A 72,089-nucleotide genomic window follows, 5' to 3' on the forward strand; every position below is an offset into this window, starting at 1 on the left:
GCGCTCGAAAATGTCGTTCACGAAGCTGTTCATGATGCTCATCGCCTTCGACGAGATGCCCGTGTCAGGGTGCACCTGCTTCAGCACCTTGTAGATGTAGATGGCATAGCTCTCCTTCCTCTTGCGCTTCTTCTTCTTGTCGCCCTTCGAAATGTTCTTCTGCGCCTTGCCAGCCTTCTTGGCGGCCTTCCCGCTAGTCTTGGGCGGCATCTCGAACGAACGTACGGCAGCAGCAACACCAGTAGTAGCAAGCGCTCCGCTCTAGTCAGCGTCTCCCCACACAGTGGCACCCGCCGACTGACTGGGGTGTCTGATGGGTCAAAGACCCCTAAATATTCCGAGGCCCGGGACAAAGTGTCTCTTCCCTCGTGTCTGATGTTTGGGTTTATGGATGGGGGTTATTTAACTCGTTTGAGGAATTCTGGGTGTTGGTTGACTAGGGAATAGGATGTCTGAACTCGGCATCGTCATGACTTCCTGTGCCCCAACGCGCCGATGACGTTAAGGCTCGGAGAACGTATATGACCCTGGCCCCATTAAAAGGTCACGAACTGAGTTCCCGGCGTCTTGCGGTGTATGTCTTGAGGTTGTTGGCTGCTGTGGAGCAGCCTTCGCCTGGACGTTCTTCGTCTGAGGTTCTTCGGAGACCCGAGCTGCCTTTGGCTTGGTGGCTGCCTCGACCTTGCGGGAGGTGGCCAGTTTGAGCAGCTCGTCTAAGTCTTTGGAGATCTGCACCGCCTGTTTCTTCTTGGGTGGCGGCTGAGCGTGATCTGCCTCCGAAACAGTCGTGTCCATTGCTTCTGTGGGCTCCCGCCCCGAGGGGGGGGGAGCAGGTGCGGGGGGCCGCAAGGCTTTCGTGGCAGAAGCCACTTCAGCCCGCAGCCGCTGTATTTCTCGGTGCGCCGCAGCGAGCTCGTCTCGTAGGGCGGTCCTCTCTGCCGCAAATGCAGCTTTGAGGTCCGCCACTGCTTCTTCTGTCGCCGCACGAAGCTTGTTGTGCGGCACTGCGGCGTCGTGGTTTCGTCTTGGGGGGGGCGGAGGGACCCCCTGGTGATGCTGCTGCTCTGTCCCTTCCGCAGGCGCTGACCCACGGCCGGGACGTTTCCTTCGTCGCTTCTTCTTCCTCTTATTGCTCCCGCGTCCCCAGTTAACGATGTAACTGCAGCCACGGAAGCTCGCGACGTGCTTTCCTCCACAGTTAGCGCACTTCGGCGCCACGTCGCGCGGCTTTGTGCAGTCGCGGGTGTCGTGCGCTTCCGCGCACTTCATGCAGACCACTTGGTTGCGCCGGCAGTATTTAGCCACGTGGCCAATCTGCTGGCAGCGAAAGCACTGCACGTCTCGGCGTGGTTTGCCGCCACCGAAACCGAGCGCCTCAGTGACGAGACGCTCCATTAAGGCGGCCACAATGCGGCGGCCCGGCTTCCCATCTCTTCTGGGCGGCATCTGGGCACCGGCGGCGACGGCAGCAACACCAGTAGCAAGCGCTCCGCTCTAGTCAGCGTCTCCCCACACAGTGGCACCCGCACCCGCCGCCAGCCGCCGCCGCACCTTTACCAGCTCGCCCTGTTGCGGCCGCCGACCAATGGGGCGCGCGCGCAACCGGCCGCCGCACCCGAGCCCATAAAGCACCCCCACCCCGGCTGCGCCGGCACGCACTCCGCTGCTCGACTCGCTGCCGCTCGCACCGGTCGTTTTCGTTTCCGTTTCGTGTGCACCGTCGCTAGCTCATCGCCATGTCCGGACGCGGAAAGGGAGGCAAAGTCAAGGGCAAGTCAAAGTCCCGCTCAAGCAGGGCTGGGCTCCAGTTCCCGGTCGGCAGAATCCACCGCCTCCTGCGCAAGGGAAACTACGCAGAGCGCGTCGGCGCCGGGGCGCCCGTCTACCTCGCCGCCGTCATGGAGTACCTCGCGGCTGAGGTGCTCGAGCTGGCCGGAAACGCGGCCCGCGACAACAAGAAGACGCGCATCATCCCGCGCCACCTGCAGCTTGCCATCCGCAACGACGAGGAGCTCAACAAGCTCCTGTCGGGCGTCACCATCGCACAGGGTGGTGTCCTGCCCAACATCCAGGCCGTCCTGCTGCCAAAGAAGACCGAGAAGAAGGCCTAAAGGAGGCCAGGCAATCGCAGCGCCGCGTGCTCCCCTGCACGCAACGCGCTTTGCCGGCTCGGCTCGGCTCGGCCCGGCCCACAACAATCGGCCCTTTTCAGGGCCACCACACAAACCTACGTCCAAAGCAAAATTTCAGTCGTCCTTGTTTTGTTTTAACTTTGCACTTTCACAGCACAGCCGCCGCCGGCGCACGTCCGCCATCTTGTCGTCCACACAGCCCGTGTGGCCCAACACACACACACATTTTGCACGGTCGCAGTCGCCTTCCAAACGACAACGGCAGCAATAATGACCATTGTTAAAGGGAGGCGTGTCGACACACCGCCCTCCGCTCCCGCGCGCAACGGCCGTCGACACGAACGAAACAGCTGATCCGGCCGCCTATGCCCACATGCCTTGCCTCGGAAACCCCAACGCCGCCGCAAACACACAGAGCCAAACCACGCAAGCAAATAATCACCGCCTCTCGCACAACAACACACAGCCCGCCATCTCCGTCGCGATCGATACAAAGACACACAATAACAAACACAAACGAAGCAGCTCCACACACAGCCAGCCACATGACACGTTTCCTTTCCTTCTCCCCTCCCAGTCACATCACGTCGCTCAAACGGAAGGAAAGAAAGAAACAACACAGACTCTTTCGCACTTTTCAACTTCCGAACAGTGTGGTGGCCCTGAAAAGGGCCGTTTTCTAGTCTCTCCCACCCACAAGCACGGCCGCGGGAAGGCCAGCGCCCGCTGCGACGCAGCCTAACCGCCGAAACCGTACAGGGTGCGCCCCTGCCTCTTCAGGGCGTACACCACGTCCATGGCCGTCACAGTCTTGCGCTTGGCGTGCTCAGTGTACGTCACCGCGTCGCGGATCACGTTCTCCAGGAACACCTTCAGCACCCCGCGGGTCTCCTCGTAGATCAGACCAGAGATGCGCTTCACGCCGCCCCTGCGAGCCAGGCGGCGGATGGCGGGCTTCGTGATGCCCTGGATGTTGTCGCGCAACACCTTGCGGTGCCGCTTGGCGCCACCCTTGCCGAGCCCCTTTCCTCCCTTGCCGCGGCCTGTCATCCTTCCTTCCTCGGGCAAAGCAAAACGTGCACAAACAAACAGCAGCTGCAGCGGCTGGCGAGTCGGCTACGGTCTGCGCCCAGCGCGCCCGCCGCCCCCCTATATAGACTCTGGCCCGCCCTCCCCCCACCACGCGCAACCGAGGGCATATAAGCGCAGCACGGAGGCGCGCGGGCCCGTTGTCAAGGCAGCACCGGACGCCGCGCCGCACCTAACCTCCACGCACGCCGCTCCGCTACCGCTATGGCCCGCACAAAGCAAACGGCCCGCAAGTCCACCGGCGGAAAGGCGCCGCGCAAACAGCTCGCCACCAAGGCGGCGAGGAAGAGCGCGCCCGCCACCGGAGGCGTCAAGAAGCCCCACCGCTACAGGCCGGGCACCGTCGCCCTGCGAGAAATCAGGCGCTACCAGAAGAGCACAGAGCTGCTCATCCGCAAGCTGCCATTCCAGCGCCTAGTGCGCGAGATCGCCCAGGACTTCAAGACCGACCTGCGCTTCCAGAGCTCCGCAGTCATGGCCCTGCAGGAGGCCAGCGAGGCCTACCTCGTCGGCCTCTTCGAAGACACCAACCTGTGCGCAATCCACGCCAAGCGCGTCACCATCATGCCCAAGGACATCCAGCTCGCGCGCCGCATCCGCGGCGAGCGCGCCTAAACCGCGCCGCGGCACCGCACCGCACCGCACCGCACAAACAAAAACGGCCCTTTTCAGGGCCACTAACATCTCTCCGTCGCGAGCAAACTTTGTCGGTCGCCTGCCTCTCGCCCCGCAACCCAAAAACAAAAACCACCACTTCCCGTCCGTCCGCCACACCCGCTCACTCTGCCTGCCTGCTAGCAGCGCGCAACAATCACACATCATCCCTCCCCGGCGCTCAAAGCGCACAATACCCAACGGCCGACGGCACACCGCACGGGTGGCTGGCCGGCCGCCGCTTTCGTTTCGAAAACAAAAACAAACCCGCACTCCACTCCGACGGCCAACGGCCAGGCAGGCGCGCTCGCTCGCTCTACACGCCACCGAAATCCCCGCCGACTCCTTCCACATCTCAACGTGCCCCCCGTTGCAAAACATAACACACACACAAAGGAACAAAACAACAAAGACCAGACACGACTAGACAAGACAGACATCCGAGAAGAACCAACGCAGGCAAGCCAACCAACGTATTCAAACAAAACAACGTGACAGAAAACCAACCGTCGGCCGCCGCCACAAACACGGCGACAATCAACAACAACAACACCGCTTACCGCTACCGCCGCCCACACCCGCCACCGACCCCCGCAATCCAACCACCACGGCACGCAAACAGCATCCCCACGGGCATACAGAAACGCCAGACAGACACCCACACCAAACGCAACACGACAATCAAAACCTTCCCCGACGTGCTTTGATGGCCCTGAGAAGGGCCGTTTTTTTTGGGCCGCGCGTCTCTTGCGCGCCACTAGACGACGACGGGGGGTGGGGACGACGGAGTCAAGCGCCAAACCCTTCCTTTCTCCCATCTCTTTCTCCTCTACTCTACTTCTTCTTCTTGGGCGAAGCCTTCGCCTTAGACGGCGTCGTCGCCTTCTTCGGGCGCGGCGCCTTCGGCTTCTTCGTCGGAACCTTGGCGGCCTTCTTCGCCTTCGACGGCGACTTGGCCTTGGCCGGCTTGGCCGCAGCCGCCTTCTTCGCACCCGCGGGAGCGGCCGACGCCGCAGACGCCTTCTTGGCGGCGCCCGCCTTCCGACCGGTCGCCGCCTTCACGCCACCAGCCTTCTTTGCGCCGGCCGCACGGGCGCCCTTCTTCTCCTTGCTGGCCGGAGCGGCGCGCTTCTTCTTGGCACCGCCAGCACGAGCCTTGCCGCCCTCGGCCGACCCCCCGCCGCCGGCGCCGGCAAGCTTGAACGAGCCGGACGCGCCCTTCCCCTTCGTCTGCACCAGCTCGCCCGCCACGACGGCCGACTTGAGGTACTTCTTGATAAACGGCGCCAGCTTCTCCGCGTCCAGCTTGTAGTGCGCGGCAATGTACTTCTTGATCGCCTGCAGCGACGACCCGCCGCGCTCCTTCAGACTCTTGATGGCGGCCGTCACCATCTCAGAGGTGCGCGGGTGCGCAGGCTTGGCGCGCGGCTTCTTCGCAGACGACGCAGACTTGGCCTTCTTCGTAGTGCCGGTGGCGGCGGGTGCCGCAGCAGTCTCGTTCGTAGCCGCCTGATCTGCCATTTCGACGACGCGCGTAACACACAGCGAGAGCGAGAGCGAGAGCGAGCGGGACGGCAGGCAGGCACGCAAGCACAGCACAGCAGCAGAGCAGAGAATCCGTGTGTGAAACTCACGTGCAATTCCTTGCACGGTTTTAAGCAGGTTAAGCAGGTTAACTGCTGTTCCTGCGTGTTGAATTCACTAGATGCATGTGGTCCTCTCTTAGTGGTATGTCATCACGAATTCACGTCTCTTGGTCATCGTCACTGGGTGCTGGGGTTATTCCAGCAACCGGTCTGGCCATCTGGTCGCTGGGCGCCAGTGGAGTTGGTTTCCCAGTCCACTGACCAGCGGGTTCCTGGACCTCCTCGCCGACTCGTAGAAGTTCCGTGCGAGCGCGCGGAAGCGGCGCTTCAGCATCGGAACTCCCGCGATGTCGTGCAGCATACGGGTGCCGTAGTCCCTTGCAGCGTCTGGACGTGAGTGTCGGCGGCATTTCCCCACACCACGGCCGCGTACTCCAGCACTGGCCTGATTAGTGCTAGGTAGAGCGTGAGGCCGCAGTGGGTGGGCAGTGTCGTCGTGGGGTTGAGGAGGGGGTAGAGCGAGCGCATCCGTCCAAGCGCCCGGCCCCTCAGCTCCCTGATATGTGGACCCCAAGTCAGGCGTCGATCCAGAGTGACGCCGAGGTACTTTCCAGTACGCGACCACGGGATGGGGCCTCCCATGATCCGCACTGGCGGCAGCGCGACGGGAATGCAGCGGCGAGTAAACACCACCGCCTGGCTCTTCCCTGCGTTGAACTTGAGCCGCCATTTGGTGGCCCAGGCTCCAATCTCATTGCAGGAGAGCTGCAGGCGGCGGCGCATCAACTGCGCGCTCATGCTGCGCGTGTACAGCGCGGTGTCATCGGCGTAGAGCGCCAGATGAACCCTCGGCGTCGTCTTCGGGACGTCAGCGGTGAAGAGGGAGTACAGCAGGGGGCCAAGGACGGACCCCTGCGGCACTCCGGCACGTATGTGGCGCGCCGTCGACATGCCGCCGTCGGCACGCACATGGAATGTGCGCCCTCGCAGATATGACTGGAGAAGGCGGACGTACGACACGGGTACCCCCTGTACCAGCAGCTTATACAGGAGGCCGTCGTGCCACACGCTATCAAAGGCCTTGGAGACGTCGAGTAGTACCGCCCCAAGGTACTCGCGTCTCTCCAGGGCCGCCATCGCCTGCTCCACCAGTCGCAGTAGTTGGTGCTGCGTCGAGTGCCCACTGCGAAAGCCAAACTGCTCGTCAGGAAGCAGGCCTTCTTCACTGACGTGGCGCTGTAGCCGTTTGGCGAGTATCCTCTCGAAGGTCTTCGAGAGGGAGGGCAGCAGGCTTATTGGGCGATAGTTCTGCGCCAGCCTGAGGTCCTTGCCAGCCTTCGGAATGGCGACCACCTCAGCGTGTTTCCACGCATCGGGGTAGGCGCCTGTGCGGAGGATGGCGTTAAAGATCGATGTGACGGTACGCACTGCTTCCGGTGGCAGCTTCTTCAGCAGTGCGTTGTCGATCTTGTCGCACCCCCCCGCCTTCCTGGGCTGTAAGGAGTCGAGGTGGTGTTGAACTTCCTCTGCAGTGGTTGGCTCGATGACGTCGTCCGCCTCCTGATGGGTCAGGTACAGCGGAAGCCGCTCTTGCACCTCCTGGATGGTGTCTTCGTCGACAACATCGTCCACGGTGGAGAAGTTCTCGGCGAAGGTGTCCGCGAGCACGCTGACCTTCATGTCCGGCTCTGCGACGACGTCACGGCCAACTTGAAGCGGCGGGATGCGCTGCCCCTTGCGCAGGAAGCTCCTGGTCATGGCCCAGGCGCTTCCGTCATCGATCCTGAGCGTGGCTATTCTGCCAGCCCAGTCCCGATTACGGTGGTGGCCGACGGCCGCCGAGATCTCCCGGCGCAAGCGGTTTAGCAGCCGCTTGGTGGCGGGGTTTCTCGTGATCTGCCACTCACGGAAAACCCGGTTCTTCTGACTGATCAACGCCAGGATGTCCGGCGGAAGCTGTTTGGAGTTGTCCCTCGGCTTCCGCGGTCCTCGCGGCGCTGCTGCATCTGCCGCCGCAAGTGTGTAGTGGGTGAATGCTGCTAGTGCTGCATCCACCCCCTCCTCGTCAGGATCAGGTGTGGCTGCGACCGTCTCTGCCAGGTGCTGCTGGAAGTGCGCCCAGTCGGTGTTGAGGCGGGCGCAGCGGTTCTCAGGAGGCGCCGTACCGTCTGTGTCCAGGTCGAAGATCACTGGCAGGTGATCGGAGGACAGGGCACAGCGAGTGCTCGCGATCGCGTTGTGTGCTGCCCCTTTCACAATCGCGATGTCGAGCACGTCGGGACGGCCGCGCGCCGGGTAGTGCGTCGGGTCGAAGGGACCCAGCACCACGGCGTCATGGTCGTTGACGACCCGGAGGAGCCGTCTGCCGCTGGTGGTGGTGACCCTGGAGTTCCACTCCGGGTGTTTTGCATTGAGATCGCCGCCGATGAACAGGTTCCCGCGCATCGACAGCAGCGTCTCAATGTCCCCGGAGTTGAGGTGTCCTGACGGCTTCCGGTAGGCCGCCACGAATGTTACGTGGCCCACGGAGGTGTTGACCACGACGCCGGTCGTCTCCAGGGTTGGCGTCACCGGGAGCTGCACCTGGTGGTGGCGCAACGACGTCTTCACGTACACCGCCGTTCCGCCGCCGTGGGTGACCCGGTCGGTGCGGTAGCAGCGGAAGTTTGCCGCCCGCACGTTCACGCCCGGCTTCAGCCAAGTTTCTGTGACGAGACAGACGTCCACATGTTCGTCTCGCAGAAACTGGCGGAATTCTCCCGCTTGGGAGCGAATGCTGTTTGCGTTCCACACGCAAACGGTTAGACCTTGGATGTGTCTATCCATGTTTGGGTGTGGGAACAGCTGGTGTGGTGGTGGCCTGGGCGGCCGACTGCACTGCAGATGCAATCATCTGCGGGAGTTGTTGCAGGAGCAGCTTGAAATCCTCTCTCAAGGCCCTGACTTCGTCCGCGACGCTCGCTGCGGATGTAAAGTCAGTGCTGGGAGAGGATGCTGGCTCCTGCGCTCGAACGACCGCTGGCTCACGGCCACGGCGCTCCCTCCGCCGTCCGCGCCGGCGGCCGACCCTGGCTGGCGCTGGGTGCTCTCTCGGCGGTCCGCGCCCGCGCACGGCTACCGCCGCTGGCGCAGGCTCTGGCTGGTGCTCTCTCGGCGGTCCGCGCCCGCGCACGGCTACCGCCGCTGGCGGAGGCTCAGGCTGGCGCTCTCTCGGCGGTCCGCGCCCGCGCACGGCTACCGCCGCCTGCGCAGGCTCCGGTTGACTGCCACGCCCCTGGACGTCAGTGGGGGCGGCAGGACGCTGCTCAGCTGATCTGGCGGTGGCAGCGGATGCGTAGCTCCTTCCGTTTTGCACCCGCGCGGAACGCGCCGGCTGTCCTCTTCTTGCAGCGCGCCGGAAGGCAGTGCAGCCGCGGAAACACGCCACATGCTTTTCGCCGCAATGGCAGCATGTGGGCGCGTCCGTCCGCGGGATTTTGCACTCCCGACTGGGATGCTCCCCAGCGCATTTCACGCAGCGGGGAGGCATCTTGCAGTACTTCGCCACATGGTCCAGGCCATGGCAATTGAAGCACTGCGGTGGGCCGCGTCTTCTGCGCAGCTTCTCCACGGTGACGCCGACATCAGCCACGTGGGTCACCTGGAATATTTTGCGGTTCTCGACGGTGTCGTCCAGAACCGCCATAAATAGCGGCATGTCGGAGAAGTCCCTGGGTGACTTCATGCGCGCCGTGGCGCGTATCGGGAAGCCCAGGTCCTCAAGCAGCTCCCGCAAGTATCCCGGGTCCATACTGAACGGGAGCTTGCGGAACACGACTTTGAGCGTCTTTACCGGCTCCGAGGAGTAGGTGAAGCTGTGTAGCCCTTCTCTCTCTGCGAGGTCCATGACCCCGCGGTAATCTTCTGCCGTCTTGGTGATGACACGGTTCAGATCACGCCCTGCGACTCTGAACGTCACGTTCCCTTTAACGACAGCTTTTACTTTTTCACGAAATTCGCGGAAGTCGCCGGTCCACTTGATGACCACGGGAGGTGGAGGGGGCGACTTCTGCTGTTGCTGCTGCTGGCTGTCCATGGGCTCACTGGCATCATTGGAGAGACCAGCGAACCGGTTGCCGGTGTGCACCGCCGACTGTTGCGCAAGCACCACAGCCCTGGCTGTGTGCTTGCGGGAGGGCTGCATGAAACCCTCGTCGTCCACGGTCGGGTGAAGGGTCCTGGATCCCTTCCGCGACGCCTTCCGCTGGGTGCGGAGCGTGGGCGCGCTACTAGGCGTGCTAGTGGCGGACCTCTTGCTGTGTGTTTCCGCGCTCGCGTCAGCTGGCCGCTTACGCGAGTGCTGCGTCTCTTTCATGGTATCCGGAGATGGTTTAGCGCCTGGGATGAGGCCCATCAGGAAGGCGAGCTGCCTTTCCGCCTCCGGCGTGTGGGCTGGGTCCCCATGAGGCGCTGTCTCCGCCGAAGTGGTGGCCTCGGGTGCCAAGGCCGTCGGCTGTGGCACGCGTGAGGCCGAGGTTACGGCCGTCGGGCCACCAACATCAAGCGCGCGGGCAAAGGCGTGCAGGGGCATGCCCCCATCCGCCGAAAGTGCGCGCCTGCCTCTCTGGGCAACGCCCGTCCGTCTGGACCGATCGGTCGTAGGTGGGCGGCGGTTTGTGACAGCCGTCGGGGCAAGCCCCGCCGTGCTGCCGACCGCCGCGCCACTCGCTGCCTCAGCCGGAGCTGGGGTCGCATAACGACCGCCCTGGTCCATGCTGCAGTCCATCTCGACGTCCGGTGGCGTCTGCTGGGTTGTTTCCGTTGGGGGACCGGATGGGGCCGCCGACAGAGCAGGCTCTGCCGAACGGCGATCCGCCACACCCTCCGCTTCCTCACTGCGGTCCGCTCGGTACGGCATCACGACTCGGAATGAGAGCAGAGCGAGAGCAGAGAATCACAAGGCCCAGCCAGTGTCGCGGGCGGGCGCGGACGGCCGAGAGAGCGGCCGCCACTCTGCGCGCCGCCGCGCCGCGCCTCCCGCGCTTGCTACCAGTCGAGTTAGCGATGTCGAGCAGTGAGGACGTGCTACTCTGCGCTCGCGCGGCCGCCGCTTCGGCGACGGCTGCGCCCGCACCGGCCGGCCGCGGTCCGACGGGGCTTGCCCCGTCGGCCGCCCCGCCATCAGCCGGTGCGCCTATGACGGACCGACCTGCACCGAGGGGAAGCATTAGTACCCAAGGTGCAGAGCCGCTCATGGACGCCGACATGGACTTCCCTTCTGACTCTGAAGCAAGTAGCCTCGTGGATGCGCGTGAGCGCCACCACCAGCGGGAGGAGGGGGCGAGGGGTGCCATCCGCGATCGCTCCCCTGCTAGCCGTTCCTCCAGGGGGGACGCACAGGATGACGGATTTCGGCAGCCGCCGAAGAAGCGCCAGGCGCGGCGGCAACGACTTATCGTCGCTCGGGAGCTCCCTGTATCGAATGCGTTCGAGCCACTACAAGGCACTGGGGCAACTCTGGCCGACGCTGCTGCATCCCTCGCCGACCAACAACGGCAGCGTGATGACCGCCGACGCGCGTCTGCAGAGGCGCCACAGCAGCGTGCCGACCCTGACGCTGACATGGACGATGCCGCCCAACAGCCGCCACCGGCTCCGGCGAAGGTCCCGCCCATTGTGATTCGTTTCACGGACGACTACAAGAGATTTCGTGACTGGCTGCGGCAGCATTGCACGCAGCCCTTCCATGTCAAACAAATCGGCGAGGACTTGCTGAAACTCCACCTCTCGGCGACCGCTGACTACGTCGTCGTCATGGAGAAGCTGGGACGTGACGGCGTTCCCAATTACACGTTCCCGACTATCCGGCCACCAACGCTCAAGGCCCTGATGAAGAAAATCCCGAAGTCTCTCCACAACGATGACATCAAAGAAGAGCTCGAGTCCATGGGATTCGTCGCCACGCGCGTGGACTTTCACCGGATGCCGGGTACCAACCAACTTACCGGCCATAGGGTGGTCATCCTGCCTGACACGCCCACCCACCGCGAGATCTTCCAGGTCACTCGGTTCTACAACCTGTGTGTGACGGTCGAGAAGCTGCGGAAATCACGTGGCCCTGTCCAGTGTTTCCGCTGCCAGGGATTTGGACACGTCTCCAGGCTGTGCACCATGCCTCCCATGTGCGTGCGGTGTGGCGGCGGCCACGCCAGCAAGGAGTGCCCCCGCAAGCCTGAAGACCCGCCGATCTGTGGCCTGTGCGGCGGGGCCCACCCGGCGAATTACCGCTCCTGCGCAAAACATAAACAGGAAAGCCGCCGCCAGCGTGGTCTTCCGCCCACCCTGAAGTCTCCTCCGGCTGCGGAGCGACGCCGCCGCCGTCCGCCCCCGCCACGGATGGACAAGAGGACTTGGCCATCTCTGATGGAAAGACGCACCGCTCAACTTCGGGAGGGTATCAGCATGGCGGATGCCGTGCACCGCCCTCCTGCTTCAGCTGCATCCCTGCCTGCGGACGCCCATGGACCTGCGCCATCTTCCTCCTCCCCGCCGCCGGCTGTGGCTGCACAACCTACAGGGCCATCGGACCTCCAGACGCTGCTTGGGCTTCTCACCCAAGTTACGTCTATGCTGACGGAGGTCACCAAGCAGCTCGCGCAGCTGCCAGCACTCATCGCCTCCACCATCGACTCGGCGATCTGCAAGGCCGTCCAGGCTCCTCCGGATTCTTCTGTTGCGCCGCGCCATGGCTAGGGTTCCACGCCTGGCTGATCTCCGCATCGTCGCTTATAATGCGGACAATCTGACGCATGATCTGCGGGAGCTCCAGCACTTCCTTACTGACCACAACGTCGATATTTGCATGGTCAGTGAAACGTTCTTCAAACCCGACATCCGCAGCAATATCCCGAACTATTGCTGTTATCGCACGGACAGACCGACTTGGGGCGGCGGCACTGCTCTCTTTGTCAAGCGCTCCATCCGGCACTATGCTGTCCGACCGCCTGCCACGGAGTTCATCGAAGCGACGGCGGTCCTTGTAGAAACCCACGCCGGTCCGATCACGTTTATCGCCGTGTACAGGAGTCCGCGCCGAGTCTTGGATCTGGCAGATGCTAGAGCACTCCTCCGCCACCCTGGGAAGCTGTTCATTGCCGGCGATCTCAATTCCAAGCATGCCGCCTGGAATTCACTGCACTCTAACAACAGCGGCCGCCGACTCCTCCAGGCTCTCGAGGAAGCTAACGCCTATGCCTGCGGCCCTGAGGAGCCTACCTGCTACCCATCGTCTGGCAGGCCGGATGTGCTTGACATCGCCATTACCAAGGGCCTCCCGCACTTCCTCGACGCTGAGGTGATCCATGAGCTCAACTCCAATCATCTGCCTGTCCTCTTTCGTCTGAGCGTCGCCCCGGAACACACCCCGGGCCGCCTAAACTTGCGCCGGACTAACTGGCATCGCTTCCGTGACCACGTGGACCACGCCGTCACCGCCATGGTCGCCGACGGGACAGTCGCCGAAGACTCCATTGACCACCTCACAGACGCCATCCATGATGCGCTGCACGCCTCCACCCCGCCGCCGAGGCCTCCCACTCTTCGGACGCCTGATCTGCCGCCACACCTCCTCGCTATGATCCGCACTCGCAACAGGTTGAACCGGGAATGGCGGATCACTCGGGATGTTGCCTTGAAGAGGAGGATCAATCAGCTCCGCCGGGACATAAAGGCGGGGATCGCTGATCACCGCAACCTGCTCTGGGCGAGCAAACTTCGGTCGTTTACGCCGGATCCTTTGGGCTGGCACTCCCTCCGGCAGCTGACGAACCGCCGCTCCCGCATGCCGCCCCTCACGGTCGATGGCCGAACGGCGTACAGCCCCGCCGACAAAGCCAACCTGATAGCGGACGGGTTCGAACGGAATTTTCGTCCCCTGGAAGATCGGGTGGACCCCCAGCGTATCGACACCATCCATGGCGACGTCGCTGCCCTCCTTCGCTCCGACGATGTCGACGGTGACGACCAACTCCCCCGCATCACACCGGAGGAAGTCCTGGAAGGCGTCCGGCAACTCCCAGCGTCCAAAGCTCCTGGCCAGGATGACGTCACGGGCCGGGTCCTGAAACACCTCCCCTGGTCGGCGGTCGTCTACCTGGCGGCCTTCTTCAACTGGGTGCTCACATCTGCCGTCTACCCCCGGGCCTGGAAGCACTCCATTGTGGTCGCGGTGCCTAAACCGGGGAAAATCAGGACGTCGCCCTCCAGTTATCGCCCTATCAGTCTGCTGCCGCATGTCAGCAAATTGTTCGAGCGCCTCCTTCTCCGACGGCTCCGGCACATCCTTCACCGTCACGCCATCTTGCCGCCAGAGCAATTTGGCTTTCGGCCTGGGCACTCTACCGCTCAGCAGGTCCTTCGTGTCGTCGACTACATTACAACGGCCTTCAACCGGCGGGAGTTCTGTGGGGCTGTCTTTCTTGATGTACAGAAGGCCTTCGACAGCGTTTGGCACGAGGGTCTGCTCTGGAAACTTCACCACTACGGCTTCCCGGTCCACCTGGTGAAGCTTCTCGCCTCCTATCTCTGGGATCGCACCTTTTGTGTCAAGGTGGGTGACGCACTCTCCACGGTACGCCCCATTGCTGCGGGGGTTCCCCAGGGCTCTGTCCTAGGGCCCGTGCTCTACACCGTCTTCACGTCGGACCTTCCCACGGTGCCTCGTGTGGAGAAGGCCGTTTATGCGGACGACACGGTCATCTACTCTCGCAGCCGATGGACCGAGGTCTTAGTGCCCCGACTGCAGAGTGCCTGCACCGCGTTGGAAGACTGGGCTGCCAAATGGCGTATCGGATTTAACCCCGCCAAGACGCACGCCATCGTTTTCACCTGGAAGAGGTCGATGCCCCGCCGCCAGCTGCGACTTTCCGATACTGACCTCCCTTGGCGAACGACGGTGAAATACCTTGGCGTTCTCATGGACAAGAAGCTCACTTGGAGGCTTCATATTGAAGACGTCCGCGCAAAGATCAACTGCCGCCTGGGTGCTCTTTACCCAGTGTTGAACGAGCATTCAGCTTTATCTGTCGCGAATGGGCTACTTCTTTTCCGGCTTTACCTTCGACCGATCTTCGATTACGCCTGTGAAGTCTGGGGCGGTGCGGCCCCCTCCTATCTTCATCGGCTGCAGACGCTACAGAACAAGATCCTGCGTAGAGTCTACCATGTTCCGGCGCGTTTCCCACATCGTTACCTCCATGACGCCGCCGACGAGCTGGAGGTCGTGCAGCGCCATCGCGTCGTCGCCCGTCGATTCTCTGATAAACTGGAGTCTTCCATCAACCCCCTCATCAGGCGACTGGGGGAACCACACCAACGGCGCGGGCCGCATAGGCGTCCCCTCGCACTGCTTGACGTTTAGGTCACCGGGGCCTCGCCCCCATCTGTTCATCTTTGGCACATAGAAGTTACCATCTACTGTCCCACAAACACATCTGATCAATACCAAAATCCAGAAGTCCAGAACCTACCGTCCTACTTGACCCCATGAAGAAGGAAATGCTAAGTAGTAAACCCTTCATTACATAGCTGCCTCGAGAAGCCAGCAGAATGTGGGCTGGAGCGCTTGCTACCGCCCAACGTCCGACAGCCTGTGCGGAGCAGCCCCAAACCTGCGCCACAACCGCCCGCGCCTTTCAAACCACCGAGGATGGGGCTACACACAGCCACACCACAGTCGCCAACCAGTCGCCACGGCAGCGCCGCAAACCACGGCCAAACTGCAGCTACCGCGCGCTACAGCCTGGGTCGGCCCGCCGAGAATCGCCGCCCCCGCCCAAATGCCGCCCCCACAGCCCCAGCCGACGACCCGCCACAATGGCCAAACCTTCGGCAAAACTCCCACACCGTCGCCGCGGCAGCCCGGCCAGCGCGGCCGGCGCCACAGCCACACAAGCCGAGGCGTGCGGCGATGACGGCCGTGCAAACGCGCCTCCGCCGCCCCATCGCCTTCCGTCGCCCTCCCGCCGTTTCCCGATCGGTCCGCAGCCGTCGGGCCACATCGCGCGCCGTCCTCCTCCTCTCGCCCGCCAACATTCACAGCCGTTTCTCAACAATTGCCCGCCGCAAACGGACGCCGCCTGCGCAACAGGCGCCGCCGCCCCTCGCCGCTTCCGACCCAACCCCTCGACCGACCGAGGCAAACCGCAATCCGAATCTACAGACCAACCCAATCTGCCGTCAGCACACACGACAGCCGACATTACACGTTACGCGTTACACATTACGTTTACACGTCTACGTTAGGTTAGGTTAGGTTAGGTGGGCGTGGGTTAGGTTAAGCGTCAAACTTAGGTTAAGCATTCAAACACGTCAGGCGTCAGAGGTTAGGTTAGGTTAGGTTAGGTTAGGTTACACGTTAGGTTAAGGGGTCAGTGCTAGGTTAAGAAGCGTCAAACGTAGGTTAAAAAAAAAGCGTTCAAACGTGAGGCGTGAGCCGGACAGCTTACCTTACGTAGACGTTAGGGGCTCACAGGCTGAGCTCACCTCGCCACACCACAGGTTAGGTTCGGTTCGCTCGGCTCAGCGTAAAGCGCCGAGGTCAGGGTTACGTTCGTTCACCTTCGGGCGCCACACTTTCGGTTGAAAGGTCGCGACGGGACGACGTCGGCAGGCACGCCGCAAACGAACAAAAACGTACAGACGACGTCGAAAACCGCCGACAGACGGGGGAGCAGCACGACCACGACCAGATACCGAGCGCGAACGCGAACCACCCCCACCGGCCAAAGGGCACCACACAACAACCCAGAGCACCACGTGTCGACACCAGAGCAACCCGCCGCTCACGCGACATGGCTGGCACCGAAGGGCAACCGCCCGCAACTGCGCTTTCCGCGCCGGCCCGGATGCACGTCGTGCTACAACACCACCACTACCGTACACAACATCACTATCATGCGCGCCCGCGGCTCGCCGCCGTCGCAGTCGCAGCCCCAACGCCAGCACTTTTGCACCACCATTCACACGCACCGCAACACAGCTCGCCGACACAGCCGAACAAAACAAACACCACACAACAACAGCAACAACGCCGCCGCCTCTACTTGTGCCGGCGACCCACCCCGCCGATGGCGCACCTTTCGCCAGCCGGCAATCGACACACACGCACCCACCCACCCACCCACCCACCCCCCCGAGGCCCAGTGCAAAAAAAAAAAAAAAAAAAAAAAAAAAAAAAAAAAAAACACAAAAACAACAAAACAAAACAACACAAACGACACGGGAAGCGCACACCGCCACTTCGCGCGCACGCCACCAACCAGTCGTCGTCTCAAAATAACAAACACAAACAAAATAAACTAACAACTAGGGCAACACAAAACAAAAAACGCCTCGCACGAACCGCCCACAAAAAGGACAAGCACACGCACAGCCTCTGCTGACGACCACGACGCAGCGGCACGCTGCTCCGGTCCCGCGCCCCGCGCCCCACTCGAGTCACAACTCACGCGACACCGTCAACGACGGGCTCGCTTCCCGCAACCTACCACCTTTCCGCCACGACGCACAGCCCCAGCCCCACCCGACGACGCGCCCGTGGCAACGACTGCACTTTCACCACCGCCTCCCCCTTCCCCCCCAAAACACACACACACACACACACACACACACACACACACACACACACAGCCAGCCAAAAACGCACTCGCGACCCACACATGCACGTGCATCGGCACACGCCAACCAGTCAACGTCGACAACCACACGCAAGGCTCGAAACGAAACCGGCGTCCTTCCACGTTGCCATCAAGCTACGCGACACAAGACACAAGGAACCAACACAACAGCCGGCCCCACTAATTCCCACTCTCACGCCGCAAAAAGCACACCGAAACCGCCAAACGCACGCACATTCCCCTTCGCACTGACACCGACCGGCTCGCTACCACACACCTCTCGGCAGCCGTTTCACGCCAATTCGCCACACCGCCCACACAGTCGACAAGCGCCCGCCCTGTACGGCACACGCAACGACGCAGCGCAGCAAAGGGCGCCCGCAACACATACCTCTCCTCCCTCTCTCTCTCTCCGCCGCCCGACGCGCCAACCGCCACACCACACCGCCAGCCACTCGCAAATTGTGCACTGCCACCAGCCACACGTCCAACACGCCGCGCCGCCTCCGGCCACCCGCCAGGGGGCGCTCACGTCCGCGACAACAGCGCGGCCCGCCGGGCCGGGCCGAACCGAACCGAGCCGCCGCTGCTCTGCACTCGGCACGGCCACACCCTGCTGCAGACCGGGCTCGTCTCTCTGTACGCGTCTGCCTGCGCATCAACACAACACGACCTTTTTTTTTTTCCTCTCTCTACCGCCATCCCTTCTTCTCGCGTTTTACTCGTTGTTGCAGCAGCGGCGCACACCTACACATCCACAGCCCCAGCCGAGCCGGCCTCACCTCAGGGCCCGCCGCCAGCGTCTCCTCCTCGGGCACAGGTGCGGTGCTGTGGCCGCCCATCCAACCGCATTGCTGGCCGTCCAGCCGCCAGGCGTTCCCACTGCCGCGAGCCACGCCGCGCACCGACCCTGCTGCAGAAAACGAAGCATAGCCAGAGACCGACCGATACACAAAGCAAGCCGTCGCCTCGCCTCTTGTCCTTCCTGCCTTCCTTCCGCCCCCGCCCTTCTCACACCACCGCCTCTCCACTTTCGCCCCCCCCCCTCCTTCTTTTTTTTTTTGTTTTCTTCTTTCTTTCTTTCTTTCTTTCTTTCTTTCTTTCTTTCTTTCTTTCTTTCTTTCTTTCTTTCTTTCTTTGGCCCTCTCTCCTTCCCGCCATGGCGGTTACGGCACCGCCTGCAGCGGCAGATTTTGTGCGCCCACACGCCTACTCCTACCACCATTAACCTCGTCCTGCCCTGCCCATCAACGTCGCAGTCGAACCGACGCTTGCCAACACACTGCCGACGTTCCTTTCTCTTTTCGGCCTACGCCCATTACGCGCCGCCGCCACAGCACCTTCCCTTCCCACAACACACCGACGTCATCACACGCACCCAAAACAGGGGGCCACAACCGTGTTCCTCGCCCACTCCCATCCCGCACGGTACGCACATTCCCAACTATTACCGCGCACCCTCCCTTTCCAATCTGTGTGTCTCTGAGTCTGTGTCCTGTCCGCGCGTGACGCCTCTCAACATCCGCCGTCCCCCGTCCCGTTTTCGCCCCCATGCCGTCGTCGCGCCGCCTCCTCCCCGTCCACCGCCGCCCCTGTCCGCCCCGCACCACACCATACACCGCTGCTTGTCCCGGCCGTTGCCACCAAAGGCGCCGACCGCAAACGCGCCACGCCGCAGCCCCCGTGCGTCTCGCGCTCGCTTGCATCTCCGTGCCGACGCTGCCTCTCTTCCCGCTCGCACTCGACCTCGACAACACAGTCTTTGGCTCCGCCACTGCGTGTTCCGGTGGTACGCACGCTGCAACACGTATGTATTCATTACCAGAGCGATGGCGAGGCATGACAGCATCTCTGTCTGGCCAGAGAGTTATTTATCGTTGCTAGTCGGCGCTTGGACCGCGCCAGACGACAGTAGTGGCACGCACCGGGTCGCCAGGAACAGTTGTTATATATATTGTAGCGCGAGTCGGGAGAGGTAGTAGTCGGTCGACAGTAGTAGCGGGTGGACGGTTGTACTGAGCGGGCGTCGGCGGCGTGCTCTGCTCGCCTCGCGACTCTGGTCACGGTTCGGGACGATGTATAGTATATTGTGTTATAATCAAAAGGTAGTGTGAAGCTGCATTTTGCGCAAATCTGATAACGTATGTTCATTGTACTTATTTTGTTCAACAACAAAAGCCCCACTATTACTTTTTTCTAAAGTGACTTTTGTCTTTTAACGAAAAACATTCACTTTTTAAAGACTACTTCCTATGGCATTTCCCTCCAAGGAGTGCAATTAATTACCAGCCAGCACTCATTCATTGCACACAGCTGTGTAAGGGGTATCTACAATTGAGGAGCGGATATAAATGCAATTTTTTGTTTTGTTTTTTTTTTTTTTTGTGTGTTGTAACCTCCCCGCAAAATTTAAAATAATGGACAATGTTATTTACGGATGCTAATGGACATTGCGCTAATTGTAACCTCGCCCACAATGAGAGGTATTGAAAATGGCAACAAAAATGTGAAATTCGCAATCTGACTCAAATATAAATTCTTCACAACATTTAAAGTCCGTTCAGTGACAAGAAACTTCAATTAAACCGAAATATCGGTCTTTGGCCCTGTGCAAAACAATCAGAATTAAAGTCTTACCTCAGAATAAATGGATGTCACATTTCTGCTCTTGTTTGTTGCGCAGCGCTTGGAGGAACTGCATTGCAAATAATAATATTCTCTTTTTTTTGTGATTTTAGTGAAATTTTTCTTCAAAGAAGTGGAATGAAATGTGAAGTGCAACGAACTCTTCAGTTCAATAAAAAATCAAATGTTTGAAAAATGCTTTTGAAATAAAAATTATTATTGGGGAACTTGTTGGAGAATAATTACAATAAATAAAATTGTTCATTATCTAATGATTATATTAATTAACAGTATACCTTATTCACCATCTTGACCAGTGTTGCCGACCGCCTACATCACACAACCGCACTCGGCTGCTACTACTGACCGACCGCTCTGCATGACGACTATTAGCGTACTGCACGCGACGACTACTGACAGAGTACAGCCCTCAACTAGACAGACCTACAGACTCGCAACGACTGACTGACTGACTGACTGACTGAGAACCGCTCGCAACACTCGCGCGGTCCAGCGCAAACTCTCTGGTCACAGATGCTACAATGTCTCGCCATCGCTGCTATGTTACATACGTGTTTCAGTGTCTTTTTCATTGGGGTGACGATCTTTGGCTCTTTTTATTCTGAATACAGGGCCAAAGGTCAACGCTGCTGCCCTTATACAATTTATCAGGTTTCATTATGTCTGTTGCAATGTTACATACGGTTCATTCTTTCATTAATATTATCGTTGGGTTTGTTTTGTAGGGACGTTAACATTCTGGCACATTTCTATTATCATCGGACTCTCTGCTATTTGTGCAGGGAGGTTATACCTGGGGTCCATTTCCATTTCCATTTACATTCTAATATTGATAGACTTTTTGTTTTTTTTTTTTTGTTTCTTGTTGTTTTTCCTTCTTTTTTTTTGTTGGTTTTTTTTTTGTTTGTTTTGTTTTTCCCGCTCTCACCACCACCGCCGCATCACGCCTTCCGTTTTCTTGGTTTCTTTTCTGTTCTTCAACTGCTTCAACATCACCGCGCCCCATTTCCACACCACAGCCATCAGCCTCCAAGACGGGCAGGCGCAGTGTGCCATTTCCGGCGCACAAGCACACCCGTACGGTACTCTCCTCGCCCCCACGCCACCAACAACACAGCGACCACGCGGCTGTCAGGCATGGCACGGCACGGCACCGGCGAAATGCGCCGCCCCCGCCCCTCCGCGCATCCGTCCGTCTCGCCACGTTCACTGACAGCCGCGTCTGCGGCTACACCACGACAACCACAACACAACACCGCTCCCCTCCCTGGCAACTCATTGTTTTTCTCCTCCTCTTTTGCACAAACCACAACGCCGAGCACAGGCGCAAGCCACCCACACCGCGCCCCTCCCCGTCCCGCCTTTCTTTGGCCGCCGCTCCTCGTTTCCTCGTTTGCCCCCTCCCATCTCCCGAAAAATGCCATGGCAGCAGCGTTACGCATGCCCCTCCCCTGTCCACACAACACTACCGCCAAACGAACAGCCTTCCGGGCCACATGCAGGGCACGCCCACCTCCAAACACTGCCAATTCACGGACGCGCACACACACACACACACACACACACACACACACTTTCTCGACACCTTTCTGTACGGAGGGTGCGTCATCTCGACCGTGACAGAGTGACGGCAACTATCGACGATCCATTTCCCCCCACTGGTAAAACATGTCCACTAACACCTACATACATCATTCAAGTACACAGACAATAGCATACACACAATGGGAGGGCACACGAACATGGACGGCACGGCACTGTCATACACTCTTCCTCAGAACCATATCAACAAACGTTACGTACATCCGGGAAAGCGAAAGCGAAAGCCAAAGCAAAAGCAAAAGCAAAGCCCAATGCAGCCGTCAAAGGTAACGTTCACCACGGCAGACACTTGCAGCCGCGCCGCCGTTAAACGCATTTCAGTGCGGCTCCAATACGCCTCCGACACGGGAACGTTCCGTTGCTCTACGAATGCGTTTCTCCCCTTTTCCCCTTCCTCTCTCTTTTGCCCCCCCTCTGTCCTTTCCTCCTTGCACTCTTGCCACATTCCTCACGTTCTGCCCAGACATTCGACCGATCAAAGTCAACCTTTCGTTACCGTTCTCAGCGCGACGGTGTACAACAGTATGACGGGTGTGCCCAAGACTTCGGTTCAGTTGCGTGACGCCGGTCTATCGCGCCGATCGACAGTTACTCAGGGGGCGACGGATCGGACCACGTCACCGACACACAAAACACTTTCAAACAAACAAATACATACCGGATGGACACAGACAAACACGTGTACAGACATTCGCCAAACAAACGACCGCCGCCGCCGCCGCCGTCGTCGTCGTCTAGCGTCGCGCTTACTGTACTGCACTGGACACGCGTGCATCTTGAATGACGACATCGGTGTGCGTGCGTCGTACGCAATCAGTCAGACACGGCTATCAAAAATCAGAGTCGAATGGTACATCATCGTGCGTGTCGCCGTACACGTACAGTACAATACAACAACAATGCGTCTTAATGGCACGTTCATTTCAACGTCACTCACACACCTCCACGCTGCAGTTACGTCGCACCATTGTCAAACTCGGCGTACAGCAAAGGGAATAGTGGGCGGCAAAAAAAAAACCAAACAAAAACATTTCACATTTCACCCTCGCCATGTATGATGTGCAAAAAACAAACCCGCAAACGGCCGTCGTTACGGTGACACAAAAGTCGCCGATCGCACTGTCCCCCCTCGCAGACAGGTAACACACACACACACCCACCCCAACACCAATGGGTCGAAACCACTCCAACGAGGCGTGCCACCATTCCACGCCACGGCGACCAACCTCGTGGCCGTACCCCGCAACACGCTTTGACGCGCCCCCCCCACCCACAATCAAAATGCACACATACATCACAGCCGTCCACACAAACAACAACAACAACAATTCCGCCCTTCCCGCAAAAGGCAAGTTGGTGGCCCTGAAAAGGGCCGTTTTGCCGCTCTCGCAACGGAGGAGCCTTTCTCCATCCTTCCTTCCATTCCAGAGCCACCTCCTTACTTGGAGCTCGTGTACTTGGTCACCGCCTTCGTGCCCTCGCTCACGGCGTGCTTGGCCAGCTCGCCAGGCAGCAACAGCCGCACAGCGGTCTGGATCTCGCGGGACGTGATGGTCGAGCGCTTGTTGTAGTGCGCCAGGCGAGAAGCCTCGGCCGCAATGCGCTCGAAAATGTCGTTCACGAAGCTGTTCATGATGCTCATCGCCTTCGACGAGATGCCCGTGTCAGGGTGCACCTGCTTCAGCACCTTGTAGATGTAGATGGCATAGCTCTCCTTCCTCTTGCGCTTCTTCTTCTTGTCGCCCTTCGAAATGTTCTTCTGCGCCTTGCCAGCCTTCTTGGCGGCCTTCCCGCTAGTCTTGGGCGGCATCTCGAACGAACGTACGGCAGCAGCAACACCAGTAGTAGCAAGCGCTCCGCTCTAGTCAGCGTCTCCCCACACAGTGGCACCCGCCGCCACTGCTGCTCACATCTTTTACTTTCCCCTCTTTGGGGAAGTGTGTGTGGGGGAGTTTGTAGCCTTTCGGCTTTTACTCCCCTGTGAACGTGTGTGTGTGATTTTTTTTTTTTCTATAGTTTTTTGGTGTCTGTGACTTGTGATGTTTGTTGTGAATGAGTCTAGTACTTGCCTGAGGTAGGCGAGAAGATTGGTGTTATATGGGAAGGAACTGGATTAGGGATTGGGTTTTGGGATTTTCTCTTCGACTTAGTCGTCGAAGATCGTCATAGGGCGCTTATGCTTGTCGCGGGACATGTCGTACCGACCTAGGGAGTGGATGAGCGCGTTTTCGGATCTGGAAGAACCCTCATAGAAGGACCTTGCCAGATCCTGGAAACGCTCTCTCAGTAGTGGGATTTCGGCTGCGGCGTGCAGGTCGTCTATGGGGAATCCGAGTGGTAGATGCAGTGCCCTTCTGAGGGCGCGGTTCTGCAGCCTCTGGAGTTTGTCCAGGTGCTGCTTTGCCGCGTATCCCCAGACAGGGCACGCATACTCCATTACTGGCCGGATCAGGGCCTGATAAACATTTACTGCTACTGGGAAGGGAAGGGAGCTGTTTGTGTTCAGGATAGGGTATAGAATGGACATTCTGGCGCAGACCTTCCTGTGGACCTCGTCTATGTGGGGTTTCCACGTAAGACGAGAGTCCAAGGTTACGCCAAGGTACTTGGCGGTTCTGCGCCAGGGGAGTTGGATTCCATTTAGGTGAAGGTGGAGGGGGGGACGTTGAGGAGGTTCGCGCCTTCCGAGCCTGCGGGTAATCAGCATTGCCTGCGTCTTCTCGGAGTTGATCGTGATGCGCCAGCGACGGGCCCAAGTTTCTGTGTCATCTAAAACCTTTTGTAGCCTACGGATGACCAGGTCCTTGTTCGCATTTCTCGTGTAGAAGGCTGTGTCGTCAGCGTACTGCGCAGTGTGCACCAGGGGGGCCGTCGGAGTATCCGCAGTGTACAAACTGTACAATACGGGCCCCAGGACCGATCCCTGTGGCACCCCGGCACGAATACGCCTTCTGGTGGAGGTGGCAGTTTCTACTTTGACGGAGAAAGTCCCGCCGCCAGCCGCCGCCGCACCTTTACCAGCTCGCCCTGTTGCGGCCGCCGACCAATGGGGCGCGCGCGCAACCGGCCGCCGCACCCGAGCCCACCCAAGGCAGCCCTCGACTTTGCTTCCACTTCCGCCCCCAACGAGATCAATAGGGCGCCTAACGCCGTCAAACAACAAACCAGCACTACGTGTTTCATTGTCAGTATGAGCAGCGCCACTAATTCCCCAAATCCAGACGTTGACAGACTACTACTAGAAAACGCACAGAATAACCTCCTCCCTTATCTTGCGTCCCGCAGGCGTGAAAAAGGGAATCGTCTCCCAGTAAAAATTCTCCCGAAACCCTCTTCCAAAGCCCAACCCAAACCTACCCGCAAAACCACTCCCAACCTCAAATCCACCCTCCCACCGTCCCCTAAAGTTAAACTTTCCAGGACCCAGAAAAAGAACCGAGGCAGGCGTAAAAACCTCGTAAAGCGACTCAAAGCTTCCAGCCAATCTCCGGAAGCTGAGAACAAACAAAAGGAACACGATTCCGAATCAGATAGCCCTCTCGTTATCGATGAGTCCAGGCAGGAGCAGGAAAACGAGATAGGGGAAACCGCTACTAGCGGTGAAGGTGACGGCTTCCAACTAGCCAGAAAAACCATCCGCCAACCCACACCCCCGCCGGCCACGGAGGCTGCACCAACATCTAACCGTTTTTCCGCCATAGACGACGAACCCACGACCAATGAAGCGCCACCCCAACAACCAGTGGGCTCGCAGAAACGAGCATACCTCCCCCCAATCGTCGCTGAATTTGACAAGGATTACAAGGAGCTCTATGATCTAGTGAAGAGCTCAGTAGGTGATAGATTCAAAGCCAAACCGGCAGGGGGCGATAAAATAAAGCTCACCCTCCATTCCATGGATGAATACATGGCGGTAAAACAACTCCTGAGAGATAAGAAAATACCGCACTACACTTTCCCGACCGAAAGGATCAGGAACCTAAATATAGTTATCCGCGACCTACCGCGCAAACTATCGCCCTCAGCGATAAAGGAAGACCTGATCCGCCAAAATTTCGATGTTAAGACAGTCACACAAATGAAACCACCCGGTTCAAATAACAAGTGGCCCCTCTACCTCGCCGTAATGCCTGACATACCGATAAACAAAAAGCCTATGAGGAGTGTCCTGCAGATACCCATAACCACCGAGTTGCTAAAAAAGAAAAATCGGTCTCAACAATGCTTTAGGTGCCAGGGACTGGGACACGTGGCCTCACACTGCGACATGCCTGTACGATGCAGGAAGTGTGCGGAGGGACACGACTCCAGGACCTGTCAAATTAAAATAGAAGACCCAAGAATAAAGTGTGCGCTATGCGGCGAAGGGCACACCGCCAGCTACCTGGGATGCAGGGTTCATAAGAACTACGCCCAACGCTGGCGAGGCTCGAATGCACCCCCAAACAAACCCCAAGCTAAACCCCCAAACCGACCTGAAATCACAAGACGAGATAGGCCGCCCTACAGAGGCAAATCGCGTGAGGTGACGGCCGCCGCGACGTTCGCAAACATCGCGGCCGACACTGAGGCGCGCAGTAGCGCCCCCCTGCCGGCCGAGATGGGACCGGAATCTTGCGGCCGACGCTCCCCGGAAACAACCCAGGACACTCCTCTCCTTGACCAGATCCCTGACGACGGAGAATGCCCTAGGGAAGTCCTAACCCCTGCCCCAAAGACCAGTCTGCGGCGGGCAGAGGGCGCGGACCGTCAGACCGCTGGCAGACATCCTGTCACTCAAAGTCTGAGCGAAGCTGCGCCCTCGCCCTCCACAGACGATCCTGTGCTGGGAGTCATGTCCCAAACTCTGAATCTTCTCGCGCAGATGATGCGGGAGATTCAGCAGCAAAATGCACAGATCCTCGCCGCCCTACAAGCAGCAGTTAAGCAGTCGCATCCCTCAGCGACTTCCCAAGCAACAACAACAGCCAAACATGGATAGACGCCCCCATATCCAAGGTCTGAAAATGTGCGTCTTTAACGCAGACGGCATCTTCAACCAAGTCATGGAGTTCCGAGAGCTCATGAAGGAGCTTAATATCGACGTTTGCATGATGTCAGAAACACACCTAAAACCGGGAGTAAAAGCGGCAGTCCCAAACTATAACAGTTACAGACGAGACAGGCCAACCGCAGGAGGCGGGGTGGCCATATACGTAAAGAGAGGGATCCCCCATCACCAGATATTCCCCCCAGCTACCCGCTCGTTAGAAACGGTAGCCGTGGAAATAGCCACAGTTACAGGCCCCCTCACAGTCGTTGCAGCTTACCGCCAACCGACCCCAACCTTAGATGAGGACGACATTCCCGCACTAGCACAAATCAGAGGCAAGCTCCTAATAGGAGGAGACCTCAATGCAAAACACGCAGACTGGCATTCTAGACTCACGACCAGAGCCGGTCGTCAACTGCAGCGACTCGCGCGAGACCACCAGTTCGACGTCTGGGGCCCAGAAGAGCCGACACACTTCCCTAAAAACGGAGGCCGGCCAGACGTCCTTGACATAGCTCTCACAAGGAGAATAACAGGCTTCGTGACTGCGAGAACAATAAATAGAATGTCCTCCGATCACAACCCAGTTATAATCGAGGTCGACGTGGGAGAAAGGGTAGCTCTCCCACAACACCAGGTGTCGTATAAGCACACGAACTGGGAGCACTTTCAGGTAAATGTCGCTTCTGAAATAGCTCGCGCCCCGCCTCCAACTGCAGATACTGCAGAACAGGCGCTTAAAGACCTTACCAACACGATCCTGCAGGCTGCTGAGGAGGCCACACCCCGGCAGCGGGAAGGCCCTCCTCCTCAAATACAACTCCCGGAGCACCTGCTTGCGCAAATTAGGCACAAAAACAGGGTCGCAAAAGAATGGAAAATAACAAGAAATCCGGCAACTAGGAGGCTGCTCAACCGTCTACAGAGAGAGTTGAAAGTAGCACTCAATGAGCACCGCAACCAGCAATGGTCTGCCCGCCTATCAGCCCTCAAAGTAGACGACAACAGCCTATGGCAAGCTACCAAGCAATTCACACGTACACGCGCGCGTATGCCACCTCTGCACGGCGAGCGTGGAAGCCTTGTCTTCAGCCCTGTCGACAAGGCCAACGCGCTCGCCGACTCGTTCGAACAACAGTTTCAACCAGCAGAGGCGCAGGACGAGGACCACGAAATCATAGTCCGTCAGCAGCTTGCAGTATTCCTTGCAGCTGAAGACGACGAGAATGAACACACTCCACTTTTCGCCCCAGAAGACGTGGCAAAAGTCATTAGGTCCCTGCCCAACAAAAAGGCCCCAGGCCACGACCGGCTCACAAACCAGTTAGTTAAGAACCTCCCGCCACTGGCAATCACACACATCGCGAACGTCTTCAACGAGATTACTCGATCCCGCGAGTTTCCAGCGTGCTGGAAACACGCGGAGGTGGTCGCGATAGCTAAACCCGGTAAGGACCCATTATTCCCACAGCACTACAGACCGATTAGTCTTCTGCCCACTCTCAGTAAAATCTACGAGCGCCTCCTAATCACACCTATTGAGCAACACATCTCCAGAGAGCAAGTTCTGCCTGATTTCCAGTTTGGATTCAGGCAGAAACACTCCGCCCCCCAACAGATCATGAGAGTTGTTGAAGCAGCCACCGAGGCCTTCAACCGCAGAAGCTACTGTGGGATAGTGCTACTTGATGTAGCCAAGGCCTTCGATTCCGTATGGCACAATGGGTTATTGTACAAACTATACACACAAGGCTTCCCCGGGACGATAGTAAAGCTACTGAAAAGCTATCTCTCGAATAGGACATTTTCCGTCAGGGTTGACAACTCCCTGTCAACAAAAAGACGCATACGTGCAGGGGTGCCCCAGGGATCGGTGCTAGGGCCTGTCCTGTACAGCCTGTACACGGCAGACACACCCACCTCACCCCTGGTGCACACTGCACAATATGCAGATGATACAGCATTTTTCACCCGTAACCCAAACAGGGATCTGGTCACAAGACGCCTCCAAAGAGTTCTCAACGCCACAGAGGAATGGTCCAAAAGGTGGCGCATCACGATAAACAGCGGGAAAACGCAGGCAATTGTGATTACGCGCCGATTAGGACCGCGAGGACCACGCAGGCGACCACCCTTAAATCTAAGATTAAACGGCCAAGAACTCCCTTGGCGAAACACCGCAAAGTATCTAGGGGTGACCTTAGATAAGAGGCTGACATGGCAGGCGCACATCGATGACCTGCGCCGCCGAGCCAGCGCTCGCTTGAGCGTACTATACCCAGTCCTTAATACCAGTAGTGCGCTAACAGCAGACCTAGGAGTACGCGTCTACTGCACCCTCATACGCCCCATAATGGAATACGCGTGCCCAGTATGGGGCTATGCGGCCAAGACGCACGTACTCAAACTCCAAAGGGTTCAAAATAGGGCCCTCAAACGAGCCTTACACCTCCCCTCCCGATTCCCCACAGACGACCTACACGCGTCTGCGGACGTAATTCGACTACAACAGCGCTTTGCTGACCTGGCTAAAGCGTTCTACGAAACAGCCAGCAGGTCAACAAACCCCCTCATCAATTCACTGGGTCAATATGACCCCACCACCAAGCGTCACAAAACTCCCAGGTCAATATTCTTTGACTGAACACACACTCGCCCACCATCACATCACCCTCTCTCAGCCCCCATCAACTCGCCAACATCATCACCCAAAAACCGCCATAGATCAGGCAGTACAAGTTAAATAGCAAATACGCACATAAACACACAAGACATACCGCAAAAGTAAAGACACAACACAACAATCACACATTCCCAATTCGAAGTAAATGTCCAAGGACAAAAACTTCACCACTAGTCACCCTGAAGGCCAGGGTACAAAAGGTGCGAGCGCGCGCGGCTGCGCCGGGAGAAGAGAGAGACCGCGCTGAGCCGCCGTAGCGAGAGGACGCTCTGGCTCACCGCAGCTGCTATTGTCTCGCTCGCGCTATTGTTCTCGCGCGTCTTTGTCTGCGCGCCTTTGTTAAGGTGCGTTGGTCAACGGCGTCCGCGTGGCAAAAGCAAAAGCTTGTCTCTCCTGCTGACTACTCGCGCGCGGGTTGGTTAGCGGCAAAATTGTCGTGTTATCTGCTACTGGCTGTGGCACAAATCGATTCAGGAATCGATTTGCGTCACGCCTAGGGAACGTTAGGGCACGCTGTGATCCAGGACCCCCTTCACGTGGGACCAGTCCGCGATCACTAGAGTTAGATATCTACATCTTTTCTTTCTCAATTACAGGTGCCCCATGGACCCAAATAATAGCTGCCTAACCGCCATAGAGGATGTTGTCACGACAGACCGCACTCTGTCGGCGGCAACATCCGCCACACCACCCGCCCACAGCGATACCGCGTCCACGGTCGGCGCTTCTTGCGCTCCCTCAGGCTACCGCCCCATCTCTGCCGTTGAGCTGTATGTGATTATGAATCGCATAGCAAAGCCAGAAACACCCGCAGAAAAAGAGGCCGCGGAAAGGGCGTACGCACATTTCGTGCGCCACGACTTAGCCGCCGCCCGGGCACAACAGCCGCAAACAGAGTCTTCCTTTCCGCTGAGTGAACTGCCGCGCTCGGCCATAGAAGAGGTGATTGTTCCGCCGGGAGCCCTGCTAGGTGTAGCAACTCAAGATGTTGCTGCTCTGGCGGAGGCGGCCCCGAATGGTGTTGCGTCACCAGTCTTGGCTACTCAAGAAGCCAGTGCGCTGCTGATCGCCCCAACGGACAATTCCAGTGAAGAAGCCGCTAGTGCGCCAGTCCTCGCCGCGCAGAGACTGACTGACAGCGACCACCCAAACCCAACACGGCACCCAATAACGCCAGTTCTACTAGAAATTCCTGAAGCCAACCTGGGGACACTTCTATCGGCAGAGATGCCGATGGATGTGCAACAGGCATCACGGAAACGACCAGCCACCTCTGACTCTCAGGAACAAACCGCAGTAACCGCGCCTGAAGGGCGCCAAACAAAAAAGAAGGCTGCTGCTGCAGACGCCCCCACAGCGCCCCCTGCAGCCGAGGAAGACGGTTTTACCGTACCAAACCGGCGGCACACTGCCAAGCCCAAAAGGCTGGAGAAGGTGCTCGCCCCACCGCCAGCCACATCAAATCGGTTCGCAGAGGCAACCGAAGTTGTCATGGAAGCGGAACCCGCCGCCCCAGCACGTAAACACACACGCCCCCCTCCAGTAGTCGTGACGTGGGACGATGAGTTCATGGACCTCCGCCGCATGATTAAAGAAGTGGTGGAAGTAAAGTCATTCAAAGTCCAAGCGAATAACGTCTACAAGATCCTCCCAACATCCATAGACGAGCACAAAAAGCTCATGGATCTCGTTAGGGATCAGGGACTCCATTGCTATACCCACAACACCGAGTCCCTGAAGCTACTAAAGGTGGTTATACGCCACCTGCCAATCAAGATGGACCCTACCCACCTTAAACAAGAACTCGCGGAGTCGGGTTTTTCCGCGCGCACGGTAGAATTAATGACATCGCCGCGTACGCACAAAAAGATGCCGTTGTTCCTTGTCGTCCTAGTGGACAACGAGGACAACAGGAAAATCTTCCAACTCGACAAAATTGCGGACATCGACGTTTCAGTCGAACTACTCAAGGCCAAAGGCAAGAGGCTTCAGTGTTACTCTTGCCAAGGCTTAGACCATGTTGCACACAACTGCACCATGCCCGCGCGTTGCGTAAAGTGTGCAGGTGCACACCAAAGCCGTGATTGCGTAAAAAAGCGCGACGAACAGCCCAAATGCTGCAACTGCAGTGAGCCGCATGTTGCCAGCTACAGGGGCTGTAACGCATTCAAATCCCGCAAGCGTGGCAAGGCCGCCAAAAAAGTGCAGCCAGGAGTCAGTTTTGCGTCCGTTGCCGGGAGACGGGCTGCTGAACAGCAGGCCCCGCCTCGCGGTGAACGCCGCCTACCCGCCCGCAACCTGCAACCACCTACTAACACACAGACGGAACCCAGTGCTGCTGGGCTACTCCCACCGCCCCCCCCGACCCGCGCCGAAAATGGACAGGCTGCCCCTGCTGCGCAGACACCCATAGCAAAACAGTGCCAGCCTAGTACAGCCCCAGCGCCACCCGCCCCCGCGGCCTCGAGCGCTATCACAGATGATCTGCAGACGCTACTGCAAACATTAAACAGAATCATGACACAACTACCCAGTCTAGTCTCCGCAGCTGCGACGGCCCTCCAGGCCATCGCCCAGCCCCCCAGTCATGGATAACGACCATACCCATGGCCTGACTATTTGCGTTTTTAACGCAAACAGTCTTATACCGCAGCAGGGTGAATTTAGGGAATTTCTATACAGCGAGGCAGTAGACATCTGCCTCGTCTGCGAAACATTCCTAAAACCCGGTGTGCATGTCAGGGTCGCAAACTACAGCTGCTACCGCACTGACCGGCCGACCCACGGCGGCGGAACGGCGGCGTATGTTAGGTCGTCCTTGCGGCACTACCCGGTGCAGCTGCCACGACTCGAGCACATTGAAGCCACCGGCGTGACCGTCAACACGTCTGTCGGCAAGATCACCTTCGTGGCGGCATACCGGCCGCCGCGGGGTGTTCTGCAAGAGGCCGATTTCGACACCCTACTGGACATGGAGGGGAGGCTGTTCATCGGGGGGGACTTTAACGCAAAGTCCGCCCACTGGAACTCCCGCCTCACAAATGTCAGCGGGCGCCGACTTGAACGCGCCGCCCTCAGACACGGCGCCATCATTCTAGGGCCCTACGACCCAACCCACATCCCAGTGCGCGGACAACCAGACGTTCTCGACGTTGCTATACTGAGGGGGGTCGATCGGTTTACGACTGCCGAGACGAGGACGGCTCTGTCATCAGATCACTTGCCGGTGATCTTTGACATAGACGTCGTCGGCGCGGCGGTGCGGGCCGGTCGTCCATCCTTCAAAAATATCAACGTCGAGCACTTCCAAACCGAGGTACGGGAGTACCTCACAGATGCCCCTGATCCGGAGGAGGTGGGGGCGGAAGCCGCCATCACCTCCCTAAATCAGGCGCTCCTGCGAGCTGCAGAGACTGCCACACCTGGTCGCACACGTCAGCCGCAAGACAGGTCGCGACGCCTCCCGCAAGCAATACGGGAGCTTATAGTGGCGAAGAACCATCTTTTCCGTGAGTGGCAAATAACGCGACAGCCAGAAACGAAACGCCGCGTAAACCGCATGCGTCGTGCCATCACTGCGGCCGTCCGCGAACACCGCAACGAAGCATGGGCCGACCTTGTCGAGTCCCTCGACCCAGATGACGGTAGTGCATGGCGAGTCGTGAGAGGTTTTCTGCGCCGCAGGCAGCGCATTCCTCCCCTGAAACTCGGTCAGGACCACTACTGCGAGCCGGACGCCAAGGCAAGTGTCCTAGCGGACACCTTTGAGGCAAACTTCCGACCCGTGGTAGAAGACATCGACGTGGCCCACGTCCGTCTAGTGGAAGAACGTCTCCCAGTCTTCCTCGACGCACGAGAGGAGGGTGACAGCATAGACCCCATCACCGCCGAAGAAGTCGCATTGCAACTCCGATCGCTCAACGCCCGGAGGGCAGGTGGCATCGACGGCATCCCGAACTCACTCCTTAGGAATCTTCCTCAGGAGTACGAGCAATACCTGGCCACAGTCTTTAACGAAATCCTGGCCTCGGGTGTCTATCCCTCGGTGTGGAAACATGCCGAGGTGGTGGCCATCCCGAAGCAGGACAAGGACCCCCGGTCGCCATCCAGCTACAGACCCATCAGCCTCCTCCCATGTCTCTCGAAGGTTTTCGAGAGACTTTACGTGCGGCGACTTCTACAACACGTGGACCAGGAAGACATACTGCCAGACGAACAGTTTGGTTTTCGTGGAGGTCACTCCACGACCCACCAGCTGCTCCGCCTCGTGGAACCAGCTATGAGGGCGCTGGAGACGAGGGAATACCTTGGGGCGGTATTCCTGGACGTCTCACGCGCCTTCGACTCCGTGTGGCATGACGGCCTCGTCTACAAGTTGTTTGTACTCGGGGTACCGACGTCGCACGGAGTGCTTCTCAGGTCCTACTTATCTGGCAGGACATTCCACGTCCGGGCAGAACAGGGAAGGTCCACAAACAGACCCATACGTGCCGGCGTACCGCAGGGATCGGTACTAGGCCCCATACTCTACTCGCTCTTCACCGCCGACGCTCCGCGAGTGAACGGAGTAGAGTTGGCCCTTTATGCGGACGACACTGCTCTGTTCACCCGGAGCATGAACGCGCATACCATGGGGCGTCGCCTCCAGCAAGGATGTGAAGCGCTTGGTGCTTGGGCCACCATGTGGCGCCTTAAATTTAACGCTGGCAAGAGCCAGGCGGTGGCGTTCACGAAGCGCAGAGTGCCGCCAAACCTAGAAGCCCTACACATCGCGGGAGGCCCCATCCCGTGGTCAAAAACAGCTACCTACCTCGGAGTGAGACTAGACCAGCGGCTCACCTGGGCCCCACACATCCAGTGGATCCGAAACAAGGCGATAGGGCGGCTTCGTGCACTCTATCCCTTGTTAAACCCGGAGTCCACATTGCCCTCCCGTCACGGCATCACGCTGTATCTGACACTGGTACGTCCAGTGCTAGAGTACGCGGCCGTGGTGTGGGGCAATGCCGCCGACTCCTCGATACGATCGCTACAATGCGTGCAAAACAAGGCGCTGAAGCTTGCGCTGGGCCTTCCCAGGTTCTACCCAACCACCTTTCTCCATGAAGACACGGGCATCCTGACGTTGCGGGACCGATTCCGAGTCCTAGCACGCCAGTTTTACCAAAAAGCGGGTCAATCCCGCAATCGGCTCATTCGGGGCTTGGGCCAGCAGCAACACCATCGACCAACTACCCGTTGGCCGGACCTGTTGCGGGAATAACCCTTCCCCCAACAACACCAGGACCCACGAGATAAACACCGAGAGGACCCCAACAACGTTTAGGAAGTCTTTTCTAAAACATCTCTTTCAGGTCCTGCAGGAACAGCACACAAGTGCTTACCCTGCTCACACACGTGCCTCAGGTAGGCACATGAGTAACGGAGTCGGAGTCGGCTGCGCCGGCACGCACTCCGCTGCTCGACTCGCTGCCGCTCGCACCGGTCGTTTTCGTTTCCGTTTCGTGTGCACCGTCGCTAGCCCATCGCCATGTCCGGACGCGGAAAGGGAGGCAAAGTCAAGGGCAAGTCAAAGTCCCGCTCAAGCAGGGCTGGGCTCCAGTTCCCGGTCGGCAGAATCCACCGCCTCCTGCGCAAGGGAAACTACGCAGAGCGCGTCGGCGCCGGGGCGCCCGTCTACCTCGCCGCCGTCATGGAGTACCTCGCGGCTGAGGTGCTCGAGCTGGCCGGAAACGCGGCCCGCGACAACAAGAAGACGCGCATCATCCCGCGCCACCTGCAGCTTGCCATCCGCAACGACGAGGAGCTCAACAAGCTCCTGTCGGGCGTCACCATCGCACAGGGTGGTGTCCTGCCCAACATCCAGGCCGTCCTGCTGCCAAAGAAGACCGAGAAGAAGGCCTAAAGGAGGCCAGGCAATCGCAGCGCCGCGTGCTCCCCTGCACGCAACGCGCTTTGCCGGCTCGGCTCGGCTCGGCCCGGCCCACAACAATCGGCCCTTTTCAGGGCCACCACACAAACCTACGTCCAAAGCAAAATTTCAGTCGTCCTTGTTTTGTTTTAACTTTGCACTTTCACAGCACAGCCGCCGCCGGCGCACGTCCGCCATCTTGTCGTCCACACAGCCCGTGTGGCCCAACACACACACACATTTTGCACGGTCGCAGTCGCCTTCCAAACGACAACGGCAGCAATAATGACCATTGTTAAAGGGAGGCGTGTCGACACACCGCCCTCCACTCCCGCGCGCAACGGCCGTCGACACGAACGAAACAGCTGATCCGGCCGCCTATGCCCACACGCCTTGCCTCGGAAACCCCAACGCCGCCGCAAACACACAGAGCCAAACCACGCAAGCAAATAATCACCGCCTCTCGCACAACAACACACAGCCCGCCATCTCCGTCGCGATCGATACAAAGACACACAATAACAAACACAAACGAAGCAGCTCCACACACAGCCAGCCACATGACACGTTTCCTTTCCTTCTCCCCTCCCAGTCACATCACGTCGCTCAAACGGAAGGAAAGAAAGAAACAACACAGACTCTTTCGCACTTTTCAACTTCCGAACAGTGTGGTGGCCCTGAAAAGGGCCGTTTTCTAGTCTCTCCCACCCACAAGCACGGCCGCGGGAAGGCCAGCGCCCGCTGCGACGCAGCCTAACCGCCGAAACCGTACAGGGTGCGCCCCTGCCTCTTCAGGGCGTACACCACGTCCATGGCCGTCACAGTCTTGCGCTTGGCGTGCTCAGTGTACGTCACCGCGTCGCGGATCACGTTCTCCAGGAACACCTTCAGCACCCCGCGGGTCTCCTCGTAGATCAGACCAGAGATGCGCTTCACGCCGCCCCTGCGAGCCAGGCGGCGGATGGCGGGCTTCGTGATGCCCTGGATGTTGTCGCGCAACACCTTGCGGTGCCGCTTGGCGCCACCCTTGCCGAGCCCCTTTCCTCCCTTGCCGCGGCCTGTCATCCTTCCTTCCTCGGGCAAAGCAAAACGTGCACAAACAAACAGCAGCTGCAGCGGCTGGCGAGTCGGCTACGGTCTGCGCCCAGCGCGCCCGCCGCCCCCCTATATAGACTCTGGCCCGCCCTCCCCCCACCACGCGCAACCGAGGGCATATAAGCGCAGCACGGAGGCGCGCGGGCCCGTTGTCAAGGCAGCACCGGACGCCGCGCCGCACCTAACCTCCACGCACGCCGCTCCGCTACCGCTATGGCCCGCACAAAGCAAACGGCCCGCAAGTCCACCGGCGGAAAGGCGCCGCGCAAACAGCTCGCCACCAAGGCGGCGAGGAAGAGCGCGCCCGCCACCGGAGGCGTCAAGAAGCCCCACCGCTACAGGCCGGGCACCGTCGCCCTGCGAGAAATCAGGCGCTACCAGAAGAGCACAGAGCTGCTCATCCGCAAGCTGCCATTCCAGCGCCTAGTGCGCGAGATCGCCCAGGACTTCAAGACCGACCTGCGCTTCCAGAGCTCCGCAGTCATGGCCCTGCAGGAGGCCAGCGAGGCCTACCTCGTCGGCCTCTTCGAAGACACCAACCTGTGCGCAATCCACGCCAAGCGCGTCACCATCATGCCCAAGGACATCCAGCTCGCGCGCCGCATCCGCGGCGAGCGCGCCTAAACCGCGCCGCGGCACCGCACCGCACCGCACCGCACAAACAAAAACGGCCCTTTTCAGGGCCACTAACATCTCTCCGTCGCGAGCAAACTTTGTCGGTCGCCTGCCTCTCGCCCCGCAACCCAAAAACAAAAACCACCACTTCCCGTCCGTCCGCCACACCCGCTCACTCTGCCTGCCTGCTAGCAGCGCGCAACAATCACACATCATCCCTCCCCGGCGCTCAAAGCGCACAATACCCAACGGCCGACGGCACACCGCACGGGTGGCTGGCCGGCCGCCGCTTTCGTTTCGAAAACAAAAACAAACCCGCACTCCACTCCGACGGCCAAAGGCCAGGCAGGCGCGCTCGCTCGCTCTACACGCCACCGAAATCCCCGCCGACTCCTTCCACATCTCAACGTGCCCCCCGTTGCAAAACATAACACACACACAAAGGAACAAAACAACAAAGACCAGACACGACTAGACAAGACAGACATCCGAGAAGAACCAACGCAGGCAAGCCAACCAACGTATTCAAACAAAACAACGTGACAGAAAACCAACCGTCGGCCGCCGCCACAAACACGGCGACAATCAACAACAACAACACCGCTTACCGCTACCGCCGCCCACACCCGCCACCGACCCCCGCAATCCAACCACCACGGCACGCAAACAGCATCCCCACGGGCATACAGAAACGCCAGACAGACACCCACACCAAACGCAACACGACAATCAAAACCTTCCCCGACGTGCTTTGATGGCCCTGAGAAGGGCCGTTTTTTTTGGGCCGCGCGTCTCTTGCGCGCCACTAGACGACGACGGGGGGTGGGGACGACGGAGTCAAGCGCCAAACCCTTCCTTTCTCCCATCTCTTTCTCCTCTACTCTACTTCTTCTTCTTGGGCGAAGCCTTCGCCTTAGACGGCGTCGTCGCCTTCTTCGGGCGCGGCGCCTTCGGCTTCTTCGTCGGAACCTTGGCGGCCTTCTTCGCCTTCGACGGCGACTTGGCCTTGGCCGGCTTGGCCGCAGCCGCCTTCTTCGCACCCGCGGGAGCGGCCGACTCCGCAGACGCCTTCTTGGCGGCGCCCGCCTTCCGACCGGTCGCCGCCTTCACGCCACCAGCCTTCTTTGCGCCGGCCGCACGGGCGCCCTTCTTCTCCTTGCTGGCCGGAGCGGCGCGCTTCTTCTTGGCACCGCCAGCACGAGCCTTGCCGCCCTCGGCCGACCCCCCGCCGCCGGCGCCGGCAAGCTTGAACGAGCCGGACGCGCCCTTCCCCTTCGTCTGCACCAGCTCGCCCGCCACGACGGCCGACTTGAGGTACTTCTTGATAAACGGCGCCAGCTTCTCCGCGTCCAGCTTGTAGTGCGCGGCAATGTACTTCTTGATCGCCTGCAGCGACGACCCGCCGCGCTCCTTCAGACTCTTGATGGCGGCCGTCACCATCTCAGAGGTGCGCGGGTGCGCAGGCTTGGCGCGCGGCTTCTTCGCAGACGACGCAGACTTGGCCTTCTTCGTAGTGCCGGTGGCGGCGGGTGCCGCAGCAGTCTCGTTCGTAGCCGCCTGATCTGCCATTTCGACGACGCGCGTAACACACAGCGAGAGCGAGAGCGAGAGCGAGCGGGACGGCAGGCAGGCACGCAAGCACAGCACAGCAGCAGAGCAGAGAATCACTTTTTTTTTTTTTTTTTTTTTTTTTTGGTGTGTTGTGTGTCGGCAAGGGTACTACCTCCGGAGGAGGTTGGCCCCTCAAGTGTGCGGGGTAAGGATTGCTTATTGGGGACTCCATTTATTTTACAAAAATGGGACACCTTGTTTGCTTTGGAGAGCCTTTGGGCACATTATGTTGGTCCTTTAGGCTCACTTTCTTGGTATTTTTATATTTTGTTGAAGGTTCGTTGTTCTGATGGAGCTGTTCTATTGATTTTTCCTCTCTTAGTTGTCTTGAAGGATGGAGAGTGGAACTCTTATTTTTTGCCATTGGGCTGGTTCTGTAGTTGCTAGGTCCTGTAATTGCTGCGTGGTAGGTCTGAGCCTTTCAATCTTTTCGATTAGTCTTCTTGTTGTGGTGATGATTTGACTGTCGATGGTCGGCATGTTAAGTTCTTCATGTATGCGAGTAGTCCTTGTCCACCATGGTGCATTCAGGATAAGTTTTAGACATCTATTTTGCAGTGTTTGGAGTGGTTTCCGATTTGTTCTGCTGGTTATGCCCCACGACGAGCAGCCGTAGAGTATCATGGGAATTACTATTGCTTTGTATATGTTTAATTTCGTTTTTTGGAACATTTCCTTGCTAGCCAATAGAGGGTAAATGGCGTGAATGGTTCTTGAAATACGTAGACGTTTTTGTTCAATATGCTGCTTGAAGAGCATTTTGTTGTCTACTGTTACACCGAGGTATTTGACGGATGTTTTCCATGGTAATTGCGTTCCATTTAGTTCAATTTGGTCGTGAATCTGTGGGCGCCGGCGTGTAAATAGTATGGCAACTGTCTTCTCCGGGTTTAGTTTAATCCTGTTTCTTTTGGCCCATTTTTCTGTAAGGTCCACTTGTTGTTGCAGTCTAGTTATTGTCGTTGCTAATCGTCGGTGCGTCTCGAGGAGTGCCGTGTCGTCTGCAAATTGGGCTATTGTCGAAGTTTCAGTTTTTGGTATGTCATTGACGTATACTGTGAATAGGGTCGGCGAGAGCACCGAACCCTGCGGTATTCCTTCTTGTAATGTTTTTCGAGCTGAGTGTTTGTTATCAATTTGAACAAAACATCTTCGGTCCTGTAGAAAACTGTCAATGATTTTAATGTAACATTCGGGTATGTCTGTCTGGTCTTTTAATTTAGTTAGTAGGTTGTCCTTCCACACTTTGTCATATGCTTTTTCAACGTCTAGAAAAACTGCGGCTGTATATCGTGAGAGGTTCATGTTTTTGGTGATGTGTTCTGTAATACGGAGGATCTGGAGTTCGGCTGATAGTTTCTCTTGAAATGCAAATTGTTCTTGTCGGATAATGTGGCCATCGAGTAAAGGTTGTCGGATTCTTGGGAGCAGGATACGTTCCAGGAGCTTGGACATCGTAGGGAGAAGGCTTATCGGTCTATAGTTCTGTGGTTTCTTCAGGTCTTTTCCAGGTTTAGGTATCGGTACTATTTTAGAAATCTTCCATGCTTGAGGAAAGTATTGGTTGATTAGGCAGGCATTGATGATTCTGGTGAGCAGGACGAGAGGTTTCCTTGGCAGGTTCTGGAGATGAATGTTGGATATGAGGTCCGGTCCAGGAGCGGAGTTTTTTCCAAGTCGGTTGATAATTGTTTTTAATTCAGCTGGAGTGGTAAGTTCTGGTAGATCGCGCGGAGGTGTCTGACGGATATTCTGTGCTGTAGTTGTGACATGTTGTTGATATTGTATGATGTCGGGTTGTAGGTTTCCAAGTGGTTCTATTGTATTTTGCTGTTCATATGTGGCTGCGAAAAGTTCTGCCTGGCTAAAAGCATCGAATATGAGATTATTATTATGAAGTAAAGCCGGTTTGTGTGTTTTCGTACGACGAAGGTTCTTGATGAGTTTCCAGTCATCTGTATTACGAAGTTGTAGTGTACTCATGCGGTCTTCCCAGACTTCGGCTCTCCATTCTTGTACTCGGTGATGGATTTGCTTTTTTAGTCTGTTTAACTGTCTTCTGTCGTCCGGGTTTCGAGTGTGGAGCCATCGGCGTCTAGCTGCGTTTTTCAGGTATTTTAGATCTTGTATGAGTGGTGGCAGATTGTGAGTGTTTGATTCGGGAAATATTGTAGTTGCAGAAGCTTTTTTATATGCTGTTTTAATTTTGTCTGTTAACATTCCGATAGCTTCTTCTATTTTTTGTGTGGTAGTTAGGTCCAATGTGGGACGAATGTTGTTATTCAGCCATCTCTGAAACTGGTCCCAATTGATAATGGTTTTGTGTCGTGGGTGAGGCGGTTCTATTGCATTTCCGATGTGGCCGATTACTGGTAGGTGGTCAGAAGTGAGGTCTTGAAGGGTTCGGAGATGTAAGTCAGGATCGAGGTTCTTGGTTATACAGATATCCAGGACGTCGGGTTGCTGGCGGTGATTGAATGGAATGTGGGTGATGTCTTGAGGAGCGGAAATTACGGCGTTCAGTCTTCCTTGTAAGTTATAAAGTGTGTTTCCACGTGCATTGTTCCTTCGCGAGTTCCAGGTAGTGTTTTTAGCATTTAAATCACCGGCCAGTAAAATTTTATTGTTATTGTCAAATATTTGGAGTAGGTCGTTTTCTTCGAGTGTAACTCTGGGGCTGAGGTATGCAGCCACCAGGGTTACTTTCCCTTGTGTTGTTTCAATTTTTACGATTGTGGCTTCTAGAGATGTCATCTGTGGCGTGATTTCCGGGTTGTGTCGAATATGAGATCGAATGAAGATGGCTGTTCCGCCTCCCTGTCGATTAGTCCTGTCTGTTCGGTGGCATATCATATTGCGAAGTTTAAATGACTGTGATGGACGTAAATGAGTTTCCGTGGCAAATAGTATGTCAATCTTATTGTCTTCAATAAATTCATTTAGTAAGTCTGCTTTGTTGTGAATCCCTGACGCATTAAAATTACAAAAACGGAGGTTTTGGCTCTTGGTTGGTCTAATTTCCATTGTCGGTTGCAAAGAATTTCATGATTCCGCCGACAATTGCCATTACTTTAGATACTAAGTCTGGTGCAGTCATGAAATTTTGAAATGTGGTGGTAATGATTGAAATGAAGTTCGTCCACTGTGAATTCTTCCAGAAATTTGTCATATGATTTAGGAAGTCGAGGAAGGAAGCAGGTCCAGTTGATTGGTTTGAGGTTGAGTTTGTTGTCTGGTGAGCCTGGGTGGTTGAAGGTGATTCCTGGGTTGTCTGAATATTTGTCCATGTTTTCCGTCCTCTGCGGCTGGCTTCGGCTGGAGTTGGCATTGGTGTGTGTTTAATGGTTGGTTGGATTGTTGCTACTGTGGGAGTGGTGGTTCTTGGTCGTTGTGCGTTGTATATCCGGATTGCTTTCTGAAATTCTTCGCAGCCGCGAAAAGATGCGGGGTGGCCGTCTTGTTTGCAATTAACGCAGTATGAGGTGGCATTAACTGGAAGGTTACAGTCTCGTGCTCTATGTGCGCCACCGCAGCGGACACAGCGAGTGGGCATGGAGCAATAATTTGCAGTGTGGAAAAATCCCTGGCATTTTTTGCATTGCGGAGGACCATCTTTGTTCTGGTATGATTCGACTGTTACTTTCGTATCAAGGATGTATCGGACATGATAGATGGCATCGTTTTCTGGTTTCCGGTCAAGCGTTACACAGAATACATCCATGGGTCTGAGTTGTTTCGTGTTATTATCTCTCTTCTTGTATTGGTGGACGTTGCGCGGCATAAAGTTGAGGTCTCGTAAGTCTTTATCTACTTCAGCTTCTGTCACTGTTTCAGGTAGACCTTTGATTACTACTTTTAACTGTCTTTCGTGCTGTGGTTGGTGCGTGAAGTTGGAAATGTTGTGGTGCTGGAAAAAGTCGAGTGCTGTTCTTTGGTCCTTCAATGAATCGAAATGGTACTTGATTGTGTCTCCTCTGTAGATCGCCTGTATTGGTCCGTCCATATGTTTCTTGAGTGCGGCATTGAGCGTTAAGTAATGTCCCTTGTACTGAATTGTGATAGGCGGGATTCTTGGTTTTCTGGTGGTAGCTTGGGGAGCAGTTGATGATGATGGAGTTGGATGGGGTGCCGGTACTGGATTTACATTGCTATTGCTTCGCTGAGGTGGAGGTGAAAGAGGTTCAAATCTGTTTTCAGTCTGGATGGAGAATTGTTTGTGTGGTACGGTGTCATCTTCTGTGTTTTTCCTCTTCGCTGTTTTACGTGGGGGAGGGGTTTGGAATTCCCCTTCCCCATCGTCCTGTTCCATGTCTTCTGTTTCAGAAATTTCAGAGTCGGATGAGCGGTAATATTGTGAGCAGTTATCGTCGTCATATGTTTGGTTGGTGTCTTCATTTGTTGAATTTTTGTCAGTGTCCGAACGTGGTGCGTCGTGATTGGCTGGTTTATCATTTCGAAGTGTCTCCATGTTGTTGTCTTGTTGTGCTTGTAATTTCTGAATCTGCTGTCGTATTGCTAGTTCTACGTCTGTATCTTGTGTGGTGTTGGAGTTAGGCTCAGACCTACCCGCGAGCTCGGCCTCGGCCCTACTACTAAATCTTTGCCTCGAAGGCCGCGGACGTACAGCGCGCGGGGGGCCGGCCTGCTCCCGGTCGGGCCCCCGCGTCTGAGGCCCTGGGTCTTCATCTTTCCCTGTACTACTCATTACTAGTCCCAGCTAGTCCGGGCACGTTCTCCTGCCACCTATCTCGCCCTAACACCCTGACGGCACGACAATTTTGCGCTCCGATCACCAGGTGCGAAGTAATAACGCCGCCCCTAGGTGATCGACACACAGCACAAGCTGCTCGGAGTCCGATGGCAGAGAATCACAAGGCCCAGCCAGTGTCGCGGGCGGGCGCGGACGGCCGAGAGAGCGGCCGCCACTCTGCGCGCCGCCGCGCCGCGCCTCCCGCGCTTGCTACCGCCCAACGTCCGACAGCCTGTGCGGAGCAGCCCCAAACCTGCGCCACAACCGCCCGCGCCTTTCAAACCACCGAGGATGGGGCTACACACAGCCACACCACAGTCGCCAACCAGTCGCCGCGGCAGCGCCGCAAACCACGGCCAAACTGCAGCTACCGCGCGCTACAGCCTGGGTCGGCCCGCCGAGAATCGCCGCCCGCGCCCAAATGCCGCCCCCACAGCCCCAGCCGACGACCCGCCACAATGGCCAAACCTTCGGCAAAACTCCCACACCGTCGCCGCGGCAGCCCGGCCAGCGCGGCCGGCGCCACAGCCACACAAGCCGAGGCGTGCGGCGATGACGGCCGTGCAAACGCGCCTCCGCCGCCCCATCGCCTTCCGTCGCCCTCCCGCCGTTTCCCGATCGGCCCGCAGCCGTCGGGCCACATCGCGCGCCGTCCTCCTCCTTTCGCCCGCCAACATTCACAGCCGTTTCTCAACAATTGCCCGCCGCAAACGGACGCCGCCTGCGCAACAGGCACCGCCGCCCCTCGCCGCTTCCGACCCAACCCCTCGCCCGAGGCAAACCGCAATCCGAATCTACAGACCAACCCAATCTGCCGTCAGCACACACGACAGCCGACCTTACACGTTACGCGTTACACATTACGTTTACACGTCTAGGTTGGGTTACGTTAGGTTAGGTGGACGTGGGTTAGGTTAAGGGGACTTGGGTTAGGTTAAGCGTCAAACTTAGGTTAAGCATTCAAACACGTCAGGCGTCAGAGGTTAGGTTAGGTTAGGTTAGGTTAGGTTAGGTTAGGTTACACGTTAGGTTAAGGGGTCAGTGCTAGGTTAAGAAGCGTCAAACGTAGGTTACAAAAGCGTTCAAACCGTGAGGCGTGAGCCGGACAGCTTACCTTACGTAGACGTTAGGGGCTCACAGGCTGAGCTCACCTCGCCACACCACAGGTTAGGTTCGGTTCGCTCGGCTCAGCGTAAAGCGCCGAGGTCAGGGTTACGTTCGTTCACCTTCGGGCGCCACACTTTCGGTTGAAAGGTCACGACGGGACGACGTCGGCAGGCACGCCGCAAACGAACAAAAACGTACAGACGACGTCGAAAACCGCCGACAGACGGGGGAGCAGCACGACCACGACCAGATACCGAGCGCGAACGAGACACACGCGAACCACCCCCACCGGCCAAAGGGCACCACACAACAACCCAGAGCACCACGTGTCCACACCAGAGCAACCCGCCGCTCACGCGACATGGCTGGCACCGAAGGGCAACCGCCCGCAACTGCGCTTTCCGCGCCGGCCCGGATGCACGTCGTGCTACAACAACACCACTACCGTACACAGCCGCTGTTCACAACATCACTATCATGCGCGCCCGCGGCTCGCCGCCGTCGCAGTCGCAGCCCCAGCGCCAGCGCTTTTGCACCACCATTCACACGCACCGCAACACAGCCGAACAAAACAAACACCACACAACAACAGCAACAACGCCGCCGCCTCTACTTGTGCCGGCGACCCACCCCGCCGATGGCGCACCTTTCCCCAGCCGGCAATCGACACACACGCACCCACCCACCCACCCCCCGGGGCCCAGTGCAAAAAAAAACACACAAAAACAAAAAAACCAAACAAAAACAAAACGACACGGGAAGCGCACACCGCCACTTCGCGCGCACGCCACCAACCAGTCGTCGTCTCAAAATAACAAACAACAACCAAAATAAACTAACAACTAGGGCAACACAAAACAAAAACGCCTCGCACGAACCGCCCACAAAAAGGACAAGCACACGCACAGCCTCTGCTGACGACCACGACGCAGCGGCACGCTGCTCCTGTCCCGCGCCCCGCGCCCCACTCGATTCACAACTCACGCGACACCGTCAACGACGGGCTCGCTTCCCGCAACCTACCACCTTTCCGCCACGACGCACAGCCCCAGCCCCACCCGACGACGCCCGTGGCAACGACTGCACTTTCACCACCGCCTCCCCCTTCCCCCCCAAAACACACACACACACACACACACACACACACACACACACACCCAGCCAAAAACGCACTCGCGACCCACACATGCACGTGCATCGGCACACGCCAACCAGTCAACGTCGACAACCACACGCAAGGCTCGAAACGAAACCGGCGTCCTTCCACGTTGCCATCAAGCTACGCGACACAAGACACAAGGAACCAACACAACAGCCGGCCCCACTAATTCCCACTCTCACGCCGCAAAAAGCACACCGAAACCGCCAAACGCACGCACATTCCCCTTCGCACTGACAACGACCGGCTCTCGCTACCACACACCTCTCGGCAGCCGTTTCACGCCAATTCGCCACACCGCCCACACAGTCGACAAGCGCCCGCCCTGTACGGCACACGCAACGACGCAGCGCAGCAAAGGGCGCCCGCAACACATACCTCTCCTCCCTCTCTCTCTCTCCGCCGCCCGACGCGCCAACCGCCACACCACACCGCCAGCCACTCGCAAATTGTGCACTGCCACCAGCCACACGTCCAACACGCCGCGCCGCCTCCGGCCACCCGCCAGGGGGCGCTCACGTTCGCGACAACAGCGCGGCCCGCCGGGCCGGGCCGAACCGAACCGAGCCGCCGCTGCTCTGCACTCGGCACGGCCACACCCTGCTGCAGACCGGGCTCGTCTCTCTGTACGCGTCTGCCTGCGCATCAACACAACACGACCTTTTTTTTTTTTTTCTCTCTACCGCCATCCCTTCTTCTCGCGTTTTACTCGTTGTTGCAGCAGCGGCGCACACCTACACATCCACAGCCCCAGCCGAGCCGGCCTCACCTCAGGGCCCGCCGCCAGCGTCTCCTCCTCGGGCACAGGTGCGGTGCTGTGGCCGCCCATCCAACCGCATTGCTGGCCGTCCAGCCACCAGGCGTTCCCACTGCCGCGAGCCACGCCGCGCACCGACCCTGCTGCAGAAAACGAAGCATAGCCAGAGACCGACCGATACACAAAGCAAGCCGTCGCCTCGCCTCTTGTCCTTCCTGCCTTCCTTCCGCCCCCGCCCTTCTCACACCACCGCCTCTCCACTTTCGCCCGCCCCCGCCCCCGCCCCCGCCCCCCCCCTCCTTTTTTTTGTTTTTTTTTTCTTCGTTTTCTTCTTTCTTTCTTTCTTTCTTTCTTTCTTTCTTTCTTTCTTTCTTTGGCCCTCTCTCCTTCCCGCCATGGCGGTTACGGCACCGCCTGCAGCGGCAGATTTTTTGCGCCCACACGCCTACTCCTACCACCATTAACCTTGCCCTGCCCTGCCCTGCCCATCAACGTCGCAGTCGAACCGACGCTTGCCAACACACTGCCCACGTTCCTTTCTCTTTTCGGCCTACGCCCATTACGCGCCGCCGCCACAGCACCTTCCCTTCCCACAACACACCGACGTCATCACACGCACCCAAAACAGGGGCCACGACCGTGTTCCTCGCCCACTCCCATCCCGCACGGTACGCACATTCCCAACTACTAACCGCGCACCCTCCCTTTCCAATCTGTGTGTCTCTGTGTCTGTGTCCTGTCCGCGCGTGACGCCTCTCAACATCCGCCGTCCCCCGTCCCGTTTTCGCCCCCATGCCGTCGTCGCGCCACCGCCGCCCCTGTCCGCCCCGCACCACACCATACACCGCTGCTTGTCCCGGCCGTTGCCACCAAAGGCGCCGACCGCAAACGCGCCACGCCGCAGCCCCCGTGCGTCTCGCGCTCGCTTGCATCTCCGTGCCGACGCTGCCTCTCTTCCCGCTCGCACTCGACCTCGACAACACAGTCTTTGGCTCCGCCACTGCGTGTTCCGGTGGTACGCACGCTGCAACACGTATGTATTCATTACCAGAGCGATGGCGAGGCATGACAGCATCTCCGTCTGACCAGAGAGTTATTTATCGTTGCTGGTCGGCGCTTGGACCGCGCCAGACGACAGTAGTGGCACGCACCGGGTCGCCAGGAACAGTTGTTATATATATTGTAGCGCGAGTCGGGAGAGGTAGTAGTCGGTCGACAGTAGTAGCGGGTGGACGGTTGTACTGAGCGGGCGTCGGCGGCGTGCTCTGCTCGTCTCGCGACTCTGGTCACGGTTCGGGACGATGTATATAGTATATTGTGTTATAATCAAAAGGTAGTGTGAAGCTGCATTGCGCAAATCTGATAACGTATGTTCATTGTACTTATTTTGTTCAACAACAAAAGCCCCACTATTACTTTTTTCTAAAGTAACTTTTGTCTTTTAACGAAAAACATTCACTTTTTAAAGACTACTTCCTATGGCATTTCCCTCCAAGGAGTGCAATTAATTACCAGCCAGCACTCATTCATTGCACACAGCTGTGTAAGGGGTATCTACAATTGAGGAGCGGATATAAATGCAATTTTTTGTTTCTTTTTTTTTTTTTTGGTGTGTGTGTGTTGTAACCTCCCCGCAAAATTTAAAATAATGGACAATGTTATTTACGGATGCTAATGGACATTGCGCTAATTGTAACCTCGCCCACAATGAGAGGTATTGAAAATGGCAACAAAAATGTGAAATTCGCAATCCGACTCAAATATAAATTCTTCACAACATTTAAAGTCCGTTCAGTGACAAGAAACTTCAATTAAACCGAAATATCGGTCTTTGGCCCTGTGCAAAACAATCAGAATTACAGTCTTACCTCAGAATAAATGGATGTCACATTTCTGCTCTTGTTGTTGCGCAGCGCTTGGAGGAACTGCATTGCAAATAATAATAATATTCTCCTTTTTTTTGTGATTTTAGTGAAATTTTTCTTCAAAGAAGTGGAATGAAATGTGAAGTGCAACGAACTCTTTAGTTCAATAAAAAATTAAATGTTTGAAAAATGCTTTTGAAATAAAAATTATTATTGGGGAACTTGTTGGAGAATAATTACAATAAATAAACTTTTTCATTATCTAATGATTATATTAATTAACAGTATACCTTATTCACCATCTTGACCAGTGTTGCCGGCCGCCTACATCACACAACCGCACTCGGCTGCTACTACTGACCGACCGCTCTGCATGACGACTATTAGCGTACTGCACGCGACGACTACTGACAGAGTACAGACTCGCAACGACTGACTGACTGACTGAGAACCGCTCGCAACACTCGCGCAGTCCAGCGCAAACTCTCTGGTCACAGATGCTACAATGTCTCGCCATCGCTGCTACGTTACATACGTGTTTCAGTGTCTTCTTTTCATTGGGGTAACGATCTTTGGCTCTTTTTATTCTGAATACAGGGCCAAAGGTCAACGCTGCTGCCCTTATACAATTTATCAGGTTTCATTATGTCTGTTGCAATGTTACATACGGTTCATTCTTTCATTAATATTATCGTTGGGTTTGTTTTGTAGGGACGTTAACATTCTGGCACATTTTTATTATCATCGGACTCTCTGCTATTTGTGCAGGGAGGTTATATACCTGGGTCCATTTCCATTTCCATTTACATTTTAATATTGATAGACTTTTTGTTTTCTTTTTTTTCTTGTTGTTTTTCCTTCTTTTTTTTGTTGTTTTTTTTTTTGTTTTGTTTTGTTTTTCCCGCTCTCAACCACCACCGCCGCATCACGCCTTCCGTTGTCTTGGTTTCTTTTCTGTTCTTCAACTGCTTCAACATCACCGCGCCCCATTTCCACACCACAGCCATCAGCCTCCAAGACGGGCAGGCGCAGTGTGCCATTTCCGGCGCACAAGCACACCCGTACGGTACTCTCCTCGCCCCCACGCCACCAACAACACAGCGACCACGCGGCTTTCAGGCATGGCACGGCACGGCACCGGCGAAATGCGCCGCCCCCGCCCCTCCGCGCATCCGTCCGTCTCGCCACGTTCACTGACAGCCGCGTCTGCGGCTACACCACGACAACCACAACACAACACCGCTCCCCTCCCTGGCAACTCATTGTTTTTCTCCTCCTCTTTTGCACAAACCACAACGCCGAGCACAGGCGCAAGCCACCCACACCGCGCCCCTCCCCGTCCCGTCTTTGGCCGCCGCTCCTCGTTTGCCCCCTCCCATCTCCCGAAATGCCATGCCAGCAGCGTTACGCATGCCCCTCCCCTGTCCACACAACACTACCGCCAAACGAACAGCCTTCCGGGCCACATGCAGGGCACGCCCACCTCCAAACACTGCCAATTCACGGACGCACACACACACACACACACACTTTCTCGACACCTTTCTGTACGGAGGGTGCGTCATCTCGACCGTGACAGAGTGACGCCAACTATCGGCGATCCATTTCCCCCCACTGGTAAAACATGTCCACTAACACCTACATACATCATTCAAGTACACAGACAATAGCATACACACAATGGGAGGGCACACGAACATGGACGGCACGGCACTGTCATACACTCTTCCTCAGAACCATATCAACAAACGTTACGTACATCCGGGAAAGCGAAAGCGAAAGCGAAAGCGAAAGCAAAAGCAAAGCCCAATGCAGCCGTCAAAGGTAACGTTCACCACGGCAGACACTTGCAGCCGCGCCGCCGTTAAACGCATTTCAGTGCGGCTCCAATACGCCTCCGACACGGGAACGTTCCGTTGCTCTACGAATGCGTTTCTCCCCTTTTTCCCTTCCTCTCTCTTTTGCCCCCCCTCCTTGCACTCTTGCCTCATTCCTCACGTTCTGCCCAGACATTCGACCGATCAAAGTCAACCTTTCGTTACCGTTCTCAGCGCGACGGTGTACAACAGTATGACGGGTGTGCCCAAGACTTCGGTTCAGTTGCGTGACGCCGGTCTATCGCGCCGATCGACAGTTACTCAGGGGGCGACGGATCGGACCACGTCACCGACACACAAAACACTTTCAAACAAACAAATACATACCGGATGGACACAGACAAACACGTGTACAGACATTCGCCAAACAAACGACGACCGCCGCCGCCGTCTAGCGTCGCGCTTACTGTACTGCACTGGACACGCGTGCATCTTGAATGACGACATCGGTGTGCGTGCGTCGTACGCAATCAGTCAGACACGGCTATCAAAAATCAGAGTCGAATGGTACATCATCGTGCGTGTCGCCGTACACGTACAGTACAATACAACAACAATGCGTCTTAATGGCACGTTCAATTTCAACGTCACTCACACACCTCCACGCTGCAGTTACGTCGCACCATTGTCAAACTCGGCGTACAGCAAAGGGAATAGTGGGCGGCAAAAAAAAACCAAACAAAAACATTTCACATTTCACCCTCGCCATGTATGATGTGCAAAAAACAAACCCGCAAACGGCCGTCGTTACGGTGACACAAAAGTCGCCGATCGCACTGTCCCCCCTCGCAGACAGGTAACACACACACACACACACACACACACACACACACACCAACACCAATGGGTCAAAACCACTCCAACGAGGCGTGCCACCATTCCACGCCACGGCGACCAACCTCGTGGCCGTCCCCCGCAACACGCTTTGACGCGCCCCCCCCCCCACCCACAATCAAAATGCACACATACATCACAGCCGTCCACACAAACAACAACAACAACAACAACAACAACAACAATTCCGCCCTTCCCGCAAAAGGCAAGTTGGTGGCCCTGAAAAGGGCCGTTTTGCCGCTCTCGCAATGGAGGAGCCTTCTCCATCCTTCCTTCCACTCCAGAGCCACCTCCTTACTTGGAGCTCGTGTACTTGGTCACCGCCTTCGTGCCCTCGCTCACGGCGTGCTTGGCCAGCTCGCCAGGCAGCAACAGCCGCACAGCGGTCTGGATCTCGCGGGACGTGATGGTCGAGCGCTTGTTGTAGTGCGCCAGGCGAGAAGCCTCGGCCGCAATGCGCTCGAAAATGTCGTTCACGAAGCTGTTCATGATGCTCATCGCCTTCGACGAGATGCCCGTGTCAGGGTGCACCTGCTTCAGCACCTTGTAGATGTAGATGGCATAGCTCTCCTTCCTCTTGCGCTTCTTCTTCTTGTCGCCCTTCGAAATGTTCTTCTGCGCCTTGCCAGCCTTCTTGGCGGCCTTCCCGCTAGTCTTGGGCGACATCTCGAACGAACAGCAACACCAGTAGCAAGCGCTCCGCTCTAGTCAGTGTCTCCCCACACAGTGGCACCCGCCGCCAGCCGCCGCCGCACCTTTACCAGCTCGCCCTGTTGCGGCCGCCGACCAATGGGGCGCGCGCGCAACCGGCCGCCGCACCCGAGCCCATAAAGCACCCCCACCCCGGCTGCGCCGGCTATAGTACAGCAACGGCTCCCAGTCTTCCTCGAAAGTGATGGCGGAACAGACATCGAAGACTTCACAGAGGAGGAAGTACAGGCTCAATTGAAGCAGTTAAACCCGAGGAAAGCGGGGGGGTGCGACCAGTTAGAAAATGCAATACTGCTTCAGTTACCACAAGCAGCCATTCGCCCCATCACCGCGATCTTCAATCGGATCATGCAGACTGGCAACTTCCCCTCAGCATGGAAACATGCAGAGGTGGTTGCCATACCGAAACAGGGCAAAGACACCAGGCTTCCACAGAACTACAGGCCGATCAGCCTTTTACCATCAATATCTAAGGTATTTGAGCGCCTGTACTCCAAAAGGCTAATGCTTCACGTCAACGCTGAGGAGCTAATCCCGCCGGAACAATTCGGCTTCCGACGTGGACATAGCACAGAGCAACAGCTGTTACGTCTTGTGGAGGATGCGATGGGTGCCCTGGAGAGTCGGCAGTACGCAGGGGTAGTGCTGCTTGATGTCTCTAGGGCCTTCGATTGTGTGTGGCACGAGGGCCTCCTCTACAAACTGTTTGCAATGGGGGTACCTACGCCACACGTTCGACTCATCAAGTCCTACCTTAGTGGACGCACGTTCAATGTCCGTGCGGGAGCGGGTATATCCACGGCAAGGCCCATACAGGCGGGAGTGCCACAGGGCTCTGTCCTTGGCCCCCTTTTGTACTCCCTATACACCTCGGACACGCCAAAGGCTAACAGAGTCTCGGTCGCATTGTACGCCGATGACACCGCGTTGTATACCAGAACCGCGAACGCAAACCTCATGCGCCGCCGCCTGCAGACGGCATGTGAAGCTTTAGGGACATGGGCCACAAAGTGGCGCCTGAAATACAATGCCAGCAAAAGCCAGGCAATCATCATTACAAGGAAAAGAATCCCCAACGACCTACAGCCGGTGCGGATCATGGGAGGCCCCATCACATGGACCCGCACTGCAAAATACCTAGGGGTCACCCTGGATAGGCGCCTCACGTGGGGACCGCACATAAGGGACATTGTGGGTAAAGCCTATGGCCGATTGAGAGCGCTATACCCAATCCTGAACCCGAAGACAACCCTACCCACACGCTGCGGCATTACGCTGTTTCTCGCCCTTATAAGGCCGGTGATGGAGTATGCGGCAGTAGTGTGGGGCAACGCGGCAGACTGCCACATCCGGAGATTGCAGGGCCTCCAGGGTAGAGTGCTTAGGATGGTCATGAAACTCCCGCGTGATTTTCCCAACAGGGAGTTGCATGCCATCACTGGAGTGCAGCCAATAAAGGATAGGATAAGACAGACCGCTCAACTGTTTTATGAGAAAACACAGCAGTCAGAGAACAGACTGGTCTCGAACCTCGGGAACCAACCACATAAAAGGGCCACCACAAGATGGCCCGACCTGCTGCGGCAGTAAAACCTTTCCAGTAACGATTATAAAGTAACATAAATGCTCATCACAAAATAGGACCTACACACACGATAGGCCAACTCCAACACATATTAGGAAACGCAGGAATAGTGCTTGCACTTAACTTGCTTAACCAAGAGGTAGTCAGGCACTACCCAACCAGGTAATGAGCGTGCGTGCGTGCGCCGGCACTCGCTGAGTGGCAGTCAAGGGTTGAGCTTGCTCCTCTTACTCGCTTACTGTAAGCCATAGGCCCCCGCTTGCACGGGTGACAATCCAGGTGCTTCTTCGGCTTCGCTTTTATTAAAGCGTTGACGGGTGCACACGTCGAAGCGCAGCACGGTCAGGCTGCACGATGAGCAAATTGTCGTGTGCGGTTTCAATCTGCGGTGACGATTCGGGGTCCCAGCAGCTCGCTGCTGGCGGCGTCGATGTCGTCTCCTCGATGTCGCGGGCCGCTTTTCCGGGCGGTTCGGGTACTTCTGCTGCCGCAGAGCCATGCTCTGCTCCCCCGAGTGTTAGGGACTCTGCAGGTCAGGGCCTGGTCACTGGCCAGTGTCCCGCGCCTGCCAGTTTGTTAGGGCCAAGCACAGCCGCCGGAAACCTAACGGTGTCGGCAACGAAGGCGGCGTCTGGCATACCCAAGGCAGCCCTCGACTTTGCCTCCACTTCCGCCCCCAACGAGATCAATAGGGCGCCTAACGCCGTCAAACAACAAACCAGCACTACGTCCTTCATTGTCAGTATGAGCAGCGCCACTAATTCCCCCAATTCAGATGTTGACAGATTACTACTAGAAAACGCACAGAACAACCTCCTCCCTTATCTTGCGTCCCGCAGGCGTGAAAAAGGGAATCGTCTCCCAGTAAAAATTCTTCCGAAACCCTCCTCCAAAGCCCAACCCAAACCAACCCGGAAAACCACCCCCAACCTCAAATCCACCCTCCCACCTTCCCCTAAAGTAAAACTTTCCAGGACCCAGAAAAAGAACCGAGGCAGGCGTAAAAACCTCGTAAAGCGACTCAAAGCTTCCAGCCAATCTCCGGAAGCTGAGAACAAACAAAAGGAACACGATTCCGAATCAGATAACCCTCTGGTTATCGATGAGTCCAGGCAGGAGGAGCAGGAAAACGAGATCAGGGAAACCGCTACTAGCGGCGAAGGTGACGGCTTTCAACTAGCCAGAAAAACCATCCGCCAACCCACACCCCCGCCGGCCACGGAGGCGGCACCAACATCTAACCGTTTTTCCGCCATAGACGACGAACCCGCGACCATTGATGCGCCACCCCAACAACCAGTGGGCTCGCAGAAACGAGCATACCTCCCCCCAATCGTCGCTGAACTTGATAGGGACTACAAAGAGCTTTATGATCTAGTGAAGAGCTCAGTAGGTGATAGATTCAAAGCCAAACCGGCTGGGGGCGACAAAATAAAGCTCACCCTCCACTCCATGGATGAATACATGGCGGTAAAACAACTCCTGAGTGATAAGAAAATACCGCACTATACTTTCCCGACTGAACGGATCAGGAACTTAAATATAGTAATACGCGACCTACCGCGCAAACTGTCGCCCACAGCAATAAAAGAAGACCTGATCCGTCAAAATTTCGATGTTAAGACGGTCACACAAATGAAACCACCTGGTTCTAACACCAAGTGGCCCCTATACCTCGCCGTAATGCCAGACACACCGATAAACAAAAAGCCTATGAGGAGTGTCCTGCAAATACCTGTAACGACCGAGCTACTGAAAAAGAAAAATCGGTCACAACAATGTTTTAGGTGTCAGGGACTGGGACATGTGGCCTCACACTGCGACATGCCTGTACGTTGCAGGAAGTGTGCGGAGGGACATGACTCCAGGACCTGTCAAATAAAAATAGACGACCCTAGAATAAAGTGTGCGCTATGCGGCGAAGGGCACACCGCCAGCTACCTGGGATGCAGGGTTCATAAGAACTACGCCCAACGCTACCGAGGCACGAATGCACCTCCAAACAAACCACAAGCTAAACCCCCAAACCGACCTGAAATCACAAGACGAGATAGGCCGGCCTACAGAAGCAAATCCCGGGAGGTGACGGCCGCCGCGACGTTCGCAAACATCGCGGCCGACACTGAGGCGCGCAGTAGTGCCCCTCTGGCGGCCGCGGTGGGACCGGAATCTTGCGGCCGTCGCTCCCCGGAAACAACCCAGGACACTCCTCCCCCTGACCAGATCCCTAACGACGGAGAATGCCCTAGGGAAGTCCTAACCCTTGCCCCAAAGACCAGTTTGCGGCGGGCGGAGGGCGCGGGCTGTCAGACCGATGGCAGACATCCTGTCACCCAAAGTCTGAGCGAAGCTGCCCCCTCGCCTGCCACAGACGATCCTGTGCTGGGAGTCATGTCCCAAACTCTGAATCTTCTCGCACAGATGATGCGGGAAATTCAGCAGCAAAATGCGCAGATCCTCGCCGCCCTACAAGCAGCAGTTAAGCAGTCGCATCCCTCAGCGACTTCCCAAGTAACAACAACAGCCAAACATGGATAGACGCCCCCATATTCAAGGTCTGAAAATGTGCGTCTTTAACGCAGACGGCATCTTCAACCAAGTCATGGAGTTCCGAGAGCTCATGAAGGAGCTTAACATCGACGTTTGCATGATGTCCGAAACACACCTAAAACCGGGAGTAAAAGCGGCAGTCCCAAACTATAACAGTTACAGACGAGACAGGCCAACCGCAGGAGGCGGGGTGGCCATATACGTAAAGAGAGGGATCCCCCATCATCAGATATTCCCCCCAGCTACCCGCTCGTTAGAAACGGTAGCCGTGGAAATAGCCACAGTTACAGGCCCCCTCACAGTCGTTGCAGCTTACCGCCAACCGACCCCAACCTTAGATGAGGACGACATTCCCGCACTAGCACAAATCAGAGGCAAGCTCCTAATAGGAGGAGACCTCAATGCAAAACACGCAGACTGGCATTCTAGAGTCACGACCAGAGCCGGTCGTCAGCTGCAACGACTCTCGCGAGACCACCAGTTCGACGTCTGGGGCCCAGAAGAGCCGACACACTTCCCTAAAAACGGAGGCCGGCCAGACGTCCTCGACATAGCTCTCACAAGGAGAATAACAGGCTTTGTGACTGCGAGAACAATAAATAGAATGTCCTCCGATCACAACCCAGTTATAATCGAGGTCGACGTGGGAGAAAGGGTAGCTCTCCCACAACACCAGGTGTCGTATAAGCACACGAACTGGGAGCACTTTCAGGTAAATGTCGCTTCTGAAATAGCTCGCGCCCCGCCTCCAACTGCAGATACTGCAGAACAGGCGCTTAAAGACCTCACCAACACGATCCTGCAGGCTGCTGAGGAGGCCACACCCCGGCAGCGGGAAGGCCCTCCTCCTCAAATACAACTCCCGGAGCACCTGCTTGCGCAAATTAGGCACAAAAACAGGGTCGCAAAAGAATGGAAAATAACAAGAAATCCGGCAACTAGGAGGCTGCTCAACCGTCTACAGAGAGAGTTGAAAGTAGCACTCAATGAGCACCGCAACCAGCAATGGTCTGCCCGCCTATCAGCCCTCAAAGTAGACGACAACAGCCTATGGCAAGCTACCAAGCAATTCACACGTACACGCGCGCGTATGCCACCTCTGCACGGCGAGCGTGGAAGCCTTGTCTTCAGCCCTGTCGACAAGGCCAACGCGCTCGCCGACTCGTTCGAACAACAGTTTCAACCAGCAGAGGCGCAGGACGAGGACCACGAAATCATAGTCCGTCAGCAGCTTGCAGTATTCCTTGCAGCTGAAGACGACGAGAATGAACACACTCCACTTTTCGCCCCAGAAGACGTGGCAAAAGTCATTAGGTCCCTGCCCAACAAAAAGGCCCCAGGCCACGACCGGCTCACAAACCAGTTAGTTAAGAACCTCCCGCCACTGGCAATCACACACATCGCGAACGTCTTCAACGAGATTACTCGATCCCGCGAGTTTCCAGCGTGCTGGAAACACGCGGAGGTGGTCGCGATAGCTAAACCCGGTAAGGACCCATTATTCCCACAGCACTACAGACCGATTAGTCTTCTGCCCACTCTCAGTAAAATCTACGAGCGCCTCCTAGTCACACCTATTGAGCAACACATCTCCAGAGAGCAAGTTCTGCCTGATTTCCAGTTTGGATTCAGGCAGAAACACTCCGCCCCCCAACAGATCATGAGAGTTGTTGAAGCAGCCACCGAGGCCTTCAACCGCAGAAGCTACTGTGGGATAGTGCTACTTGATGTAGCCAAGGCCTTCGATTCCGTATGGCACAATGGGTTATTGTACAAACTATACACACAAGGCTTCCCCGGGACGATAGTAAAGCTACTGAAAAGCTATCTCTCGAATAGGACATTTTCCGTCAGGGTTGACAACTCCCTGTCAACAAAAAGACGCATACGTGCAGGGGTGCCCCAGGGATCGGTGCTAGGGCCTGTCCTGTACAGCCTGTACACGGCAGACACACCCACCTCACCCCTGGTGCACACTGCACAATATGCAGATGATACAGCATTTTTCACCCGCAACCCAAACAGGGATCTGGTCACAAGACGCCTCCAAAGAGTTCTCAACGCCACAGAGGAATGGTCCAAAAGGTGGCGAATCACAATTAACAGCGGGAAAACGCAGGCAATTGTGATTACGCGCCGATTAGGACCGCGAGGACCACGCAGGCGACCACCCTTAAATCTAAGATTAAACGGCCAAGAACTGCCTTGGCGAAACACCGCAAAGTATCTAGGGGTGACCCTAGATAAGAGGCTGACATGGCAGGCGCACATCGACGACCTGCGCCGCCGAGCCACCGCTCGCTTGAGCGTACTATACCCGGTCCTTAATACTGGTAGTAGGCTCACAGCAGACCTAGGAGTACGCATCTACAGCACCCTCATACGCCCCATAATGGAATACGCGTGCCCAGTATGGGGCTATGCGGCCAAGACGCACGTACTCAAACTCCAAAGGGTACAAAATAGGGCCCTCAAACGAGCCTTACACCTCCCCTCCCGATTCCCCACAGACGACCTTCACGCGTCTGCGGACGTAGTACGACTTCAACAACGTTTTGTTGACCTAGCTAAAGCATTTTACGAAACAGCTAGCAGGTCAACAAACCCCCTCATTAACTCACTGGGTCAATACGACCCCACCATCAAGCGCCATAAAACACCCAGGTCAATATTCTTTGACTGAACACACAATCGCCCTCCATCACATCACCCTCTCTCACCCCCATCAATTCACCATCATCATCATCACCCACAAATCGCCACAGATCAGGCAGCACAAGTTAAAGTAACAAACATGCACATAACCATACAAGACATACCAAAAAAGTAAAGACACAACAATACAACCACACATTTCCCAATTGAAGTAAATGTCCGAGGACAAAAACTTCACCTCTAGTCACCCTCAAAGTCAGGGTACAAAAATGTGCGAGCGGCGGGCTGCGCCGGCACGCACTCCGCTGCTCGACTCGCTGCCGCTCGCACCGGTCGTTTTCGTTTCCGTTTCGTGTGCACCGTCGCTAGCCCATCGCCATGTCCGGACGCGGAAAGGGCGGCAAAGTCAAGGGCAAGTCAAAGTCCCGCTCAAGCAGGGCTGGGCTCCAGTTCCCGGTCGGCAGAATCCACCGCCTCCTGCGCAAGGGAAACTACGCAGAGCGCGTCGGCGCCGGGGCGCCCGTCTACCTCGCCGCCGTCATGGAGTACCTCGCGGCTGAGGTGCTCGAGCTGGCCGGAAACGCGGCCCGCGACAACAAGAAGACGCGCATCATCCCGCGCCACCTGCAGCTTGCCATCCGCAACGACGAGGAGCTCAACAAGCTCCTGTCGGGCGTCACCATCGCACAGGGTGGTGTCCCGCCCAACATCCAGGCCGTCCTGCTGCCAAAGAAGACCGAGAAGAAGGCCTAAAGGAGGCCAGGCAATCGCAGCGCCGCGTGCTCCCCTGCACGCAACGCGCTTTGCCGGCTCGGCTCGGCCCACAACAATCGGCCCTTTTCAGGGCCACCACACAAACCTACGTCCAAAGCAAAATTTCAGTCGTCCTCGCCGCACCTTGTTTTGTTTTAACTTTGCACTTTCACAGCACAGCCGCCGCCGGCGCACGTCCGCCATCTTGTCGTCCACACAGCCCGTGTGGCCCAACAAACACACACACACACACACACACACATTCATTTTGCACGGTCGCAGTCGCCTTCCAAACGACAACGGCAGCAATAATGACCATTGTTACAGGGAGGCGTGTCGACACACCGCCCTCCACTCCCGCGCGCAACGGCCGTCGACACGAACGAAACAGCTGATCCGGCCGCCTATGCCCACACGCCTTGCCTCGGAAACCCCAACGCCGCCGCAAACACACAGAGCCAAACCACGCAAGCAAATAATCACCGCCTCTCGCACAACAACACACAGCCCGCCATCTCCGTCGCGATCGATACAACGACACACAATAACAAACACAAACGAAGCAGCTCCACACACAGCCAGCCACATGACACGTTTCCTTTCCTTCTCCCCTCCCACGTCGCTCAAACGGAAAGAAAGAAACAAACAAACAACACAGACTCTTTCGCACTTTTCAACTTCCGAACAGTGTGGTGGCCCTGAAAAGGGCCGTTTTCTAGTCTCTCCCACCCACAAGCACGGCCGCGGGAAGGCCAGCGCCCGCTGCGACGCAGCCTAACCGCCGAAACCGTACAGGGTGCGCCCCTGCCTCTTCAGGGCGTACACCACGTCCATGGCCGTCACAGTCTTGCGCTTGGCGTGCTCAGTGTACGTCACCGCGTCGCGGATCACGTTCTCCAGGAACACCTTCAGCACCCCGCGGGTCTCCTCGTAGATCAGACCAGAGATGCGCTTCACGCCGCCCCTGCGAGCCAGGCGGCGGATGGCGGGCTTCGTGATGCCCTGGATGTTGTCGCGCAACACCTTGCGGTGCCGCTTGGCGCCACCCTTGCCGAGCCCCTTTCCTCCCTTGCCGCGGCCTGTCATCCTTCCTTCCTCGGGCAAAGCAAAACGTGCACAAACAGCAGCTGCAGCGGCTGGCGAGTCGGTTACGGTCTGCGCCCAGCGCGCCCGCCGCCCCCCTATATAGACTCTGGCCCGCCCTCCCCCCACCACGCGCAACCGAGGGCATATAAGCGCAGCACGGAGGCGCGCGGGCCCGTTGTCAAGGCAGCACCGGACGCCGCGCCGCACCTAACCTCCACGCACGCCGCTCCGCTACCGCTATGGCCCGCACAAAGCAAACGGCCCGCAAGTCCACCGGCGGAAAGGCGCCGCGCAAACAGCTCGCCACCAAGGCGGCGAGGAAGAGCGCGCCCGCCACCGGAGGCGTCAAGAAGCCCCACCGCTACAGGCCGGGCACCGTCGCCCTGCGAGAAATCAGGCGCTACCAGAAGAGCACAGAGCTGCTCATCCGCAAGCTGCCATTCCAGCGCCTAGTGCGCGAGATCGCCCAGGACTTCAAGACCGACCTGCGCTTCCGGAGCTCCGCAGTCATGGCCCTGCAGGAGGCCAGCGAGGCCTACCTCGTCGGCCTCTTCGAAGACACCAACCTGTGCGCAATCCACGCCAAGCGCGTCACCATCATGCCCAAGGACATCCAGCTCGCGCGCCGCATCCGCGGCGAGCGCGCCTAAACCGCGCCGCGGCACCGCACCGCACCGCACAAACAAAAACGGCCCTTTTCAGGGCCACTAACATCTCTCCGTCGCGAGCAAACTTTGTCGGTCGCCTGCCTCTCGCCCTGCAACCCAAAAACAACAACCACCACTTCCCGTCCGTCCGCCACACCCGCTCACTCTGCCTGCCTGCTAGCAGCGCGCAACAATCACACATCATCCCTCCCCGGCGCTCAAAGCGCACAATACCCAACGGCCGACGTCACACCGCACGGGTGGCTGGCCGGCCGCCGCTTTCGTTTCGAAAACAAAAACAACCCGCACTCCACTCCGACGGCCAACGGCCAGGCAGGCGCGCTCGCTCGCTCTCCAACGCCACCGACATCCCCGCCGACTCCTTCCACATCTCAACGTGCCCCCCGTTGCAAAACATAACACACACACAAAGGAACAAAACAAAGACCAGACACGACTCGACAAGACAGACATCCGAGAAGAACGAACGCAGGCAAGCCAACCAACGTATTCAAACAAAACAACGTGACAGAAAACCAACCGTCGGCCGCCGCCACAAACACGGCGACAATCAACCACGACGACAACAACAACACCGCTTACCGCTACCGCCGCCCACACCCGCCACCGACCCCCGCAATCCAACCACCACGGCACGCAAACAGCATCCCCCACGGGCATACACACAGACACCCACACCAAACGCAACACGACAATCAAAACCTTCCCCGACGTGCTTTGATGGCCCTGAGAAGGGCCGTTTTGGGCCGCGCGTCTCTTGCGCGCCACTAGACGACGACGGGGGGTGGGGACGACGGAGTCAAGCGCCAAACCCTTCCTTTCTCCCATCTCTTTCTCCTCTACTCTACTTCTTCTTCTTGGGCGAAGCCTTCGCCTTAGACGGCGTCGTCGCCTTCTTCGGGCGCGGCGCCTTCGGCTTCTTCGTCGGAACCTTGGCGGCCTTCTTCGCCTTCGACGGCGACTTGGCCTTGGCCGGCTTGGCCGCAGCCGCCTTCTTCGCACCCGCGGGAGCGGCCGACGCCGCAGACGCCTTCTTGGCGGCGCCCGCCTTCCGACCGGTCGCCGCCTTCACGCCACCAGCCTTCTTTGCGCCGGCCGCACGGGCGCCCTTCTTCTCCTTGCTGGCCGGAGCGGCGCGCTTCTTCTTGGCACCGCCAGCACGGGCCTTGCCGCCCTCGGCCGCCCCCCCGCCGCCGGCGCCGGCAAGCTTGAACGAGCCGGACGCGCCCTTCCCCTTCGTCTGCACCAGCTCGCCCGCCACGACGGCCGACTTGAGGTACTTCTTGATAAACGGCGCCAGCTTCTCCGCGTCCAGCTTGTAGTGCGCGGCTATGTACTTCTTGATCGCCTGCAGCGACGACCCGCCGCGCTCCTTCAGACTCTTGATGGCGGCCGTCACCATCTCAGAGGTGCGCGGGTGCGCAGGCTTGGCGCGCGGCTTCTTCGCAGACGACGCAGACTTGGCCTTCTTCGTAGTGCCGGTGGCGGCGGGTGCCGCAGCAGTCTCGTTCGTAGCCGCCTGATCTGCCATTTCGACGACGCGCGTAACACACAGCGAGAGCGAGAGCGAGCGGGACGGACGGCAGGCACGCAAGCACAGCACAGCAGCAGAGCAGAGAATCACAAGGCCCAGCCAGTGTCGCGGGCGGGCGCGGACGGCCGAGAGAGCGGCCGCCACTCTGCGCGCCGCCGCGCCGCGCCTCCCGCGCTTGCTACCGCCCAACGTCCGACAGCCTGTGCGGAGCAGCCCCAAACCTGCGCCACAACCGCCCGCGCCTTTCAAACCACCGAGGATGGGGCTACACACAGCCACACCACAGTCGCCAACCAGTCGCCACGGCAGCGCCGCAAACCACGGCCAAACTGCAGCTACCGCGCGCTACAGCCTGGGTCGGCCCGCCGAGAATCGCCGCCCCCGCCCAAATGCCGCCCCCACAGCCCCAGCCGACGACCCGCCACAATGGCCAAACCTTCGGCAAAACTCCCACACCGTCGCCGCGGCAGCCCGGCCAGCGCGGCCGGCGCCACAGCCACACAAGCCGAGGCGTGCGGCGATGACGGCCGTGCAAACGCGCCTCCGCCGCCCCATCGCCTTCCGTCGCCCTCCCGCCGTTTCCCGATCGGCCCGCAGCCGTCGGGCCACATCGCGCGCCGTCCTCCTCCTCTCGCCCGCCAACATTCACAGCCGTTTCTCAACAATTGCCCGCCGCAAACGGACGCCGCCTGCGCAACAGGCGCCGCCGCCCCTCGCCGCTTCCGACCCAACCCCTCGACCGAGGCAAACCGCAATCCGAATCTACAGACCAACCCAATCTGCCGTCAGCACACACGACAGCCGACCTTACACGTTACGCGTTACACATTACGTTTACACGTCTAGGTTGGGTTACGTTAGGTTAGGTGGACGTGGGTTAGGTTAAGGGGACTTGGGTTAGGTTAAGCGTCAAACTTAGGTTAAGCATTCAAACACGTCAGGCGTCAGAGGTTAGGTTAGGTTAGGTTAGGTTAGGTTAGGTTAGGTTACACGTTAGGTTAAGGGGTCAGTGCTAGGTTAAGAAGCGTCAAACGTAGGTTACAAAAGCGTTCAAACCGTGAGGCGTGAGCCGGACAGCTTACCTTACGTAGACGTTAGGGGCTCACAGGCTGAGCTCACCTCGCCACACCACAGGTTAGGTTCGGTTCGCTCGGCTCAGCGTAAAGCGCCGAGGTCAGGGTTACGTTCGTTCACCTTCGGGCGCCACACTTTCGGTTGAAAGGTCACGACGGGACGACGTCGGCAGGCACGCCGCAAACGAACAAAAACGTACAGACGACGTCGAAAACCGCCGACAGACGGGGGAGCAGCACGACCACGACCAGATACCGAGCGCGAACGAGACACACGCGAACCACCCCCACCGGCCAAAGGGCACCACACAACAACCCAGAGCACCACGTGTCCACACCAGAGCAACCCGCCGCTCACGCGACATGGCTGGCACCGAAGGGCAACCGCCCGCAACTGCGCTTTCCGCGCCGGCCCGGATGCACGTCGTGCTACAACAACACCACTACCGTACACAGCCGCTGTTCACAACATCACTATCATGCGCGCCCGCGGCTCGCCGCCGTCGCAGTCGCAGCCCCAGCGCCAGCGCTTTTGCACCACCATTCACACGCACCGCAACACAGCCGAACAAAACAAACACCACACAACAACAGCAACAACGCCGCCGCCTCTACTTGTGCCGGCGACCCACCCCGCCGATGGCGCACCTTTCGCCAGCCGGCAATCGACACACACGCACCCACCCACCCACCCCCCGGGGCCCAGTGCAAAAAAAAACACACAAAAACAAAAAAACCAAACAAAAACAAAACGACACGGGAAGCGCACACCGCCACTTCGCGCGCACGCCACCAACCAGTCGTCGTCTCAAAATAACAAACAACAACCAAAATAAACTAACAACTAGGGCAACACAAAACAAAAACGCCTCGCACGAACCGCCCACAAAAAGGACAAGCACACGCACAGCCTCTGCTGACGACCACGACGCAGCGGCACGCTGCTCCTGTCCCGCGCCCCGCGCCCCACTCGATTCACAACTCACGCGACACCGTCAACGACGGGCTCGCTTCCCGCAACCTACCACTTTTCCGCCACGACGCACAGCCCCAGCCCCACCCGACGACGCCCGTGGCAACGACTGCACTTTCACCACCGCCTCCCCCTTCCCCCCCAAAACACACACACACACACACACACACACACACACACACACACCCAGCCAAAAACGCACTCGCGACCCACACATGCACGTGCATCGGCACACGCCAACCAGTCAACGTCGACAACCACACGCAAGGCTCGAAACGAAACCGGCGTCCTTCCACGTTGCCATCAAGCTACGCGACACAAGACACAAGGAACCAACACAACAGCCGGCCCCACTAATTCCCACTCTCACGCCGCAAAAAGCACACCGAAACCGCCAAACGCACGCACATTCCCCTTCGCACTGACAACGACCGGCTCTCGCTACCACACACCTCTCGGCAGCCGTTTCACGCCAATTCGCCACACCGCCCACACAGTCGACAAGCGCCCGCCCTGTACGGCACACGCAACGACGCAGCGCAGCAAAGGGCGCCCGCAACACATACCTCTCCTCCCTCTCTCTCTCTCCGCCGCCCGACGCGCCAACCGCCACACCACACCGCCAGCCACTCGCAAATTGTGCACTGCCACCAGCCACACGTCCAACACGCCGCGCCGCCTCCGGCCACCCGCCAGGGGGCGCTCACGTTCGCGACAACAGCGCGGCCCGCCGGGCCGGGCCGAACCGAACCGAGCCGCCGCTGCTCTGCACTCGGCACGGCCACACCCTGCTGCAGACCGGGCTCGTCTCTCTGTACGCGTCTGCCTGCGCATCAACACAACAGGACCTTTTTTTTTTTTTCTCTCTACCGCCATCCCTTCTTCTCGCGTTTTACTCGTTGTTGCAGCAGCGGCGCACACCTACACATCCACAGCCCCAGCCGAGCCGGCCTCACCTCAGGGCCCGCCGCCAGCGTCTCCTCCTCGGGCACAGGTGCGGTGCTGTGGCCGCCCATCCAACCGCATTGCTGGCCGTCCAGCCACCAGGCGTTCCCACTGCCGCGAGCCACGCCGCGCACCGACCCTGCTGCAGAAAACGAAGCATAGCCAGAGACCGACCGATACACAAAGCAAGCCGTCGCCTCGCCTCTTGTCCTTCCTGCCTTCCTTCCGCCCCCGCCCTTCTCACACCACCGCCTCTCCACTTTCGCCCGCCCCCGCCCCCGCCCCCGCCCCCCCCCTCCTTTTTTTTGTTTTTTTTTTTTTTCTTCGTTTTCTTCTTTCTTTCTTTCTTTCTTTCTTTCTTTCTTTCTTTCTTTCTTTCTTTCTTTGGCCCTCTCTCCTTCCCGCCATGGCGGTTACGGCACCGCCTGCAGCGGCAGATTTTTTGCGCCCACACGCCTACTCCTACCACCATTAACCTTGCCCTGCCCTGCCCTGCCCTGCCCTGCCCATCAACGTCGCAGTCGAACCGACGCTTGCCAACACACTGCCCACGTTCCTTTCTCTTTTCGGCCTACGCCCATTACGCGCCGCCGCCACAGCACCTTCCCTTCCCACAACACACCGACGTCATCACACGCACCCAAAACAGGGGCCACGACCGTGTTCCTCGCCCACTCCCATCCCGCACGGTACGCACATTCCCAACTACTAACCGCGCACCCTCCCTTTCCAATCTGTGTGTCTCTGTGTCTGTGTCCTGTCCGCGCGTGACGCCTCTCAACATCCGCCGTCCCCCGTCCCGTTTTCGCCCCCATGCCGTCGTCGCGCCACCGCCGCCCCTGTCCGCCCCGCACCACACCATACACCGCTGCTTGTCCCGGCCGTTGCCACCAAAGGCGCCGACCGCAAACGCGCCACGCCGCAGCCCCCGTGCGTCTCGCGCTCGCTTGCATCTCCGTGCCGACGCTGCCTCTCTTCCCGCTCGCACTCGACCTCGACAACACAGTCTTTGGCTCCGCCACTGCGTGTTCCGGTGGTACGCACGCTGCAACACGTATGTATTCATTACCAGAGCGATGGCGAGGCATGACAGCATCTCCGTCTGACCAGAGAGTTATTTATCGTTGCTGGTCGGCGCTTGGACCGCGCCAGACGACAGTAGTGGCACGCACCGGGTCGCCAGGAACAGTTGTTATATATATATTGTAGCGCGAGTCGGGAGAGGTAGTAGTCGGTCGACAGTAGTAGCGGGTGGACGGTTGTACTGAGCGGGCGTCGGCGGCGTGCTCTGCTCGTCTCGCGACTCTGGTCACGGTTCGGGACGATGTATATAGTATATTGTGTTATAATCAAAAGGTAGTGTGAAGCTGCATTGCGCAAATCTGATAACGTATGTTCATTGTACTTATTTTGTTCAACAACAAAAGCCCCACTATTACTTTTTTCTAAAGTAACTTTTGTCTTTTAACGAAAAACATTCACTTTTTAAAGACTACTTCCTATGGCATTTCCCTCCAAGGAGTGCAATTAATTACCAGCCAGCACTCATTCATTGCACACAGCTGTGTAAGGGGTATCTACAATTGAGGAGCGGATATAAATGCAATTTTTTGTTTCTTTTTTTTTTTTTGGTGTGTGTGTGTTGTAACCTCCCCGCAAAATTTAAAATAATGGACAATGTTATTTACGGATGCTAATGGACATTGCGCTAATTGTAACCTCGCCCACAATGAGAGGTATTGAAAATGGCAACAAAAATGTGAAATTCGCAATCCGACTCAAATATAAATTCTTCACAACATTTAAAGTCCGTTCAGTGACAAGAAACTTCAATTAAACCGAAATATCGGTCTTTGGCCCTGTGCAAAACAATCAGAATTACAGTCTTACCTCAGAATAAATGGATGTCACATTTCTGCTCTTGTTGTTGCGCAGCGCTTGGAGGAACTGCATTGCAAATAATAATAATATTCTCCTTTTTTTGTGATTTTAGTGAAATTTTTCTTCAAAGAAGTGGAATGAAATGTGAAGTGCAACGAACTCTTTAGTTCAATAAAAAATTAAATGTTTGAAAAATGCTTTTGAAATAAAAATTATTATTGGGGAACTTGTTGGAGAATAATTACAATAAATAAACTTTTTCATTATCTAATGATTATATTAATTAACAGTATACCTTATTCACCATCTTGACCAGTGTTGCCGGCCGCCTACATCACACAACCGCACTCGGCTGCTACTACTGACCGACCGCTCTGCATGACGACTATTAGCGTACTGCACGCGACGACTACTGACAGAGTACAGACTCGCAACGACTGACTGACTGACTGAGAACCGCTCGCAACACTCGCGCAGTCCAGCGCAAACTCTCTGGTCACAGATGCTACAATGTCTCGCCATCGCTGCTACGTTACATACGTGTTTCAGTGTCTTCTTTTCATTGGGGTAACGATCTTTGGCTCTTTTTATTCTGAATACAGGGCCAAAGGTCAACGCTGCTGCCCTTATACAATTTATCAGGTTTCATTATGTCTGTTGCAATGTTACATACGGTTCATTCTTTCATTAATATTATCGTTGGGTTTGTTTTGTAGGGACGTTAACATTCTGGCACATTTTTATTATCATCGGACTCTCTGCTATTTGTGCAGGGAGGTTATATACCTGGGTCCATTTCCATTTCCATTTACATTTTAATATTGATAGACTTTTTGTTTTCTTTTTTGTTTCTTGTTGTTTTTCCTTCTTTTTTTTGTTGTTTTTTTTTTGTTTTGTTTTGTTTTTCCCGCTCTCAACCACCACCGCCGCATCACGCCTTCCGTTGTCTTGGTTTCTTTTCTGTTCTTCAACTGCTTCAACATCACCGCGCCCCATTTCCACACCACAGCCATCAGCCTCCAAGACGGGCAGGCGCAGTGTGCCATTTCCGGCGCACAAGCACACCCGTACGGTACTCTCCTCGCCCCCACGCCACCAACAACACAGCGACCACGCGGCTTTCAGGCATGGCACGGCACGGCACCGGCGAAATGCGCCGCCCCCGCCCCTCCGCGCATCCGTCCGTCTCGCCACGTTCACTGACAGCCGCGTCTGCGGCTACACCACGACAACCACAACACAACACCGCTCCCCTCCCTGGCAACTCATTGTTTTTCTCCTCCTCTTTTGCACAAACCACAACGCCGAGCACAGGCGCAAGCCACCCACACCGCGCCCCTCCCCGTCCCGTCTTTGGCCGCCGCTCCTCGTTTGCCCCCTCCCATCTCCCGAAATGCCATGCCAGCAGCGTTACGCATGCCCCTCCCCTGTCCACACAACACTACCGCCAAACGAACAGCCTTCCGGGCCACATGCAGGGCACGCCCACCTCCAAACACTGCCAATTCACGGACGCACACACACACACACACACACTTTCTCGACACCTTTCTGTACGGAGGGTGCGTCATCTCGACCGTGACAGAGTGACGCCAACTATCGGCGATCCATTTCCCCCCACTGGTAAAACATGTCCACTAACACCTACATACATCATTCAAGTACACAGACAATAGCATACACACAATGGGAGGGCACACGAACATGGACGGCACGGCACTGTCATACACTCTTCCTCAGAACCATATCAACAAACGTTACGTACATCCGGGAAAGCGAAAGCGAAAGCGAAAGCGAAAGCAAAAGCAAAGCCCAATGCAGCCGTCAAAGGTAACGTTCACCACGGCAGACACTTGCAGCCGCGCCGCCGTTAAACGCATTTCAGTGCGGCTCCAATACGCCTCCGACACGGGAACGTTCCGTTGCTCTACGAATGCGTTTCTCCCCTTTTTCCCTTCCTCTCTCTTTTGCCCCCCCTCCTTGCACTCTTGCCTCATTCCTCACGTTCTGCCCAGACATTCGACCGATCAAAGTCAACCTTTCGTTACCGTTCTCAGCGCGACGGTGTACAACAGTATGACGGGTGTGCCCAAGACTTCGGTTCAGTTGCGTGACGCCGGTCTATCGCGCCGATCGACAGTTACTCAGGGGGCGACGGATCGGACCACGTCACCGACACACAAAACACTTTCAAACAAACAAATACATACCGGATGGACACAGACAAACACGTGTACAGACATTCGCCAAACAAACGACGACCGCCGCCGCCGTCTAGCGTCGCGCTTACTGTACTGCACTGGACACGCGTGCATCTTGAATGACGACATCGGTGTGCGTGCGTCGTACGCAATCAGTCAGACACGGCTATCAAAAATCAGAGTCGAATGGTACATCATCGTGCGTGTCGCCGTACACGTACAGTACAATACAACAACAATGCGTCTTAATGGCACGTTCAATTTCAACGTCACTCACACACCTCCACGCTGCAGTTACGTCGCACCATTGTCAAACTCGGCGTACAGCAAAGGGAATAGTGGGCGGCAAAAAAAAAACCAAACAAAAACATTTCACATTTCACCCTCGCCATGTATGATGTGCAAAAAACAAACCCGCAAACGGCCGTCGTTACGGTGACACAAAAGTCGCCGATCGCACTGTCCCCCCTCGCAGACAGGTAACACACACACACACACACACACACACACACACACACACACCAACACCAATGGGTCAAAACCACTCCAACGAGGCGTGCCACCATTCCACGCCACGGCGACCAACCTCGTGGCCGTCCCCCGCAACACGCTTTGACGCGCCCCCCCCCACCCACAATCAAAATGCACACATACATCACAGCCGTCCACACAAACAACAACAACAACAACAACAACAACAACAATTCCGCCCTTCCCGCAAAAGGCAAGTTGGTGGCCCTGAAAAGGGCCGTTTTGCCGCTCTCGCAACGGAGGAGCCTTCTCCATCCTTCCTTCCACTCCAGAGCCACCTCCTTACTTGGAGCTCGTGTACTTGGTCACCGCCTTCGTGCCCTCGCTCACGGCGTGCTTGGCCAGCTCGCCAGGCAGCAACAGCCGCACAGCGGTCTGGATCTCGCGGGACGTGATGGTCGAGCGCTTGTTGTAGTGCGCCAGGCGAGAAGCCTCGGCCGCAATGCGCTCGAAAATGTCGTTCACGAAGCTGTTCATGATGCTCATCGCCTTCGACGAGATGCCCGTGTCAGGGTGCACCTGCTTCAGCACCTTGTAGATGTAGATGGCATAGCTCTCCTTCCTCTTGCGCTTCTTCTTCTTGTCGCCCTTCGAAATGTTCTTCTGCGCCTTGCCAGCCTTCTTGGCGGCCTTCCCGCTAGTCTTGGGCGGCATCTCGAACGAACAGCAACACCAGTAGCAAGCGCTCCGCTCTAGTCAGCGTCTCCCCACACAGTGGCACCCGCCGCCAGCCGCCGCCGCACCTTTACCAGCTCGCCCTGTTGCGGCCGCCGACCAATGGGGCGCGCGCGCAACCGGCCGCCGCACCCGAGCCCATAAAGCACCCCCACCCCGGCTGCGCCGGCATACGCTGAGCAGCAGCCGGTGCGAACGCACGCGTGTTAGGCTACGCTAGTTCCACCGACCGCGCTGACTGTGAAGCCTTAGGAACCTCGCTTGCGAGGAACACTGCGGGGGCATTTGGTGAATTCCAGTGCAGCCCCGAGTGAGAAGTGTCCCGGTTGTGTTCTTGTTAGGGCACAAACGGGCCTTGTAGGGCCAGCGGTTTCGTTTAGAATCGTGCAAGGCGGCACCCTGAGCTTCTTAGCGTCAGCGGGAGCCGTTGGGCAAATTGTCGTTGTGTTTGGTGAGTTGGAGCGGCGCCTTGGGAGTCGCTGCAGTTATTACTGCCGCGACGCAAGGCGCGTCTTCTTGTTGCCGTGGGCTGTTTTGCCGCCCGGCTCGGGCGCCCCAGCTGCCGCGGGGTATCTCCCTGCTCCCCCGAGAAGTAGGGAATTTACGTGTCAGGGCCTGGAAGACGACCAGAACCGCCAGGAACTGCTCGCCGGCCAGTATACCCGCGCACGTCAGATGTTAGGGCTGAGTGTTGGCCGGAAACGTATAACGGTGTCAACAAAGGCCTCACTCAGCAATCCCTTGGCAGCCCTTGACTTTGCCGCCCCTACCCTGCGCATGGAGATGGAAGACTCGGTGGAGATCCATGTGGCGAGAGAAGGGACGAGTTTCACGATAGAAAGGAGGGACCGCAGGGGACTAGGCTCGATACTCAATTGTCCGCTAATTCAGAACGTTCTTCCACACCTCGACCCCGAAGAGGAGAAGAGGCTGATGGAGAGAGTTATTAGGACGGAAAAACGTAGGGAACGGAGGAGAGAGGAACAACGGAGGGAACAGACAAGACAAGACACAAAAATCAGTAGGGAAATAGAGAGGAAAGCAGAAAGGAAAATTCTCCCAAAGGCGACAGCAAAACTGCTCGTCAGGGAGAAAAGGAAACGCGCTAAGTCACCAAAGCGCAAAGTAGATGCGCCTGTGCTTCCTTCCCTAGCTTTCCAAACACAGACAGACATAGATAGGGCGGACACAGTTGCAGGGCAGGCCAATCCAGGCCCAAGCAACACACACGTGAGGGAACCGACTGCGACTGACGAGCCCTCCGCAGACGCACTAGCGACAGACGGGACTGCAAATGACGAACCAAAAGCAGGCACGACTGCGACAGACGCGCCTCCCGCTGACGCACTAGTGACAGACGAGACTGCAAATGACGAACCAAAAGCAGACACGTCCTCCCTAACACACAACACACATGACACACCGGCCCAAATACACAACACACACAACACCATACACGACACACCGGCCACGGACTCACCCCAGAGCCCAGAGCCGGCACACACAGGCACCAGCGCAGCAGCAGAGAATTCGCCCGCCACAGCCGAGGAACCGGAAGATGACGGGACCTTTGAACTGGCGCGGCGCACGGCCAAGGCCACGCCACCAC

The sequence above is a fragment of the Schistocerca piceifrons genome, unplaced genomic scaffold (assembly GCF_021461385.2).
Source record: "Schistocerca piceifrons isolate TAMUIC-IGC-003096 unplaced genomic scaffold, iqSchPice1.1 HiC_scaffold_913, whole genome shotgun sequence".
Taxonomy (NCBI): domain Eukaryota; kingdom Metazoa; phylum Arthropoda; class Insecta; order Orthoptera; family Acrididae; genus Schistocerca; species Schistocerca piceifrons.